The 70,317-nt window shown below is 46.0% G+C and overlaps 4 protein-coding genes across 7 annotated transcripts in view; 2 read left to right on the top strand and 2 right to left on the bottom strand.

Annotated features, from left to right (window-relative positions):
* Positions 1-886: 886 nt before the first annotated feature.
* On the top strand, positions 887-5,018 carry spry2 (sprouty RTK signaling antagonist 2). 2 transcript variants are annotated; one of them, XM_057027797.1, is made up of 2 exons: positions 887-1,292; positions 3,283-5,018. In XM_057027797.1, the coding sequence occupies exon 2, from the start codon at positions 3,331-3,333 to the stop codon at positions 4,279-4,281; it is 951 nt and encodes a 316-aa protein (XP_056883777.1). In that variant the 5' UTR covers positions 887-1,292; positions 3,283-3,330; the 3' UTR covers positions 4,282-5,018. The 2 variants fall into 2 exon arrangements, with proteins under 2 accessions (XP_056883777.1, XP_056883778.1); XM_057027798.1 differs by having other exon boundaries at positions 965-984.
* Positions 5,019-19,369: 14,351 nt separating this feature from the next.
* On the bottom strand, positions 19,370-24,131 carry ndfip2 (Nedd4 family interacting protein 2). Of its 2 annotated transcripts, none has more exons than XM_057027228.1 (8): positions 23,883-24,131; positions 22,093-22,324; positions 21,851-21,981; positions 21,682-21,769; positions 21,488-21,612; positions 21,344-21,410; positions 21,152-21,259; positions 19,370-21,090 (listed from the first exon to the last, which is right to left on the bottom strand). In XM_057027228.1, exons 1-7 carry the CDS (start codon positions 23,907-23,909, stop codon positions 21,156-21,158), a joined length of 774 nt encoding a protein of 257 aa, XP_056883208.1. In that variant the 5' UTR covers positions 23,910-24,131; the 3' UTR covers positions 19,370-21,090; positions 21,152-21,155. The 2 variants fall into 2 exon arrangements, with proteins under 2 accessions (XP_056883208.1, XP_056883209.1); XM_057027229.1 differs by having other exon boundaries at positions 19,370-21,054.
* Positions 24,132-33,705: 9,574 nt separating this feature from the next.
* On the bottom strand, positions 33,706-62,762 carry LOC130522212 (gamma-aminobutyric acid receptor subunit beta-3-like). 2 transcript variants are annotated; one of them, XM_057026304.1, is made up of 10 exons: positions 62,046-62,762; positions 61,892-61,983; positions 61,732-61,799; positions 52,845-53,065; positions 50,973-51,055; positions 49,460-49,597; positions 45,307-45,459; positions 39,064-39,311; positions 38,771-38,839; positions 33,706-37,001 (listed from the first exon to the last, which is right to left on the bottom strand). In XM_057026304.1, the coding sequence occupies exons 1-10, from the start codon at positions 62,123-62,125 to the stop codon at positions 36,630-36,632; spliced, it is 1,524 nt and encodes a 507-aa protein (XP_056882284.1). In that variant the 5' UTR covers positions 62,126-62,762; the 3' UTR covers positions 33,706-36,629. The 2 variants fall into 2 exon arrangements, with proteins under 2 accessions (XP_056882284.1, XP_056882285.1); XM_057026305.1 differs by lacking the exon at positions 38,771-38,839 and having other exon boundaries at positions 62,046-62,760.
* A 2,221-nt stretch (positions 62,763-64,983) lies between these two features.
* LOC130522215 (gamma-aminobutyric acid receptor subunit alpha-5-like) overlaps positions 64,984-70,317 on the top strand; it is a 17,010-nt gene continuing 11,676 nt past the window's right edge. The window contains exons 1-5 of the mRNA XM_057026307.1: positions 64,984-65,294; positions 65,599-65,680; positions 66,348-66,460; positions 67,946-68,013; positions 68,789-69,009. Coding sequence (XP_056882287.1) covers positions 65,631-65,680; positions 66,348-66,460; positions 67,946-68,013; positions 68,789-69,009 — 452 coding nt within the window. The 5' untranslated portion in view covers positions 64,984-65,294; positions 65,599-65,630. The remainder of the gene's footprint in view (positions 65,295-65,598; positions 65,681-66,347; positions 66,461-67,945; positions 68,014-68,788; positions 69,010-70,317) is intronic.

Here is a 70,317-nt window from a genome sequence, read left to right as displayed (position 1 = left end):
AACAAAAACAAAACTGCACAACAATGTTTTTTGGTTGTTTTTTTTCACGAGCTGAAAGACACTAGAGTTTCTTAGCTTGGCACAGCTATTTCATGGCAGGATGGTTCGATTTGATTTAACAGGCTTTCGTGTTGAAGCTGTTGATATCGTTTTAATGCCTAAAGCATTCTGCTTGACGCGAATGATGGGATGTCACAAATTATCCCACAGAATTATCATTTATTAAGTACTTGCTTTCATAAACACTTGATTTAAATGAAATCTGCTTCATGCTCAACTGCAGAGTGTGGTAACATAAATCTAATATTATTTATTTATTTTTAATGTTTGTGGGGGCAATCTACCGCGCTCAGTTGCATTGTCGCCGCTGCGCCACTAAGGGGCGCTGTTTCGTCGTTATCCTCGGTAGTTAAATGGAATCGGTCCCAGCTGACGCAGACTCCAAGTTCCAATCTCTGAAAGTGTTGCGGGATTCCCGGTGTGATTAACTTCCCTGAGAGTCTGAGGCAGCCATGAGCAAGACAGTCGCACCCAATAAGAGCAGCAGTTCGACAAAATCCATTAACAAATCGCACGATTCCAGTTTTGGTGCTAAAATATTGTTTTACAGATCATATGATGGAATGTATAGTTGCGCCTATAATATTGGACCAGGTGGGTGATAATAGTTCCAAATGAGAACAAGTGTGATTTAACGTGCCTCTTGCATTGGGGGGGTGTGTAACAATCCTGCAGAGATGGCGAAGGGCCCCTCGTGCAGCAGCGTCGGGCCCCCGCAGGGTAATTGATCGGGCCGGTGGCTGTGAATGGCTGCTCTCTAACAGCCTATAGCTGTGCACCGGATGCGAGATATCCGCTGCAACAAGCAGCGCTCTGCCCCCCTCCCCTACCCTCCCCAGCCTGACGCCATTTACAGCCCAAATCCCGACCTCCCCTCCGGAAAGAGAGAGAAAAAAAAGACACACTGACAACGAAGGAGAAAAAGTAAAAGCCCTCGCAGCTCCGCCGATAAACCCCAGCGGGTTTGAAAACTATGGCGCTGGAGTTTGTCCCGCTTTTCCCTCCGGTTTGTCGAGAAAAGGGACGTTGACTCCGCGGCTCCGACCCAACTTTCCGCCCGTTTTCGTGCCTCGTGCTCTTGCGCAAAAACACGGGATTTGCGTTCAGGCGTCGCTGCTCGGGCTCGGAAACTTTCCTCTCATGGATTTGGACTGAAGCGACGGGGTTGAGAATCAAACTCTGCCAAACTGGATTTATTCCACCGAGACGGGGACTAAAGTGTTGAGATCACGGTACGTGGAGGCTTTTGTCGCGTTGCGCCGGGGGCAGGTTCTCGGCTGAAATTACGCATTTCTTGGCTGAACTTGCACCGTAAACAAGCTGTTGCCTATTTGCGCAGCGTGTTTTTGGCTTCTTTGTAGCTGTCCAGCTCAGTTTTTGACCCACTGTCCCATCTGGGAGCTCCAATATATTTCCTCTGTTGGTTGTAACTTTTTGCACTTTAAATGTCTGATCGAATGATTAAAGACAAGAAGTTTTCCCACTTGCATCTAATTTGATGCGCATATTCTATATTTAATTAATTTATTTTGACAACCCCCCCAAACCCAATGGGGTTTTCCATGTAACCCACGACCTGGTGTGTGTTCTTCACTTTGTCCAACCTTTTATTTAATGGACTTTTTAATTCCGCTGCAGTGAACTTCCTCCAGTCCCCACAATTCCCCCACCCACTGTGGCCGATATGTCTGAATCAGCCCCCCTCCCCGAGAGAGGCTGGATTTCTTTTTTAGTGTGCCTGCAAGCCCCTCATTAGGGTGCAAAAAAAGAGCTAAATCCAAAAGAAGCCTCAGTGCTTCCCTCTCCCACCCCCTCCGTTGCCCCTGAAAGCATCACTAAAACATCACACGGACCTCTTTCATGGCCGACATAATTAAAAAAAAAAAAAAGTTTAAAAAAAAACCAACAATAAATCAATAAAATCGTGCCACTCGGCGTGTTTTCAAGAGAAAAAATGTGTAAGGAGGGTTGCAACGATTTGTCATGCAACAAACAAAAGCCTTTCCTGTATTGTCAGTGGGGGGTGCAAACTCAACGATGGCATTTGAAAGCTAATTAGCACAAGGAAGGAGAATCAAGGCCGCCACTGTCAGCCCCTTCACTTTGGTGTGACATATTGGGGAAAACAAGGACGTGCTTTTGAATCCGATTAATGCAGAGTGACAGTTGAATGTGCTGATAGTCTCTGCTCCTAATGAACCAGTTTAGATTGCAACTCTCCCGGCACCGGGGGCCCCCACCATCAAAATAAAGTTTAATAACAGTCAGTTGGTTATTGTTCCACTCTGACTGGATCACAAATTTAACATCTTTTTTTTTTAAACCTGCAGGTTTTAAAAGTTTTCATCTCGCCGTGGCCGTTTTAAAGAATCAGAAAATGTCATTTCCAGTAATTAAGTGTGAAATTGAAGATGGGCCACAGTAACCTTCCACTGGGAGGCTTTGAGAGACTTCTTTGGATTATGACATAGGCATATAGCTCATAGAAGGTAATTCTGACCCCACTGGAGTATTTTTGAGTTTCTGGCAGCTTTTAGATGGCCAAAAGTTCTAATTTATTAAAGTGGAAGTCATAAAGTGAATATTTAATCCATGAAATCTGACCATTTTCCACAGCGTCCACAGTCTACGTTATTTTCAGGGTGGATTGAAGCTTATTGAGCTTGTGATCTTAATATTGGCCCGAACAAGCGAGGTTTTGGGCTTTGTTAAAGCTTAAAAGTGGTAACTGACTTCATCTTTCGTTCAGTTATGATCCAGTTGGGCTCCTTTCCAGACTTTCCCTGCTCAGTTTTTAGCAACAGAGCGTCCACCTGTGAACAAATCTCTGTATCGGAGCCTAGATTAGCCGCGATGACTCGAGGCCCGAAGAATCTCGGGACGCTAAATTCAATCTGTTCGTGCGATGCGGCAAACGTAAATAAAATAATGAGCAAAAAAACACATCCTGACGCGCACAACAGACAGACTGTGCTCCAGATATTGTGAGAAGAAATGCGTCAATCCGACTGTGGAACCTGATGAGCGAGTCGCTTCATGTGGACCGCATGAGAACGATAAGAACTTGGCCTGTCTTTTCCAAACAATCCATTCTGTAATAAAACAACCCTCCCCCTTTCTAAATGTGCTGTTTGCTGGTCTTTGTCTCCACAGATATCTGTTATGATTTGCATGGTGTCGTTTGCATGGCTCGTTGTAAAACCGTCTGCCTGTCCTCCCCAGGACTTCAGATGTGTCCCATGCCAGTCAGAGCGGCCCTTCACTCCCAGGATGGATCACAGAAGTCAAAACAGCAGCGACGGGGGAGGAGGGCGCCTCAGCGAAGGGAGACCTCAAGCACAGCCTCTGCAGACACAGGAGCCCCTGTCGGAGCCCGACCTGACGGATGGGCAGCCTCCTCACACTCCAGCCGTGCTGTCCCTCGATCAGATCGAGATAACGGGGAGCAGCAACGAGTACACCGATGGCCCCGTGGCGGCCCGGCGGTCTCCGGCCCCTGAGCATCAGCGACCTCGGAGCAGCCCGGTGACGGTGCCGATTTCAAGGCCCGGCGTGGACCTGGAGACTCCCGGGGAGAAGCCGACCATCCTCCGCAACCTTCCTTCGCCGATGCAGGACGGAAGTAGGAGCTCCTCGACGGGCGGCGTGCCGCGGGTCCGCAGCTTAGAGGACCCGCTCGGCGGCGTCAGGATCAGCGTTGGCGGCAGCGCGTCAGGCCAGAGGCTCCTCGGCGACAACCAGGTCATCAGAACTCAGCCGAAGCGCGCGGAGCTCAGTTCAGAGGAGCTGAAACCCCTGAACAGTCCCTGCGAGCCAGTGACGGCCGTGCCCGGCACCGGGGGCTCTAAGATCCAGGGCGCGCACTCCAAGTGCAAGGACTGCGGCCGGTGCCGCTGCCCGGAGTGCAGCCGACCGCGGACCCTTCCTTCCTGCTGGATGTGCGGCCGCCGGTGCGTGTGCTCGGCGCAGAGCGCCGTGGAGTACATCACCTGCGTCTGCTGCGTCAAGGGGCTGTTCTACCACTGCTCCAGCGACGACGAGGACACGGGCGCCGACAAGCCGTTCTCCTGCAGGCAGTCGCACTGCTGCGTGCGCTGGAGCGCCGTCTCGCTCCTCTCGCTGCTCTTCCCCTGTCTCCTGTGCTACCTCCCAGCGAAAGGCTGCGTTGCCGTGTGTCAGAGCTGCTACGACCGAGTCTCCCGCCCGGGCTGCCGGTGTTGAACCAGAAAGACGTGCTGTCGTAGTCTGAACGTAGAGCTAACGCGTTTCGCCCTCGACGCCTATCAGACCTCAGTAGAACGAAATTTAGCCTCGTCAAAGTTAAGGTAACATAGCGTTGTAGTCGTTTAAAACCAAAATTTCTCCTCAAGGTATGAGAAGTTTCTTCACTCAAGTGCCCAGATGGTTGCTACCAGAGTCCAGACGGGAACTTCCTCAAGCGTCGACACGCCGCCTACGAAGAACGGACTCCTGTTGCTAACTGCATGTAGCGATGGCAAAGAGTGTCTATGTTAGACAAAGAGCCTGACAGATGTTTTATTTTTGTACATATGACGTCAACTGTGAACCGTGTTGTGCCGCACCAGAGGCGCCTTGAGGAATCAGCCGGCTTCATTCACACACGTGTGCATTCACTGGAGGGTATCAGTGTCCCCGACGGAGTCTACAACCTTCCACCTGTAAAGTGTACAGTGACCATTATGATAAGTCTATTTTCCAATTCCAGCATTGCTTAGAGTAAAAGTTAAAATATATATATATATATATATATATATATATATTTATTTTGAAGGTTTTATTATTTTATAATGAAAAAAAATTATATTTATTTTGAGCAAAAAGCATCACCTGGGGGGGCTGTGGAGGTGCAGGAGTGGCAACGCTGGGATGCGTATTCACTTTGAATTAGAAGACAAATATATTAACGTTTGGAATTAAACACTTGAAGTCTGACTAAACGCTTGGCCTGTTTTTCTGCCTGCTTGCGACGCCTGTTTCCCCGGTTTCCACGGATCAGACACAGGAAACGTGGAAAAGTTCACCTGAGGATCCATCTGCAACCATCTGCGCTGCAGAAGAGTCTGCACATCTGTTGGGGTTCTTCAGTCTCCACAGCTTAGCCACGAGCTAAATGGGAACGTGCGCCCAAACTTCACGCATTTTTTTCAAAAAAAATACAGGCTCAGGAATGTCTCCAGCGTCCCTGCAGGCCAAAGAGGAGCCCCTGGCTGTCACATATTGATGCGTTTACGGCGCCGCGTACGTTCAGAGGCGAGATTGACAATGGCGCGGCCCCGACGTGCACTCACTCGTTTGTTATCCGTGCCTTGGCCTTTGACTGACAGCTGTTTGCTTTACCCAATTATCAACTTTCACCCAACATTTCTGTCCAGGAGGCTCTTGGGAAGTGTTGGAAAGGGGGGCCGATTCCCATTAAAGGCAAAAAAAAGATGATAGTGATTTTTCTTTTGTTTCTCCTCCCAAGCCGTTGCTCTCAGTTCATTATCTCAGCTGGGAGTGTGTGTGTGTGTGTGTGTGTGGGGGGGGGGGGGGTTAAAAGGAAGAGGGACAGCAAAGGGTTAAAAGCATCACTTTGAATGACAAAGAGCTAACAGTTTAGCCCTGTATTCAGCCCAGCATGCATTCATCCTGTTTTCAATGGTGGGCAGAGGGGGCGTTTTGGCTCCCCGATGCTCCTCTGCTACCTGAAAGAAAAAAAAAAGTCCTTTCAGTTACAAATGCACCTAAAAATTTGGACTACAGTAGTTCAACTGTGAACTCGGTAAAGGAGACCGAACCTGCATCAAATATGAAGCACGTAGAAATGGGAAAAGGTGAAATGATGTTCATGAAGGAACGCTAACCTAAAATCCCATTTGGTAGACATAAAGTCTGGTTAGGTCACGATCAGGATCTGTTCTCGGATTTTTAAGGGACATTTAGCATCTAGGATCACAAAGATGGAGGCCGGCTGTTTATCCAGCGGGCTGCTCCACTGATCTGGCAGCAGAACTGCAGGAGGGGATGTGGACGAGGGGGATTAAAACGCCCCAGAACGGCTCGCTTTGTTGGTTTTAGCCGCCGCGGCCCCCTCGGCTGGCGGCCGCTGGCGGGCAGAGAGGCCTATTCACCCTGCTCACCAAAGCAGAACACGGCACAGGAAGACCGGAAGGAAGCGGGGCTATTCTCCAGAGGCATTGTCTGTCTGACTGACGGTCGGGCTTAAGTGCTGAAGCGGCGCTGCCGGGCCAGAGGAAGTGCGCCGCCACGATGGAGACGTTTGGCGCGGTGAAAGCCGCCATTGTCTCTGACTGAAGTCCTCAGAAATGTGGAAACCTGCAGGCTCCATCTCACGGGGGTCAGATTCGTTGGAGGTCACGAGCTAACGGTTGCCATGGGAGACGGCTAACGGCGTCAAAGGTGTGAAGTTCGAAATGCAGATGCATTCAACTGAGAGCGGAGAACTGGGAGACCAGTACAACCAGAGCGAACCTTCTACACGCGTAAAAGCTCCAGGACGTAGGCGTCGCAGGAGAGCAGACACAGCACTCCCCTCGTCTCTGCACTTTCTTATTTTCCGATGTGGGCGGTGGCGGCGTGCACGCTCTTCGAGGTCAGAGCTGCGCTTCCCCACCTGGATGTGGTTTTACTTTCCATTCAGTCTGTCCTCCATTCTGTGGCGAGCTGACTCGCAGCCAAGACGGTGCTTTGCTGTCGGCGTGAAGAGGAGCCTCAGGCGTGATGGAGGTCAGCAGATCTTCAAGGCTTCGCCGGTTGTTTACAGTCAGATGAATTACAGGTCACGCCTGCAGCTTAAAATAAGAATCTTCTGCAAACAACTGACTTAAATAAACGTCCTGTTTCATCTCTTGTGTTAAATCCTAAATAAATTGGTCCAAAACTTCTATTTGGACGACATCACCATGACTGTTGGTGACTGAGGTGACAGTAGTCTGTACCACAGTACATTATAACCTCATTATAACCCTTTTAGTTCTCTTCCCCACCATAACCAGTCCATTTATATTCTGTTTTTCACTGTAACCAGACTATTTTTCTCTTTCTTTTCTCTTTCTTTATCCTCTCTGTCCCACCATTTGTTCTTTTGTGCTGTCTTTCCCACTCTAACCAGTATGTTTAATGTCTTTTCCCACTCTAACCAGTCCATACTTGCCCTCTGCCCTCCATCTTGACAACGTCTGCGTTCTATTTTTTCTATTTTGTCTTTTTGTGGTGAAACGTGGTGAAATCGTGTTCTGGCTCAGGAAGGCAAAAAGAGGAGCATGTGTAGGAAATGCTGAGCATGTTTAAAGAGACGAAGGCTGCAGGTGCATGCTGGGTATTTAAAAAACATGAGCTTATTTATACATGTGGACGGTAGCGCACGTGTGTGTGTCAGTGGAATCCAGCCTCTGAGCCCTGATAATGACGCCTGACAGGAGGCCTGAAACTCCCGGCAGCACTTCACTTCAGTACACCACAGGAAGTTGGCTCATCTGCGCGCATGTAAACACACACATACACACACATACACACACTTACACAAACAATCAGGCCTCATCTGACAGCCAGTGGAGATTTATGGGCGACACCGTGGCTGCAAGGCTCTTTGCAGCTTAGCCACCAATTGTTGTTCACCCAGACACACACACACACACACACACCACACACACACACACACACACACACACACACACACACACACACACACAGCCTTAGCTGTTATCCTGAAAGGCAGTCCTGATCCCTCCTCTCCACAGTAGGACAGACACGGAGAAAAGGGGCATTAGTGTGGTCTGACGGCTCACTACAGCGCCTCACCTTTAGCGTGCGTAAATTCAGGCTTTTGAGGGAGGGTGTGTGAGATCGAGTGAAGATTTTGAGAGATGCTGTAAGACAGAGAACTTTAGGTGGCATCTTACCAACCGCAGGTTCACACACTATCCTGTCGACACACTCGTGCAAACACGGAACTCATCTGAATGATGATTTTGATGAACTTCATCTCTTCGAGCTCTTCCTGTCGTTACAGCGACATTTTCTTTTCAGCTTAGCCAGGGAGCTTCAACTTAAAAGGCTACAAATCAGACCAAAAACATTCCAAACAAACAACAAAAAACAATAAATGCAGAACATTTAATGGAATTCAATTAACAATAAGGTAAGGTTTGTCAATATTAACCAGGAAGGTCACAAAACCATCAATAATGTGTGGAAAAATTGATTTATTAGACATCGCATGAAAAAGGCGTAAAGTTGTGGTTTCATACGCCAACACAAAGCAGGCAAATATATTTCCATGTGTGAGTAATCTCTTTTCTTATCTTGGGCACATTTGCAAGCCAACTTCTCATTTTTCAGAGGGGCTTCTCGTGCCGACACCATCCCACAGCCCCCGAGCGCAAGCACGTAGCACTGAAAACCAAATTATTCAAATCCCGACACAAGGAAGGGAATCAGGGGTGTTTGCAAGTCAAATCTGCAGACATAACTGATGTGGTGAGCAAAAAAATCTGACTTTTCCATAAAGAAACTGAACAGAGAAGCCAGAGAAGGTTTCTTTTGTCATCCTAACTTTTAAAACTAGATATTAGATGGTTGGGAGTGAGCTTGTGGGACAAATTGTCCAGATTTCAAGTCATTTAGATGACATTTTTTAATCTAAATGTCAAAAGATCTCAAAAGATACTGGTGAAGATATCTTAATATGGCATATCATATTACTAAATAAATTCATTAGATAAAATTACTTTGTGAGTTTTTCAAAGTTCTTGCTAATTAGCAGGTATTGTTTTCAAAATTTTATCTAGCTATTTAGGAAACAAGTATGCTTTTAATGATGTGAGGATATGCTCAGTTTGACAGAAAATAACAGTGACAATCTTCTACATAATGATGGCGCAGAGTCAAGTGTGAAAGGTAACATAAGAAGGTTAAAAATAATGAAATTTCAAAAACTTTAAAATAAATAAAACACCTATATGTGACGTGTTTTCAGGATTTGCAGCGAAGTGAGACATCTGTCCCGTATACCATCTCTGGGAACCTGTCGGTCAGGTGTGTGTCGTCGTTGTGTTGTTGGATTTTAACGCCGTTTTACTGATGGTATCTAAGCCTCACATTTAACAGCTGTTTATCATCATTTGGTTTGTTGCAGGGCTGTCGTTCTGCAGAATTTTGACGTTTAGCTGTTTGTCCCGAACTGCTGCTGATCAATATTTAAAGTTTTTAAATTTAAAGACGTAGATGAGCCACTGCTGGGGCTGAGCCCGGGGCCTCGGGCCTTTCCCGGGCATTATCAGCTCTGAATACGTCTGAAAGGTCAGAGATTGTTTGGAAAAGGTGTGTGTACATTGGCGGATTGATTCCTGCAACATTCCAGTGCGCTTCTGGTCTGTCGTGTAATTATTTTTAGGAAATAATTGAATCCAATAATTGAATAATTGAACTACTCCTTGTGTGGTTTCCCATCCTCCTCTTTGTTTTTGTTGGACTTACTATCATCTTGTGGTTGATAGTGACAAACATTTGTCTAATTAGACCTGTTTCGTTTATTTATTTTACATTTGTTCCTAAAAATGCCACAAATTGGATCGCCCATTTTCAAGCCGTGTTGCTGTCGTGCACACTGTTGCTTCAGGCTGTTTTTCGTGGCAACAGAGAATGGTTTGGACTGACTTGTGTAAACCGCAGCATGAGTGCGTGTACCTGTCGGAGAGGAAGTGAGCTCTGTTCCAACCCAGAAGAGCTGCGAGTTCCTTTTCTCAGTAATTTCAGTGTTTCGTTTTTGGTTCGCTTATTGGACGTGCTTCCATCGATGTTTCCAAGTGTACAGAAAACCTGTCGGTCGCTAACTTCAGCCGTTAGCAGACGTATTCAGAGCCAGCGTTGTCAGCCTGAACATGTTTGGCCACTGGAGGCCATCCCTGATTTTGTGCGATGGATTTTTTTCGGAGACTTTCTGGTGTGATCATTCCAAAAGTGTGTGCAGGCGACGGAAGCCCAGCTAGTAAACACCACGATACACAGCATATGAAATGAAAACTCAGGAAACACACGCTGGCAGAGAGGCTGTGCTTCTTCCAAAGTTATAGTGTGTTACTGAGTAAAACTTGTTGACCATGTCACCCCCCCTTCCCGCTCCTTCTTAAGGAAATTGATCTCTTGAGTCTGTCAGGTAGCTATGAGAGTACTGCAGGCCACAGGCTCTTGTTACCATTCACAGGTGTGGATCGCTGACAAGCCAACAATAACAGCCGGGCCAATGTGTGTGTGTGTGTGAGTGTGAGTGTGTGTGCTGCGCGCGTATGTGAGTTTTCCCCCGGCCTGAAGACAGAAATTTGTCAATGGTTGCTGAGATTGTCGGCATAACTGGAATTCCTCCAGACTCCAAACAGCCAAGGACAAGACTCTGAGAAAGAGACTTGAGAGGGGTGTGGAGGGCATTCTTCCTGCCAGCGTTATCCACTCTGGAACAGGCACAGGTGCAATATTTCACAAGATAAAGGCCGCTCTGTTTGGAGAAACATGCTGCTTCACAGCCACCGTTTCCAGGGAGCGTTTGAAGGCAGCAGAGGCGAGAGGCTGTGAGGAAGACATGTTGAAGTCGCAACAGCGGTGACAGTTTAGCGAGTTTAGCTTTGTCACCTAAATCGCTGCGCTGGCTAATTGTTCACAGCAGACTGAGACTGTGAAAAGGCTCCCAGGGTTTCTAAATCACTCCTCTCTTCTCAAAAATAGAAGCAAAAACCAGGACTGACTTTTGAAAATGATTCGCATCCCACTCCGTTGGGCTCATTTTCTGCATCATGCCGAAGCTCTACCGAGGTTTCAGACCCGTGTGTGTTTATTGAAGGGAGCCCGCCTCGGCCGACCTCCTCTGATTCTCCGTTGGCCTTTGCAGACAGTGATTGCCTCACTGCAGGGACGCCCAGGTGAGAGAAAACAAGACGCACACTTAACATGTCATTTCCCCGCCAGGCGTCTCAGCGAGCGGGGCCGCGGCTGGCCGAGAGCCAGAGGCAACAGAATTCTTCAGCCTGGAATGTCTGCTCGATTAAAACAGAACACAGACTCTCGCTTGAGCTCATTCGCCGCGCGTTCGTGCTTGTTGGGCTGTGATGGAGGAAAGATCGGTGGACTTAAACCAATCGCAGCAAGAACACCAGCGCAGAAAAACAGGTTTTAGTCCAAAATGCTGCAAATGACCAAGAGGTCCCAGATGATTTGAACACATGGGACTGCTTGTGCGTCAAGAGCTCCTCTTGTGTGTTTGGTTATCATCATGTCGGTCCCGACAGGATTTTCCTGTGGCAAGACAGTCCTGAGCTGAGCACAACTTCCTGTGGTCACCTGTGCTTGATGGTCCCAAAGAAAGAGGCCCTTACAAACCCCAAAAGCCGTCATCTGTCTCTCAATGTGGCCATAACCAGAGGGCGGCGCGGCGAGAGAGAGAAAAAAAAAGGATGAATGGGGCCCTCAGAGATGGGAATAAGCAGGAAGGAACACCGCTAAAAATGACTCAACAGAGTAATCTGAAAGAAAAAAAATCTAAATTTGGGTGAGATGAGGCATGCGACAGTCGGCATTCCAAATAAAATCTGCATCACTCGTAGCGTGTGGATGAGCCAAATGGCGTGAGTTTTGTGGTTTTGGATGAGAAACGCAGTCCATGAGATCATCACGCCGACTTGAGTTTTGCTTATTTGACACAGTCAAAGTGTCAAATTAGGTGTCCACGCTCGCGGGCACGTTCCCCATCTGCATCCTGGGTGATGAGTCCGGTGTTGGTGTGAGGAGCCCTCCGTAGTCGAGGAAGGGGTGGAAAGATTGGTGCTATTTTTGTCGCATGGATGATCTGAAATTAGTTTGATATGATATTCAACTGTGGCATTTTAGCGCGTAGTACAATTAGCACCTCACCGCCAAAAATCATACCAATGCAATTATGAGAAAAAACATCACACCTTATAACGTTTTCTTTGGGAGCAGATCCCCTGTACCACCGTGCCGGGCTAAGCAAGGTCTGTCCTCGTCTCTGCGCGCCTACAGTTAATGAGTCTCAATTTGGAGTCAAGCAACAAGTTAGCTAGCAGCCGCAAAGTAGCATATCTGGCTGGGTGCCTGCAGACTCCAGCTGTTTAACAGCTGTGTTATTCTTTGCATGACATGGATGAAATATTTGAGTCACATGTTTGATCTGGATCTGGATTTGCTGTACAGGTTGTTGCTAAATGCATTGGGAGCCACTAAATCCTCTGATTAGTCCTGATGATCATCTCTGGCTTTGGCTCTCGTGTTCTGGTGGTGGAGGTCTAAAACTCAGAGGGGATATCATCGGAAATCTTATTTTCCTTGGCCTCCTCATAATCCTTCCTTCCGCTACAGAGGAAGTTACTTATCAGGGATCTACTTGACATGAGCTTTCTGTTACCGCCAGCAGAACTCAGCCAGTATTCTTAAAAGAGGCAGAATGCTCCTCCCTGTTGAGACCCCCCCCCCCACACACACACACACACACACACACACACACACACACACACTGCTGCTACTGCTGCTCTTTGAGGCCACAGAGCAGCAAACGATCACCATAAAGTTGCTGTTGCTATCCACAAAGCGGCCTCTGTTCTTAACTTTGTGCTCGCCCCTGCTACCCCCCCTCCTTCTCCACACACATTTCATGCTTCACCCTCCTCTATCCCCCCCCCCCCCACCCCACTAACTGCCCAGTTCCCCCAGCTCTTTTTTCCTCCCCGCGCCAGGTCCAGTTGACCCGATCCTCCTCTCCACATCCTCCTTCCTCCTGTTCCTCTCACCATCACAAGGTGCTGTGGTACGTGCCACGCCTCAAGGCCTGGTGTCTCCTTTAACAATCAGTCCTTTTCACTTAAAAAAAAAAAAAATCCTCAAACTGTCTGTAACTGCACATCTGAAGTGCACGTGAATGCGCAGTCTGACTGATAGTGGGCTCTTTGTGCCTTACGTAGACAGGCAGATATTCAAGACAGCCGATGTTAGCATACGGTGTTGTTGTCGGCCTCCCGAAATCAACACGACCCAGAGGGAAATCGTCCACCTGATCTGCACAATAAGCAACACGTATGTGATGTACCACATGAATAAAGCTGTGCCATTATCCATCTTTTTCTTTGTGTGTTTCTTTGTTCAAAACGCCGAGTCCAGATGTGAGGTAATATATCGAGAGAGATATTAACCTAGCAGAAACATGCGCATCGCCATGGAGTGTTAAATAGGAGGGAGCTTACTGTCAGTGTTCTGATTGAAATGACATTTAACTTGGACAAAGAAGGTGCACCAACAGGACCGCAAACTCTAATTTGGAGCAAAGCTGGTTGAAGCCGTGCTGCAAACGTCCTGAAGGCTAGAGATTGTTAGAGCTAAGCTGTTGTGTGTGCTCGCTCTCAGCCCTATACGTCATTTTAGCAGTGATGACCTGAACTCTTCTTCTCAGGCCTAATACGGTGAATTTTGAGGACCAAAAGCTCTATCCCGGGAAGGCCCGTGGCGTTCGGATACCCTTCTTAAGCGTTTGACGTGAATGTCAAAGGCGACCGGGGATTCGGCTTCGGGAAACACGGGGAGATTGTAGGACAGAACGTAAAGTTGGAATCAATTAGAGCTCATTTCTGGGGAAATGAATGGCTCATTGTTACGACAGACAGACGGGGAACAATCCCAGCTTTGTTCGCCTGTCTGTCCGCACCCGTTGGAGACGTTTCAGCCTGCTATGAAAAGAGAATATTCACAAGCTTAAAACAACTTTTCGACAAATTAAATCACCCACCTAATCAAGGAACGACTTGGTGCCGGTGCCGGATGTATTTGTCAGTATTGGCACAAGTGATCTACAGGTTTTATTTGTCTTGGATTTGGCGTGTGGCAAGTGCGAGCGCTCTGTCTGCACTTGACAGTATTGGCCGGGCAGGTGGCTCTTATCTCTGACAGACCACGCCGCGGAGACACTCGCCACATTGTATTCGCTCCCGAGCGCACACAAGCGCATGCAGAGGCAGGCCGCTGTGGCTGCCTTTCACTCCTCGGCGGTGATGTGTTCTGTCTGGCTGCTGCTGGCCACTTCACCCCCACTGTTGACCCTTCAGGGATGGGTAAGGTTCAGGGTCCGAGCCTTCGGGAAGGGGCCAGACAGGGTCTGGTTGGTTCAAGCACCAGCGCTCGTGCAAAGTTCCCATCGTTGCGTAGAGTCCATGAGCAAGCAAGCAGATCCGCACCGCAGAGGTGAGGTGAAGCTACAGGAACACAGTTTTGGGGGACTTGTTCGGCTCCCAGTTCAAGCTAGTGTCTCATGGATGTTAATGAAACAGAGGGAGGAAGTGGTGAGATACAAATATGTCCACCTGTCTCTCCGTGCAGCTGGAATATCAGCTGTCGGCAACAAGCAACTAGGCGTGCATAGCTGTGGGTGAAGATTAATGCTTCTTGTACACACATCTGTTAGCATCAGCCTGCTATAATTGAGACGCATACCGGCGTCGACCTCCACGAGATGCGACGCCGCTGCCAGAGTGGCTGATGTCACCCAACAGTTGCTGCAACAGGGGAGAGGATCACGTGGAAAGTGACTTTTCCAGGGAGGTGACAATTGCAGATGTTGGAGAAGTGCAGTGGCACCCTGTTTTTGTAGTGTCCATGGGTGACTGAGAGGTTCCCAACATGCTCCAGATGCTGTCAGCGGGAAGAAATACAGGAAGAAAATGACCCTGGATTAACTGGTGGCCAACGGCAGCCTTCACTCTCGTGCCAATGCACTAATTGGAAATGTAGCACTTCTCAAATAAGTACACCACTAGTCCAAACTTAAAGAATTAAATGGCTCAAGTGCCCGTTGTAGACTTAAAACTAATGAAGATGCATCAGCCAGACTGTTAGCTAACCTTTCCTGCCCGGTAACTTCTTGTTAAGTGGAAAATTGGGCCTGGAAATGGGGCTGGAGAACGTTTACAAAGTGCCTCCACCCTGCATAATTGCAGCTCCGTGGCCGGCCGTAATTAATCTTTGAGAAAACTTGTCAAATTATTAATAGGGCCCTTAAGTGATGGCCTTGAAAAGAGGCCACTGTTCAGAGCTCCGGCTTTTATAGCGGCTTGTTTACTGTGAAAATACGAAGAGGTCTCTCTCCAGGAGTTCCGCAACTCCACGTGTCAAAGCTCTCCACACATGAAGGAGTCAAAGGGAGCGCGGGCCTCTCCGGAAACCAGTCATATCATCGGGTATGAAGTGAGCGGCACTGCAGGTTTCAGCGCAGGTTTGTATTTGGAAACCAGTCCATCACCGCGACACGGGCACAGAAACCCGCCTCCTCACGTGTCACATTCCGGTTTTGTGAGCGTCTCCAGGAGAGGAAGTCAATTTCAAGAACATTGAGGCGGCGTTCGTGTTGAGGAATCATGCATGTTGTTGTCAGCTTTCTAGTTGTAACAATGAGGCGAATCTGTTGTCTGAAACAGCAGAGGAACGCTCGGCAGGATTCATCCAGGAATTAATCCATGAATTAATCCATGTTCATCCATGTTTAACAACAGTAGCAGAGTGGAGCTTCCTGTGGAATATGGTTCCATATTACTCTGTTAGCGATAGCAATGGAAGTCATTTCATGCCTGGGCTCAATTCTTCTGTTTTTCATAAAGAAATGGGGCAAAAACGTAACATTCAGAGGGACAAAAGGGGGAAAAAAGAATTCGGATTAGGTGCTGTGTGCCACGTCCCTTACTGGCAGCTGGCGGAGGTTAAGATTCATAAGGTTCATCTCAAAACTGTGCATCTAACGCCAGAATCGTGCTGATTTTGTTGCCAAATGGGAGGACGCCACGCCAGATGCCACAAAGTAACGCCGTGTCAACCTTTGAACATTAGTTTAGTGTCTGTAGGTGCTTTTTATAGACTCTAAGAAGTAACAGAAGCAAGAAATACTCCATTTTAAAAGGAAGAAACCTTGCATGGGGGGCCCTGCCATCAGTGGCCGGCTGGGTAAAGGATGAGAAGGGGTGCTGGGACCTGCTGAAGGACGGAAGAGGAGAGCAATAGAGTTTGGTTGAAGAAACGTCCCTGTTTTTAAAATGAGGTTGGACCTGGTGCTCCAGCTTTCACATTTGTGGGGAAATGCTTGGAAAACTCAACTGCGAATATGTTCATTTTTGGGGAGCTAAAGTGGGTCGTGTGTGAAGTGTAACAGTAAATGGAAGCTACTCTGTTCCTGGTCACTTTCTCCTTTCAGGTTCTTCCATCGGGTGTGTTTTGGAGAAACAATTCCACCGTAATTATAAATATTCAAAGCAGAACGAGCGGCTTGGATTAAGCTCTGTGCTGGGTCTAGTTGTGGAGGTGTTTACCGTATGGCGAGCAGAACCTCAGATGGTCGGACGCGTCCGGCAGTCACCAGGCAGCCGGGGCGCTCAGATATGCTGTCGACAGAGATTATCAGCACATTACTGTGGCGGCCTTTCTCTCTCCACATGTGACAGAGTTTACTTTAGCCTCAGACGAGGCCCCGGCGGGGCTCCACCTGGTCCCAGCGAGGAGGCGCGGGGACTTTTGGAGAGAGCTGCTGGAGAGCGAAAAACAACAGAAGAGGGCCTCATAAAGGGAAACGTTTGCAAACCGGAAGGGAGTTATGTAAATGGGTCAGTCATTAAGGCCTTATAAAGAGAGGAGGCCGGATTGGGGCCGCCGGCAGGCGAGTCGGGAACATAAACCCATGATGTGAATAGGCTCCTCTGTTCAGCGTGAGCTCCTCTTTCTCTTCTGCTCTTTTTAAAGGCTCAGATTTGGTTTCACGATACGAGAAGACTAATATCAGCAATGGGTGAACAATTCCGGGGTGATCTTCAAGCGGCCGTTCCAGTAGTCACTGCACAAATAACGGTGGACTCTTGTAATATTATTTAAGCTAGCAACAATGTTAAAAAAGGTTTCAGCAGCCTCTGGGACATGTATCAAAGGAGATGTCAGAGAAGTGTCACTTTAGACCCATGAAGAGATGATACAATTATCTACAATTGATATGCAGAAGCAAAGACGGGCGAACACTTGTAGCATCAGAATTTCAGCTAAGGTTAGCATGACCAGGTTAAGACATACCAGCATTCTTCTTGCTGGTATGAATTAAAAAGTGATCCTGCAGGAAGATCGTACTTAGTTAGAAGGTGCTTAGTTCCTCTCAGACATGGAAGTTTCCTCTCTTGTGGTAGGGCAGAGTATATATGAGGTTCTTTCTGACTTTTCATTGGAGCTTCTGTGTTCAAGGCCGTGAAAAGCCTGTGAGCACAAAGGTAGAACGAAGAGCCGACCGCATTCACCACTGATGCCCTTCACAGGTTCCTCATTCGCGAGGCAGGAGTGCAACGAGATGTGACTGCAGAACACTGATCTAAGAAGGTGACAAGTGTTCAGTCACGGTAGGGCGGATTCTGCCACAGGAAGCGGGGTGGGGCGGAGGCGTGAACATCCTGCACCGAAGGTGACACAGAGAGAGCCGATATATCTGCCGTGAAACGGCTTTAATGGAATATGTCTGGAGGTGACTTTCAGGTGCAGAACTCACTGAGGTGGACTGGATCTGGATCAAGGTGTGTAGTGGAGCATGAAAGCTTCGATTTCACAGGTTCCCTTGAGGTGGGAATGTGAGAAACTAGTGCCTCCTTGAGGTAGCTTCTGGTATGACAGGCAGGATCTTGTGGATGCGCTATGTAGTATTTATGATTGTAAGTGAAATGAATGGCTATTTTTGATATTTATAACCAATAATAGAGTTAATGTTGGCTATGAAAATACACACTAGCATGGATTTTATCTGAGATGATTGTGGTAGAGGTGATGTAACCTGAGAAATTCCCTTGAAATGACAGATATCTGGTATTTCAGATTAAAACTAAAATTAAACAGTTCTTAGTTATTTCAGCTGGAATTAGCATGCTAACTTAGTGCCTGAGGCCTGACTGGCATTACATTCAATCTTCCGAGTCTGAAGAGGCGGGTTTTGAAGGCAAGGTTGGCACTTTTTCCGTCAGACATTGATTAGAAACCAACGCAAACATCTTTTATGATGCAAAGTGTTTGTAAGGAGCGAAGGTAATTACCGCAATTATCGTAATAGGTTATGCTAATGGCCTGTGCGGACGCAAACATGCACACATTTACACAAAGGCGTCTTGTAGTTGTCAGCCGTGCTTGATTATGTTCCCTGCAACGCCTTTATGTTAATGGCAGGAAACTGAAATGACAAACACAGAACTAGGTGAAGGATATTTGATGAAATACGCCCTAAGGAACCAGGCTCATTAGAGGAGTTTTGGTTTACCTGACAATGGCCTCGACTACATTTTTCGTAGCTTCATCAGACATTTCAGTTTGGGTTTGTTAGAAACTCTGGCCGATCCCTCCATCCTTCTTTTTCTTTATTATCTGACAACAGTCGCAGATTTCCTTCTCCTTGGGACACTTCCTCCATCTCTTTGGGGAGAATCCCAAAGTGTTCTCAGTCCAGCTCATTTTGAGATGCTTAATGTTCCCTAAATCTTAATAATCTGATGGCAGATGTAGTAGCCTGAGGAGGGGACAGACACCGACGTACAGTAGCAGAGAACAGAGACTCCTCGGGACGTTTCGGTCCAGGTCACGTGACTGTTGGGCTTTAACCAAAGCAGCCCGAGTGGAACTGGTCACAGGTGTGTCCTGCAGCACAGGTGAGCCATTAAATCAAACATTAGCGCAGTGAAACGGCAGCAGTTTCACCAAACGGGTCACATATTTCGCCAAGTGGCGCCACCTTGTGGCTGTGATGCAAAACGCAGGACTGGAGGTTGAGTTGGAACATTTCAGCCTGTTTTCAAATACTCAATAGGAAAATCCCACAAAAATGTGGATCATATTCTATTTATAATGCTCATAAATGGGGGAAAGGAAAATACCAGGTTAGACCTGTTTAGTAATTTGATTGGACATCTTTTTAAAATATTTGGATTATTACTGCTTCATTGTGCTGCATGTTGTGTGTCGACTCAGCATTTGTTGAGCAGCTGGTTCTAGTCCTGATTTGACTCTTCTGTAATGAATTCACGCCGCTCCATTTGTTCCGTCTGTCAGACGAGGACACCTATCGTGATCTTGACGCGTCTTCACTCCCGTCCAGCGTCCTTGAATCCCCACATCCCAAACCACAAGAGTGAACCGTTCAGACGTTTTCAGAGATAGATGCCACGTCCTTGCGACCAAACCGCCCAAACAAGACAGATGAGGGACAAACTCCGTCAAAAAAGACAGCAGGAATCCAAACTGACAGGCTTTTAACTTTATTGGCAATCTTTTCTCTTTTTTTTTTGCAAGACCTCGTCGATCATCTTAATTCCAGTTACAATAGATGCATAACAACTGTTCCAGAAGATGTTACAAGAATGATCCTGCACAAAAAGGAAGAAAAACAACTATGGCTGCATTCTTTCATTATTTACAAACATGTTCATTTTATTCAACCATGACTCCCGTCCCGTCCCGTCCCCCCTCCCTGTGTTCAGGCCATGAATCATGCGGCAGATCTGTACTTTAAGACTTTGACGTAGCTTTGAGGCTTCGATGGGAAGCGGGGGGAAAAAAAAGAGAAAACAGCAGCAAAGAGAAGATTAAAAAATCAAGGCTGGGGATATCTGAGCCGTCGGCTCGGCTGGGTGCCAACATCACACACGATACCCAAATCAGTTCTGAAAAATAAAAAGTGCAAAAGGCAAACGATCGCTTTGGGACGATTAAGAATTCCAGTTAGAAACTCGGGATGGCTAACTTTGCCCCCCCTCTTCTCTCAACCCACCACAAATTTGCAAATCATACTGTACAGAAGTTCAAAGTGCAAACATTAGGAATTGGAATAAGCTGGTATATACATTTCATTTCCAGAGAAATCGTTGGTTTTTGGCCAGTCGGGCTGCGTTTCCATGGTCCAGACCTCGGGCTTGTCCTCCGTCCACGCAGGACAGCCCCCATGACTGAAGACATCTGCTGATGTTGTCCGCAGCCCCAGAATCAGGATTTAAAAGGCAGTAGGAACTAAAAAGCTGAGCTACTCTACGTCAGGAAATCCAGAGCTCCGTGTGCCGGCCGGCCCTGAACGTGCACCTCTGAACCGCTCGCATCTCAGATGGTTTTTATTGCATTCTCCTCAGACTGACGCTCAACAACCTGCACTCTGTCCGTGCACGCTCCCTGTTGTTCGTCTACGTTCTAAACTCACCAACATCTATCCCCAAAAAGACTCGAGCTATTTGACAAGATGGAGAATTTCACAGCACCAAAGCAGGAGGCCACGCCGACCTCCCGCTCAGCCCTCGCTTTGGGACACTTCTCACATGGCTTAAAAAAAAAAGAGACTTTGTCCGGCTAGCCTTTGCTAATTACTTGCATCGTTAGCTTACAATGTCATACGCAAGAAATATTTGGCAATTTATGTGCTGTGGAATCTCATTTTTCTTTGATTCAAACAGAAAATGTCAGTGAAACAAACATGCTGTTGGAAAACATCCCAAAATCAGAACGGATCCTCTTGTTGAATGCAAACTGCACTCCTGAATCGTGTAGTCCAGCGAGGAGAGAGCAACAATAAAGGTTTGGTTTAGAAACACAGGTCAGGTTATGACACGTAGACGTGAGGAGCTCATTTCATGTTGGAGGAGTAAAAACCGAACCGAGAAGTTAAAATAACTTCATGTTAAATTCAGAAGATTTCATTGTGCTTTAATGTTTTTTTTTGGGGGGGGGGGGGCAAAGCTGGTGAAGCAGGAAAGAGCGTTGAATCAAAGTAAAATGAAAACCAAAAAGAGCCATTTCATCATCAAAGGCTTGTTTGGGGCTCAGAAGTAGAGGCGCCTTATAAGACTGGTACCACGTTCTGTCCACTTCTTTCCATCATTTCCTCCCCCCTCCCAGCCTCTCTTCACTGGTCGGGTCATTTGAGTGGGGGAGGGAAGGAACCTGGAGCAGGAAAGGAATGGAGACAGTGTGGGGGACCTGGGGGGGGGGGTCAGATGGTCAGGTCGCTGTTGGCGCTGGTGATGTTTCAGCGTTTTACCTCTTCAGTAGAGGAAGAAGAGGCGCGTCCGATGAGAGGTGGCCATGTTCTCCGACATGTTGCGGACTTTCAGGTAGTTGACGAAACCCCTGAAAAAGAGCAGGAGACCTGCGGGGGGGGGGGGGGGGGGGACACAGCCTGTTCAGCGCTGGAGGAGTGACGCTAATGCAACGCTCATGGTGCAACACTCACCGAGCAACAGGAAGATCCACCAGAGCCAGTACTGCCCGTTAAAGTAGCCGGTGAAGTAATCGGAAAACTGGTTGAAGAGGGGAGAAAGGCTCAGTTAGATTTCAACCTAAAAGCTTCCAAAATGTCTCCCCACATCAGACGTACCCTGACGATAAGGATCCATTTGATGAGGGAAAGGCCGAAGCCGCAGATGGCGCCGTAGCGTCCCGCGATGGTGTTGGTCAGACAGAAGGACAGGCAGAAGCCGATCCAGTTGAACAGGAAGGCCACTGGAGGAATAAACGCTCCGTTAATGCAACAGCGGCGGAATTCCTTCCACGCCGGTGGGGAACACTTACTGAAGAAGGCCAGCATGAAGATTCCGTCGTTGCCGACTCGAAGCTGGTCGGCGTCGCTGAAGTCGTCTCTGGGGGGGAACTCGTCATCCTGGCGGCGAGACGGGGAGCGAATATGCGTCAGTTCCCGCCGTGACATTCACCGGGCGGGAAACGAGGCCGCGGTTCTTACCTGTGGCGTCACCTCCACAGAGGAGACGGCCAAGGTGGCGGCTTTGGCCTTCTCCGCCTCGTCATACGTGGGCAGCGAGGTGGCGACGCTGTAGGGTGGAGGCACTGGGAAGTCCCCTTGGAAACTACTCTCTGGCAACGGGAGAACAGTACAGTTTGAATGGAAAGGAAAAAGTTTCCAGCCCCGCGGTGACGTGGGTGGACAAGAATGAGGGCCCCCACAAGGAAAAGTGCTCCACGCACCGGGGGCTGCAGCCGCCGCTCCCAGGGCGATGGACGCATAAGGAGGCGGAGGCACCTCTCCCTCTCCCTGACTCCACGACCCCGACGGCCCCTCCGCCGCCGCGGCGACGCTGGTGGACGGAGCCGGGCCGGGCTGGGCCTGGCCGTGGTCCTGGTTGGACGTGGCCGCCTGGGACGAAGTGCAGGGCTGCTCGCTGGACGAAGCCTCCGAGGAGTCGTCCTCGTTGTGCAACTGGGTGGGGGGGGGGGGGGGGGAGGAACGGGTCAGCTGAGAGCACAGGCAAAAGCGCACGTCTGCTCGCCGTTTACCTCAAGGCCGAGAGGAGTAATACAGCGGTAAAGAGCTGCTGTGCGTGAATGCTGGCTCACGTGTCACTTCCTGAACACCTGCGTCGAGCTTCCAGGACTCCAGAATGATTACAAGGTCATTTAGGAAAAGGTCAGCGTCATTCATTTATCGCGTCTCGCAAAATGGATCGCTGCGATTGCACAGAAAATGCACCGACATTTCTTTTTTAATGTGTTGCCGTGTTTAGGGTGCATGTTGCCACGGAGACGACTGTCGTCGCACCATAAAGTGCTGTCCTGGGCCTGTGCAGTCAGGAGCGTGTGGATTCTGCTGGGCTGTGTCTGAGCTCCACTGTTTGCCCTCAGCAGAATATTTTGACACTGTAAGCAAAGAGAGCGAGCGAGCGTGTGTGTGTGAGTGTGTGTGTGTCAACACAGGAGGCTCTGTAAAAAAGCGATCCGAGCGTCCGCTTCAGCAACAGCTGAGGCGCTCGTGTCTGGCATCTCATCCGGGATTATTTATTAAACCAAATGCCGACGTGACGCCTGATGCCAGTCACATGTCAGGAATGACAGGCGAGCAGGGCTCACTCCTTCAAGACGACCCGTTTGTGCACGAGTGGCTGAATGAGTCGAGGCCGGGTCAGAACCGCTCACGGGCTGTTACGCAAGATGTTAACACAGCCACCAGGAAGGGGTTGTTTTCAGTAGATTGGCCAAAATGTGCCAAGAGATCAGCAGAAGGGTCGACCTCTCGCCACCCAGACCCAGTCTTACTTCGCATGGAACAAAAAAGTCGATTCTTCTCGAGGCCCGCGCTTTGAAAAACTGGAAGCACAGCAGCTCCGATTAGCTTGGGCTCACATTGGATCCTGTGGGATTATCAGTCGCACAGACCCAAAACCGCAGGAACCCAAAGCACAAAGGGGACTTTATCTCAGCTGGGCCGGACCGCTCTCAAACACGCCATTGTTCCCTTATAAATCAAGCAGAACAACAGCAGCCTTCAGATGTAATATTCACCAGACTGTAAGGCTGAAAAGACGAACTCAGCAAACTGTGAAACACATGAACGATTGAAATGGGACTCAAATAAACAGGTTATTGGGTCTGACCAGATCCACATGATTGCCCAATGGATATTTGGTCGGTTTCCCGTGTCAGCTTGGATGTGGCTTATCGTACTCAAAGAGGAGCAAATAAAAAAGAAAGTAAATATCAGGAACTGTTTGTTTGGACTTTGCCTGAAAACCGGGCCTACGAAATGACATCTGGACAGGAAAGCTAACGTTAGCCTCCGAGATGCGGAAGTGCGTAACAATTCCGAGAAAAAACAACCCGAAATAGCCATAAATTTTTAAGAGACGTCTTGAGCAGAGACGTCTCGTGTATGTATGTGAAACACTCCATTCAAGTTAAATGAATCATGATTAAACGAATGTGTCTTTGGGCTAGGCCTCAGTCAGCCCAAGCTCACATACGGTGTTTTGATCGACACTCACCACTTGGTATCGGCTAGATGGGTCCATCCCGACGATGTTCAGCCGGCAGGCAACGCCAGCCGAGAATTTAAAAAAAACAAAAAACTTGCTCGTTGCGGCTCCAACGATCCTGATCAATTTCTTTTTCAATACCGGCGAATGTGAGAAGAGAGAGCGAAAGAAATGGCTGCAATAACGTAAGAGTCTGCTTCGGAAAACACCGTTGTTGTCAACCACAGTATGAAGTTGGTGTGCAGATTGAGAGTATTTCCGGTCGAGTGTTTCACAATAAAGGTCATATTTTAAATTCACGGGTGAAATCGACGTTTTGAGATTCGCTTAGCAATTTCATTGTACGTCAAAAAGTACTCGAATAATTAATTTCGAATAAATGTAACAAACATCGAATTTCATTGCAACAGATTTTGCATCCAGTGAACAGGTAATGTGAAAAATCTATAGATATAGATTATAGTTTTGACGGTTATAGTCGTCCAAGTGATTTTTAAACAAAACTGCATTTTTCGAATTTAGATAAATTAGAAGAATTACCGAAGCCTCAAAAAGAATATACTGGCGAAGTGAAAGTCCTTACTGTATTCACACAAACCTACTCTAATCTAATGTCAGTGGGTTGTTACCTTTTTCAAAAAGGGCTTTGATTGATTTTGAAAGGTATTACAAAGTTTCCGGTTTGAGTCTGATTGACTCAACTTGACAGTTGAGTGTCGCGATCGCGTCTTTCCACAGATTGAGGAAACGCAATGACGTCAATGCTGACAGTTAAACACCATGATTATGAGTCTCTAGCTGGAGCCAAGGGCAGCTGCGCACCCAGATATTAATATTATCTACTGATATCAAATGTATTGTCTTTAGCAATTATTGACATCGTTGCTTCAAAAGTCGATGGTTCCTTGCTTGCTGCTGTTGTCCAAGTTGTGCTGCAGCTCAAGAGGTGCATTTCTTGTTTTTTTTCCCCCCACGCAAGTCTGCAGAATAATATGATGAACCCCCTGTGGAAATCATTCAGGCCTGATTTGATAAACTGCATGCATCCAATTTTCATGCTGGCGTCTCAGCCTGCAGCAAACGCGCATAAACCCAGTGTGTGTGTGTGTGTGTGTGTGGTGTGTGTGTGTGTGTGTGTGTGTGTGTGTGTGTGTGTGTGTGTGTGTGTGTCAGGGAGAGGAACGCAGGTTGGCATCTTTTCTCCTCATTGAGGCGTTTATTCTGTCATGTGCCTCTGAGATAATCCTGGATCAACGCTCTGTAAGAGGCTCCTGCAAGTTTTAAGGGGAAACGCGGGGGTTCACAAAGACACAAACTATATTGAAAGAAACACAGCAACTGTTTAAAATCATCTTTTTATCTTTTTGCAAGACGAACGTGGTATTTTAGCTGAGGGTATAAATTTGTCGGTACAGCATTCACTTGAATTTTTGCATATATATTGTGCGTAAAAACACATCTAGTAACACTTGCTGTAGCTTTTCGTCCATTTTTCATGATCTAAATTGGGTTAAATAAGTGCGGGGGGTCTTCGAGGGCAGCACTAATCTTCCAGGGTCGGCCTCATGCATTCAACCATTGGCTCCAAGCCGGCCTGAAACAGCGCGAACGTGCGGCGAGGTATCGATAAGAGGCTCTTCTTCAATGAAATATTAATCCCATTCACTAAGAAGGGGATTAGTGGAGTACGTGGATCAGTTAAGCACCACAGGGTGAGAGAGGGGAGTGAGTGACGAAGGGAACCGTCGGCTCTCCAACGTTGAGGGAAAGGGGGAGGGGCTTAAGGCTCGGGATCCAGTTATAGCGTCTAGGCTTTGGCCACTAGATGGCGCCAGTCAATAAAATCCATCTGCTGCTGGTTGAGTCACACAAGACGAGACTTCATCCTCTGAAGAATATTAAGAGAATTATTTTTCATTTATTAATCAGTTAAATATATAACTGTCATCTCTGGGCTTGTGTAGCCGTCTTTGTGATATAAGCTATGTTAAAGCTGCAAGAGAGTCATATTTGAACTTGATGTTCTCAGAGAGCACGCGCGCGCGCGCGCGCGCGCGTATACACGCTCACTGTCAGATAGTCAGGCTATTGTTACTTGGCAACATCATTTCAAGGAGATGAGCTGATTCTGTGAAAGCTTTCCTGTCAGACTGCTGCCGAGTGTTTTGTCGGACGCCGATGGAATTGTGTATTACAGCTCCGTCAGGACGTCCGTGGCAATTAAATGGCCAAGCTGCTGTGAGCTGTGGAGTGAATTCACCCTTAGTGTGTGTGTGTGTGTGTGTGTGTGTGTGTGTGTGTGTTGTGTGTGTGTGTGTGTGTGTGTGTGTGTGATGGGGAGTGATTTAGGATTAATGTTGGACAAACACAGATGATCAGAAGTCAGGTTTCAAATCAAAATTAACTTCATCCTATGAAATGTGTTTTTTCAGGGAAGTATTTCAACAAAAAAATGGGATTTGTCGGTGTTAGTCATCATGTTATCCAAGACACTGCTTCCAACACAACAGTGAACAATTAGCAGGTTGAAACAGGCGACCTGCTGCTCCAACAATGGCTCCACGGCAGAAAAGAGTCAGACTAAACACTGAAAACAAGAACATCCTCCCTCCACCAAATTGGCCTCTTTTCTGAACCGAACCATAGAAGTCAGAATGAATAAATGTGTATAATTATGGCTGTTGTGGTTCTGTTGAGACCGGCTGGGCCCATTCTTTTAAATACATGTCAGAATGAGCAACGAGCAGCTGTTAATTAGCAAGAAATGTGAAAATGGAGGGCATTAATCACCCGTCCACGCCTCTCCCTGTCTGCAGACGAGTGTGTGGGCGTCTGAGTACAATAAGAGCTGGTGGTACACACGCATGCATGGCGCATCCATGCAGTCTTCTGTGCATATGCGGGAATTGTCCAGCAGGGGGCAGAAACATACAGTTACGCTGTCACACTGCCGTAATTCTTTATGTGTCATTGAAATGTTATTTAAACGTTATTTACACTGAGCAAAAGAGCATAAATAAGATGAGAGGTTGTCCATCCTGTTGACTGTAGGACAAACGGAATGTCTGGCACTGACCCGAGAGCAGGAGGCTCAGGTCAAGATAAATTTAGTATCAGAGAAGAAGTGTGAGAGTTGCATATTTAGAAGAACTACAGCTGCCCCTAGAGATCAGGTATTTGAACTACGGAGAGCTACTGCAGATATCCCACAACATCTACTCGACCAAAAGTTCAGCCCGCGTTCAGTGTTTTTATTGAACAGATTTGGCATTTGCTAACGACGACACCATCTGTTCTGACAACTGCTGAATTATGGAGCCGACATAAAAGAAGGCCATGAAAGATTTATCACAATTATGGTTTTATTTTATTTTATTTCTTTCAAAACTGATTCGAGGGTTTTACACACATGCTGCCGATGTGATTTAAAGTGTTAGCAACGACGGCTGGTACCTCTGGTCAGGAATGAGGCATCTGTTTGAGCTGGTGCTTCAAAAGTTCTCTTTTCTAATCAGGCATTTCTCCATCCCAGTTTCTGATTGGTGTGGAGAGAATCAATAATCTGTGCAGCAGTAACAAGCTAATGCCCACTAGCAAGATGCTAGCATCACAAGGGACCTATTCAGTCCCCGTCACCATAATTCAAGGATTGTGTTTTCTGTTTTATCTGAAATGATTTGTGTAATTGAGATGAATGAGCTGGTCCTGCTCCATGTGTGCCAGAATGTTGCTCCACCATGTTCCTACAGAAGCTCACAAAGGACACAAATAAAAGCAGATGGTTGTAAAATACTTCTGAGTGTGTCTACAGGAAAATTCCCATTTTTTTCAGTGATTCACAGATTCCCAACTGAGAACTGCGATTTGCACTTTCACCACTAGATGGCACTAGTTTGTTCACACCTGAGTTAGTAGCTGGAAATATGGCAGGAAACACCTGCTTTATCTTATGAGATTTGGGTCTCAGTTTGCTTTTGTAGGTTTTGGCCTCTATTCTCATTCACAAGTTTGGCTAGTTGTAGAGGTTTTTAGGATGACTGTGACGACGGAAAACTCCGGAAAGGTTACTGTGAGGGACGCTTTTAAACAGTTGATCCGTTAAATTAGAAACAGTAACTAATCAGAGTGAAATCAAGCGAGTTTGTGGTACCAAGTCATTCCACCACGCTGGTCATTTCACTCTTTATCCAATGAGCCCCTTTATTAACAGCTCAAGTTAGCAGATGCAATGAAAGACATGTGTCATACATGATAGGAGTTTATGACACTGCAGGACAAGGGAATCTCCATAAATATTTCTGTTTCCAGGATGTCCTCTCCTTCCTGCATGTGTCTTCCAAAGAGCAGGTTATAATGAGGATAACTGGGGGGGTCACCATAGGTGCTGTTGTATCGCTGCCTGGCTTCAACAATAAACACACATGGAAGAGTGATTGTATTCCCCCCGGTCTCCCAAGACGGACTTTTGATGCCGAGACGCAGTCTCCTTCTCTCTGCATCCTTGCCGTTCTCCCTCTGACCGTCTCCCACGCTCCCCGCATTGCTCGCCATGCGACTGATGAATTAAAAGTGTGTCAGTTGGCAGCCTGGGAGGGGAGAAGAGAAAGACATCAGAAAGAATTCATTCAGTGAGTTTTTCTTACAAGAAACACAGATCTTGACGCTCTCATGGGTGTGAGACGGCCTATTTAGGTCAAGCTTGAGATTCTCACCTTCATATTTACCCTGAAAGATAATCACCTTCATGAGCTTGTTAACCTGGACTCTATCTCCAGTCATTCTAAAATGATGACCTGAGTGTGGAAGGCCCGTTGTTGCTAAGAGACTGTTTCAAGTCCCTCACAGCAGTGCTTTTTAGACACCTGAGAGTGTGTTTTCAAACCAGTCTTCGTTAACAAAACCACAGACAGTCAGTCTTTCTGGCTTTTGCAGTCAAAACTGCTGCAAAAGTGCTTCATAGCATCTATGAAATGTGGACTTGATCGGAGTTTTAAGGTTTTCCGACATCCAGATTGTCCACGAGGTGGCCTTTTTTTCTTTGTCTCATAACTCAGATGGTCACCTGGTAGATATTGTAAATCTGAAACTAGGTGGAGCTCCAACCTGTGATCACCTGTGTTTTTCTTGGAGCGTGTGAGGCACCAGCGGACATTAAGCAGAGTTTTGAAACGTCTCCATGCTGGTTGAAGCCGAACTCAGCAGAGATATGAAGGCAAATATCTTTTGCTTTTTTCTTTATTTATGAAGCAGAAAGTCATATATTCGGTTTACACCCATTTTATTGTTTTGTAAAGAAAAGGCAAAATTTTAAATCTTTTTATTTCATCTTCTTGTCCACTTCATCCCTTCCGGGGTGCACATATGGGTGAAGGCAGCGACCACCCCTGGGTGAGCCCCCAGTTCATCACAGGGCCCTAGAGGAGCATTTGTGGGTTTGGTACCTTGCTCAACGGTACCTCGGCAGTGCTCTGAAGGTGTCCTGGCACCTTCCCCTAGAAGCAGAACATCTTGCATGTTTTGTCTGCACTTGGGATGGAACCAAGAACCCTCTGCTTCTCAGCTCAAAAATCCTTGACAGATCAAAAAGCTTGAGTTGTCCTGTCACTACATGATGGACAACAACGTTTTTTGACACTTGAATCATTCGCTAGCAACATCGTCACGAGCAAACAAACATTCAGGCGGAGTGAGACGTCTTCGGTGTAAATGAGACAGATAAAAAACAAGCTGAGCGACGAGAGCGTCTGTAAAAAGTTTCAAAACAACAATGGCGTCGCTGATCGGATTAAGGGACCGAGGGACTGGGGCCAATCACAGCACGCTGCGCTTGTCTGGACAGGATGTGAGGCGTCAATTTGCCGCGGTGAGTGGCCGTGACGTGGCACCGGCACCACCATCTTCTTGTGCAGAGTCCTACTCAACACAAGGTTTGGTGTATTGCCTTGAGTACTGGTGGCTACCTGCCCATCCCTATTCAGAACAATTCCTCGTGAAGCTCATTTCCTGTAAATCAGAGCTATAATTTATTTTGCTTCTCCAATATTAATCCCTTCAATATCTGAACTTTGTCACAGGTGTTTTAAACATTCATTCAGCTCCCAGTTCCCCCCAGGAATCCTCCAGGCTGCTGCCCTTATCCTCCCAGTGAGCACTCGCCTCAGCATCACAATCCAGGGCGGCTTTAATCAAAGGGAACGGCAGCTCGTCCGGGCGGGCGACGGCTGCTGCTGCCGCTCGTAAAATAAGAAGCCGTGTTTTGTTTCGCTCCAATAACCTCGGGATGACTTTTGGTTTCCAGCCATCTTGAGTGTTTTTTATTAGCACCTCTGTATCTTGTTTGTTTGTCAGCCTCTTGGCAGTGACGGGATTTGACCGCGGGCGGCGTCAAGAACAAAAATAACACTTTTAGAACGTGGTTAAAAAAAAGAAAAAGATGAGGGGACATCTGTTTGTAGTGTGGCAATGAAAAGTGGAAGGAATGAGTTGGAGTCATATTTCGTTTTTCTCCCCCACTGAGCTGAGTTCTGAGCTGCTCCTGGGACCTGGGGTGCTGGAAAACCCTTTCAGGGAATCTACAAATCTCCATTTGGGTTGGTCAATCGATGCAAAGGCTGCTCGTACCTCGAACAGGAAGTCATGCAGGTGCCTGGATAAACAAACATATCCACCGTGCTGTATTCATCCTCCAGCAGAGTTGCTAACAGTAGTTACACTTACAGAATATTCCCTATGAGCCACCAGGACTGAAGGTGTTGGGTCGATTCGGGCTCCAGGCGTTCGATGCGGAGTCTGCATGTGTTCAATGTGCCCGTGTGGGTTTTCCACACTGTCCTTCAACCATTAAAAACATGAACTTCAGGTTGATCGGAGGCTCTAAATGCCTGTGTGTGTGTGTGTGTGTGTGTGTGTGTGTGTGTGTGTGTGTGTGTGTGTGTGGTGTGTGTGTGTGTGTGCTGCGAAGGACAGGGTATATTCCCGTCTCTCGCTCGCTGCCTGCTGGGATGGACTCCAGCAGAACAGGAATGTTGGACCAAACCCTGCGTCTGTTCTGCCTTAATCAGCTGTATCTGCCTCCCTCAAACTGCTGAACAATGATCTTTGTTAATAATTAATCTAATGAAATACCGGGAAACATACCTTGGGGTTAGAACTTAAATTCACATTAACGAAAAGACTGAAAACCCACCACGCGTGCCCCGAGGGACTCATATACCGCAAAGAGGCACAAGGGAAACGGAAGCAAGGTCAGCAGTTTCTGAAATTATTCCCCATAAATAGTCTGTTATTTTCTCTGCCTGAGAGGATATGAGGGTTAACTGTGGACCTAGGGGGATTTGAACCGAGCATTTGATGCTCAAAGGGCTTTATTTTCCACCTGTTACCAAGGCTAGTGAATGGCAGCACAGAGGGTGCAACAAAACTGTAACTTTTGTTCCTGTTCATGTTTGGCATAACATGCTAAACAATAATGTGGTGACAACATGACTGGATTGATTCAGGACTTGCAATCAGCGTAGGTATCTCTAATCTAACATTGTAGAATTCCACGTGCAGGCCTCAGTTTCCCTCTGTGCATTAGCGTGCTTGGCTATGTTTAGCTACTTTTATGTTATTTACTGCCCTCACTGCTGCGTACAGCCACGGGGGTGGTATTGATTTACTGACTCAAATATGTCTGACTGCTACAATATATTCAAAGACCTTCTGCTATAAAATGTGTTTTCATTTTGTGAAAATGGTGGGTGCTGGAGTTTAAGCATTTATTCTGCCAAACAGGAAACACTTTTCTCATAGGTGATTCCAAAAATTGAGGTTTGGACTCAAAGCTGAAGTTCCTTAAAGTTACAATACTGGAATAAATGTTTCAATATGTCACACTCCATATGGAATTCTGAGTCTTGGTTCTGTTGTATGTCTTTCTACATTTTCTGTAGGTTTAAGGACACTGACCAATATCCTCTCCTCTCCTCTCCTCTCCTCTCCTCTCCTCTCCTCTCCTCTCCTCTCCTCTCCTCTCCTCTCCTCTCCTCTCCTCTACCCACCCCCCCATCAGCAGGAGGGTCCCCCTACATGAGCCTGGTCCTGCTCAAGGTTTCTTCCTGTTAAAGGGGAGTTTTTCCTTGCCACTGTTGCTTGTCTGGGGTCAGGCCCTGGGATTCTGGAAAGTGCCTTGAAACAATTTTGATTGTATAAGACGCTATATAAATAAAGATTGATTTGATTTGATTGATTCTTTCATTAGTGGAAACTATAACAAGTGAAATGTAAGTGCTCTAGAATAGAGCCCTGGGACACACCTGGAGTGGCAGGGACATACTGAACCTCAGTGTTTCTGTGCAAGCAAAGGTTACCAGAATAATATTTCCTGCTTTAAACCTGAACTGTTAGAGCTTTTTGGTGGTCCAGGTTAACCATTTGCCCAGTGTTTGCTAGCTTCTCCTTTGTTTTTATATAAGCCACTCTATCAGTTACTGTAGTTCAGCCTTCTTTATTTACTTTTCCTATAGTGAATAATTTTAAATAATAATAATTAGCTTTCATGTAAACAGAAGATGCGATGCCACAAATTACATCCACGTCTCTGTTGTTTTCTGCTCTTTCTTGTTGGCAAAATGCAAAATAGTCCTGTGAGTCTCTTTGGTCTCGCTGACCTCATTCTAATGACCTAATTAGAATCTTTTAAAACAAGAAACTGTACACAATCTGCACTATTATGATGGAATTTTATTGCGTGGAAGAGATGCCGCGAACAAGTTTGCAAAGGGATTAGCAAGGCAAAGTTACTTGTTCATTTACAGTAATGCTGATACACATTACAGCACATTCACATTAACAGTGAGTCAGTGTGTGTGTGTGTGTGTGTGTGTGTGTGTGTGTGTGGAGAAATGAGGCATTTAAAATGTAATTGACACTTCTATAAAAACAATAATTAAAAAAATATCACATCGTTTAAAACCTCAGTAATGTTGCATCTCCGACCGTTGCGTAAACGTACACACGGCAGATTTCCGGACTTGATTGCACAGTACATGATTCTGTAAATCAGCTGTAAGCTAATGTTGTGATCACTGCGCCACAATGGGCGTAACAGCTTTAACACACCTCTAAATGTGCTCTATGAGATCTGTAGTTGAGATTTATAGGAACCAGCTGCAAGAAGTACTCATGTGAGGACTGCTTTCCCTTTGTGGATGTATTTTTAGTTCATTTGCAATGTAAATATTGCTGTATTTACAGTGGATGATTACAATCTTTAAATACACAGGCTGCATCTTTCCTTGTCCGGAGCTACTATTGTTGGCAACGTATAGCTTCTCACACTAGCAGAACATCTCAGAAAGTCATGGAGGCGACCCTGGAGGGTCCTGAGGAGTGCTCTCCTTACATCAGCATCAGTTTTGGTACCTTTGTTGCTTTTACGAGCAACAGGCGCTGGTGTAATGTGGCTACTATCAGATCTACATTGAGCTCAATGGTATTTCCTTCTGGAGCTATTTGCGCATCGTAGCTGGTATGATTGTGATGTTTGAAATATATTTTCCCGTAAATAGATCCAAGACTTGCTTACTGAGATCCAGATTTTGTTCACCATTGTGCTGTTGTTGGTTAGTTCCAAATCCAAAAACCTGTGTGAAAAGAGGCGATCGAACCCTCTCCAGATGATGAAAGTGTCCACTGAATAAGTACAAAATGAGAAATAATACTCTTAAAACGGTGTGAATTCACATTTCCTTACTATATATGGCCAAATCTATTCTACCACTGGGAGAAACATGAATATTGTTTTGATGCACAAGCTGCATGTTCAATAAAAACATCCACCTCCAGGGTCTTCTTTTCACTTTTTATTTATCCAGGGACTTAAATGTACTGTTATTTTTCAACATTCTGGCACATATTCATGAAATTCACTTCATACAGATGGGAGTTGCTGAGTAGCTGCAGGCAGGGAATCTGTGCCCTGCTCAAGGGCACCTGCATGGATGTAAAGAACAGTCCCGAGTTTTTATTACATTGTCCTTTTATGATTGATGGGATGTTCAAAACGCTGGTGCTTTTTAAAGTCCAGTGTCATGCATGCTTGCAATACCACATACACAGGTACAAGGTATATCATTTATTTGATGGTTTTACATGATAATCTATTGAAAAAGGAAGAGAAACATACAGATATACAGTATAAATCTAAGCCTAAATACATTTTGTGGCAGCACAGAACATTTCACATTCCATTATGGGACAAAGGCCATACAACACCTGAAGTCTTTGACTTTTTTTTTTAAATACTCTTTTTTTAATGTCTGCTCTCATAATGTCATCATCAGCATAATGTCAAAATGAGCAAGTGGCAGTTCTCATAAGTGAGTTTGTAAAATATCTCATAAACAATCTTCCCAAGTTACAAATTGTAGTTGCATGCAAGATAAAGTTTCTGCTTTTAACAGCTAAAGTCTTGTTGACGATTCAACTGCATGAATGAGCTTCATAGTAAATATACTCATACAATGACGGACTGCAGAACATGGTTTTTGATAGCGGGATCGGTAAACTGAACAAGTAGGCCTGAAAGAACAACACAAAGCAGCCTGGAACGTCTTTGGACAAACTGGTTCCATGACTTTCCGGGATGAGATAGTGACATGGAATATTGTGGCAAGTCCGAGTCAGATTAACTCTTTTTTTTTTTTGTCTGACGAACAAATCGTTGACGTGTCTATTTCAATTGCATTTGCATCAAAAAATGGAAGAAATTCTGGTCCCACTTTTGAAAAATCAGCTGTTACTATCACCGGTATATTTGGTCCGTTTGTGTTTAATCTGCCTCGTTTCTTCCTATACCTCGACCTTGAGCGAATAGTTTGATTTATTAGCATGGTTATCATTAGCAAACCTGCACTTTGCTCCATCTACACAGTAGAAAATAAAAGAAAATCAGTCAAAGTACAAATTGTTCTGAGTTGAGATCGATCCTGTTCCAATAAATAAAATTGCATTTGTGTAGCAACAATCCAAGTACAATACATTCAGATGTTGGTCATAGCAGTCTGCCTACATGTCACTTTACACTTGATTCTGACTGGCGTACAGACTGAGCTTCTTAACCACGATACAACTGTGTGTCATCAAGTTTTCTACATGTATTCCCATACATGAAAATGGCATTTGGAGTATAAAGTATATGTTTGAAATGTACATTATCGTCTGTGAGTGGTGATTGGCCGATCGCTCTGTGACCTTCGGCGTCATGGCAACAGTTACCCAAGAGTTGGGAGAGGCAGAAGAGCTACATACCATTCTCTTCCTCATTGTCATTTTATCACTTATTCACATGCACACGCTCTTAAAATCGCCTTCCCTTAGTCAGTGTAAAAATGGGCATTACATTCTGATGGAGAAACGATGACCATGGCTCATAATCCTCTCCCTGAACAATGGATCCGATACATTCAGCGCTAGTATGTGCTTATAATTCAAGACACGGGATGTCAGTGGTGCTTCTATCAACTGAAATCCATTTGCATCACTTTCTTCTGTATGATGGCGCATACAGGAGCTCTAACATGGAGGGTGAATATACAGACGGCGTCTACATCTTCAATATGGCGGAATATCTGACGGAACATAACCAGTGTTCTCCACGGGACTGGACTAAAGCCCAATGTTTGTTTGTTGAATCTTTTGTTCTAGTCTGACAGCTAACTGCCAGTGGGACAATCACAAAATGCTCAATATTAGCTCATTTTCATCTTGGGTTGCACACACAGTATATTTATATATATATACAGTTTTATGTATATACACACCTATGTACATGAAGATTGGTCTCATCCCTTCACTCTCTCTCCATAACTGATTTAGTGTGGAACAAATGACAAGAATCAACAAGGGGAAATTAAAGGAACACCTGGAAATGATCCAGATATTCCGGGGCTGTGTGTGGGCTGACTACAAGGCTCTTGGCGGGTTGGGGAGTCAGTGTTTTTGGTGAAACGTGGATCAGCCGGAGTGCAAATCTACTTGTGCGAGCGATGGAAGATAGAAGCGAAAGAGGGGAAAACGGCAGTTTTGCTCACATTTGTGCTTATGTGTCCCATCTAAATGATCCGGCGCTTTTCTCGGGCATGAAAAGGTGCCGCGTCGCCAGACAAAAATTTGGAACCTGAGTCACAATCGCCGGGAATGCAGAGTCTTTCCTCTTGTGCATTTGTGACAGGAGCAAAGGCAAAAACAGTTGGTTTCCTACTTTTTGGTGGATCATTAAATGCAGTCGTAGTGCATAGGGTACCAGTGAAACACACATTTGTTTGCTTATTGGAGTTTTCAGGAATCGCTTGCATTTGTATCTGACCACCTGTGCAATATAAAGTGTCCACTTTGCGTTTGTACTTAGAAAAATTGGTTGTTTTTTTGCAAACATTGTATTACTTAATTGCTGGCTTTGTATCGTCTCTATTTACACACAAAGGGGAATTATTGGGAAATGACTGTCACATGTCCCAATTACAGTACATATTTAGAAAATAAAAAGACCATACTAAGGATACAAAGACTGCAAATATAAAAACATTCCTGACAAGTGCTTGGTCCAAAACAGTCATTTCTTCTGTCAGCTCTTTTTTTTCTCCTTGTGACGTGACAGTCTTCAACACGGCAGGTTCAATTATGTATAAAAGCAACAGAAAACGGGACCAAAATGGAACAAAAATGGAAAACATATAGTCAAACAACAGGAAACGGGTCACCGTAATGGTTCCATCAGACGTAGTAGAGCCAGTAGATGAGGTTGAAGAGGGAGAAAACAGAAGGGAAGATGATTCGTGACCAGCGGTCGATGGCGTTCACATCCGTCAGATCGGGGATTTTGATTTTGAGCTGTGAGGATCGCCTCCGCAGGCGACTCCGTTTCATCTGGGCGGAGCGATCCAGGGAGTGGCGGCTGGCCGAGCGCGGCCCGATGCCGCCGCTTTGCTTGCGGTACTGGATGTGCGCCGAGGCCGTGCTGTCCAACTGCACCATGGACTGAGAGTTTCTAATGTCTGCCACGCTGGTGGTGATCTCACCTCCCGCCACTTCGTTATGGATCTCCAGAGTGGTCAGTAGGATGTTCCCGTGGCCGTGCGGCTCTGCCTGAATAAATAGAGGAATGAGAGAAGAAAATTAGAAACAGTCAGTCTTGGTAAACGGAGGAGAGGGTGAGATGACTGGACGTTCTGAGGCGCGCTCTTCCAGAAATTCTACAGACTTGTCCAGACATGACAAAAGGCTGAAGTCTCGCTCCCGTGTCTATATATACGCCTGCCAATGCCGTGTCACGTTTTTGCCATGGCAACAAGTCAGAGCATCCAGAAACTGCCACTTCTTGAGGGCTGATGAATAGAACTGGTAGTTACACACAAAAAAAGAGAGCAAATGGTTTTTAAAATGACCTTTCTGCATTTATCAGTCTGTACATCACAGAAGTTGCTAATACACACGTATGCAGTTTACCCAGCGGCGACTGTAATGTACAGTATATATATACGGTTACCTAATAACACACATGATCAGAAGCAAAATCTCAGACTGCCTCGGTACATTTACAGATGCCCCTGTGTGAATACCATTCCAAACCCCAAATATTCATCATCATTGACACACATGCCCGGTGCAAAACAAGTCAACAAAACAACAATGATGATTGTTCATGCAAATGTTGTGGCAGTCTTTTTCACATTTGGAAGTTCTGCTTACTTTAGATTTACTTTGGCTTTTCATGAAGCTACTTGTGACGGCCAAATCGGTGGCTATTTTACTGACTGTTTGTCTTTGATTTTGAAAGCAAATGACTGTATTTAAAAAAACAAAACAAAACAGAATAATGTATGTATAAAAATGTAGATATTTTTCAGTGTAATCACTCAAATCCCAAGATCATTGACATCATCACTCATCAGCGAATAGGCCTGCCTTATTATTCACATGAGGGAACATCATCACACGCTTCCAGTGCATGAACTACATTGTTTTGAACCTGCATCAGATGCCTCTACCTATTCCAAAGACAAGACATGCTAAAAGATATTTTGGGGAAACAACACCAACTAAGATTAAGTTGGCACAAAACCACTGAGGTGGACAAATCCGCCCCCTCAGGTAGCGTTGTAGAGTCTCCGCTTCAGGCAGCATTTCAAACAGTTTGACTTAAAAGAGAAAATCCAGATATGATGCAATCATGTCTGTGAGATGATTCACTAATATATATATTTCGAATATATTATTAAGTATATTTATAAAATTTAATGTTCTTCAAGAAACTAACAGATTCGTAACGGAAGGCACAGAAATGGTACAGAAAGGGTGTTTGAAATTGTATTGCATTAGAATATTCCTTGCATGATAAACAGGGTTTGAGAAATACTATATAAATAAATATTTCTAATTTTTGTCATATATCCAAGTATATAGTTTATATATCCAAATCCCCCCTTCCCCCGCACAACGTAAAGAACTACAGCTGTGTGAAAATTAAACCTTGATACATGTTAAGTGGTCATTTTCCTGAATGATTTTAGATTTTTAAAGATTGCATTGAACGTGCAAGAAACGTGGTTTACATGATGACTTGGATGGGATATTCACACAGATAGCATGCATTTGTCCACGTCCATGTTCAATACATCAGCTTTCATTGAGCATGAGCGTCATTTCAATGTCTCAGATGAAAGATTCAAAATGGAGACTCCGGAGAATGTGGCAGCCATTATGAAGGTGTCTGCTGCTTGATTCATTCCATGGATGGGGAAATAGTTTTTGAATTGAGGCAAAATGAAGAGGAAAAATGAAATAAAAGTCCATGTCAGCTGATGGCAATGGCGGCTCGGAGATGTTGAAGGGTCTCAGTTGACAGAACAACTCACCGAGCGTGAGTGGCGAAGACCTCTAACCTGATTGGACCGTTTTAGGGACGCGGTCCTACTACCTGCCTCCTGAGGAAATGAGAATATTCAGCCATATGTGGGGAACAGATGGTGAAGTAGTTTAACCAACATTGAAGTTGCCACGAGAGATCTCCGGTGAACATTTACTTTTCGCTAGTCAAGGCCGTTCGCGTTCACGTTGGAGGGAGAAAAATGAAACATTTATACAAGCGTTACATTTGATTCAACAGCCGCGAGCCTTCATCCGAGCCAGTCGATACATCCCAACTCACCCTTGCCGCATCATATTTGGCCGCCCTCTCGTTGTTGGCCTTCTCCGCCTTCTCCGCCAGCTTTTTCTGCATCTGAGGGCCCCTCCCGAAAAAGATGTAGTTGACGAAGGCGTATTCCAGCAGGGCGAGGAAGACCATGACGAAGCAGCCCATCAGGTACATGTCGATGGCCTTGACGTAGGGGATCTTGGGCAGGGTCTCCCTCAGGTGGGTGTTGATGGTTGTCATTGTCAGCACCGTGGTGATGCCTTCAGGAAAGAACCGGAAAACGTTAGTCGGAGAACAGAAAGTGTCCAACGGTAAAATTAGCTGTGGCTAAAAACTTTTTCAGTTATAGCTCCTCCTGGATCCATGGACAATGTTCAGGACAAATGCACCGACTGAAGGACAAACTGGGCTGAATAGACAGTACGGCAGGAAGAAAATGAAGATTGGGAAGCGCCACGTTCATCTGCAAGTTTACTTTATTTGTCATATGCATTAAAGTATAAAAGGTTTATAAATGTAAGTACAAAGTACAGCTAATGCATTGAAATGCATTCTGGCTTTCCTGTAGCGATTAAAAACATAAATAGTGCAAATAAAAAAACAACACTAACCATCTGATAAAAACAAAGGTAAATAAATATACAATTAAAACCCCACATATATAAATAACTAAAGAAGTAAATCAATAAGTCAATAGTCCACATCCTCCACAATCATTCAGAAACTACTGTTCAGTAGTCTGATGTGTTCAGTACTCTTGTGCCTGGAGGCAGAAACTGTCCCTCAGACGCAGGTCCGAGCTCTGTGGACGCTCCCTGAGGGGAGAGGGAAAACAGCCATGTGCTAAGTGACCGGTGTCCTCCCTCTAGCAGCTGAGGCCACTGCTCCGAGACTGCATGGAGCCTCTGTTCGCTATCAGCTACTTATCACAAGCCACCTGCCTCCATTCATTTCGTGGCCTTCTCACCCATCCCCACGGAAGCCGAGTGTCTACTCACTTCAACGAAATCCACGGAACATTTCTGCAACTGCAAGCCATTTTTTTAGTCTTGGCAATATCGCTTGATTATTTCCTGTTATCCTTTTTACAGTAGAACATCATTTCAACAAGTTTATTATCATTTCATTAGTTCGTTCAATCATTCATACTGCTGGCTAGGACTCCCTCCTTGTCCTAGTTTAAATGTCCTGTAGATGTCCTGTGGTAGTGGTGATCCGATAATTTCCGATGCTGTTTTTACTGTTCTACTCAGGCGTGGATAGTCCTGTGCTGTTCTATTCCCAAACCATGCCAGGATGCATCCAGTGAAGAGATCAAGATCTATTCTATGTTATCCAGACCGGTAGAAACTGGTCAGCACTTTTGTGGCTGTGCCATATTTCTACAGACAGAAAAAAGGCTGATCTTTTGCACTTTTAGCAACACAACTGGAGTTCAGCGACGAGGAGATTGAGTCCAAAATCTGGATGTGTAGGAACTTGTAGCTATTAAAAATTTCAATAAGCTCTGGTGTTTTATTATTGTTGAGGCAGCGAACGTTCTTATGAGACCATATAGGCAGGTCCTACACCTCATTCCAATATGAGCCCTCGTTGTTGTTTGTAGAGGTCCCAATTTTGTTATGTTATGTCAGCTGTGAATTTTACAATCCTGTATAATGTTTGGCCATGCAGTTATGTGCAGAGATTTATTTGCGGGAACAGACATTCCAGTACTTGAATACATAACCTTGCATTCATTAAAATTCAAAGGTCTGCCATAAAACCCTCCGAGTGCTCTGTGGTCATCAAGCAGAAATAACTCATTAGAATTGTGCTGCCTGCGTATACCCACCAGCCGCTTGTAACCTTAACAAAAGTTACACCGTGGCGTGGTTATTTGTTATAACCCAGTAAATTCACCTTGGCACCTTGTGTAATTCAGCGTGACGGTAACTACATGTGGCGTGTAGTTTGACCTCAGCGAGCTTTTGCAAATGAAAAGAAAAGACCTCGCAAACAATGCAAATGCAGAGCCAAATATGGCATTATGCTAATAACCAGATACAGGAAAGGCAGAGACCCTCCCACCACGCACACACACACACACACACACACACACACACACAATAAATTAGAGGGAATATGATGTAAAACCAGGAAATCTTTACTACCAGAAAATGTTCGATACAGAAAATGGCTAAATAGAAGAACAGTTCCATATACACTATAAACATACACAGAAAACAAGTAGCCGCGTAGCTTAATTAGCACAACTGCAAACATGAATGCAACACTCACTCATATTCATAAAACCGCTCTAATACTGTATCTTAGTTCATTACTGATGTATGTCTCCACTACTTCAGCTAATGTTCCTGGAAATAATTGAAGCCCATTTGTCGTCAGGTGGAGCGCAGACACACACACACACACACACACACACAACACACATATATGAAGGATTTCCGAGCATGTGCATTTGCGTGTTTATGTGCCATAGTACAGTGAAGAGATGAAGGAGGGGAGGGTGGTGGATAGCTAAGGTCAATGTAGCCCTTAGTGTGATTTATTGACACATTACACGGTTAACACAACTCGCTCATACATGCTGTGCATGTAGTCGGGGGCCACACTAGAAGCCAATGTGCAGATGTTAGCATGCATGTGCACGTCCTATGTGTCCCTGTCCCTATTTGATGGTTCAGGTGCTCTTTTCCTCCCTCGAGTCGACAGCCTTGTTTCTAATAGGTGTACTCTCAGCTGCACCATTACTCTCCGTCTTCACTCCCTCACTCCTATTTCGCTCCTTCTCTCTCCCCGATCACCCCCCCCCCCCCCCTATTCGGACGATTTAATCATGGGACCTTACGCCCTAGGCTCCCCTCCTATTTCATCAGGCTGTTATACTCAGGGGAGAAATACAGTTTTATAAGGTTTCTGTCTGTCTCTTTTACTCTTCTCCTATGTCTGCCTCCCCTAGTTCTCTGCCTGCTTCTCTCTCTCTCTCTGGTTAAACCAAAACCCACATGGCAAATCACATCACTCTTTCACGGTGTTTCTCCCCCCACATCTCTGGTTATATGTCGCAGAATCTCTCTTCCACCTCAGCAGCTGGAACAAAGCAGTACGACAATCAAACGTCCTCCAATGATAAGCCAATAGGCTATTAACGATGTAGCTTGACATTATGAAGGGAACGAGGTTTCATGTGTGCTGCAATAAAACACACTCAAATGGTGACGGATGCTAAAGTGAAGCAGTGCCCATTGAGTGTCTCCATTTATTCCTTGCAGACAGTCGAATTTCACATCCAGTTAGTATGCAAAGTGTTTCAGATTTGTCACTTTCATGGGCCCGTGGTTACGAGTAAAACGGTTTCCAAAGGATGGAAGAAATTAAACTCTGCCATTGCACTAAAAGTGCTCCACCACCTATTACGGCTAATGCTCACACCTATACCTCTCATACAATCTGATTATGGGTAGAGGGTCCAACAGCGGGGAAAAGGGCTGCAAGCCGGCAGGCAGGCAGGCCGCAAGCAGGTCATTTGTAGCTCTGCAAACCTTGAAAATCGCTCAGGAAAATGAGTTTCTCCTTCAAACAATTCAATTGTTTGCCCGCCTGCCTCCTTGAATTGATTTTACCCCCTGATCATTACACTGCTCTTACCGGCAGGTTTGCAAACACACAAAAGAGATGCGTGCACGCATGCCTGCACACACACTCTCCGACCATCGAGACTACGCTTCTGTAAGCTTGTAACGATCCATCAGGAGAAGTAAACGGACCTCCGGTTTGCCTCTCAGCTGTGGAGGGGCACACCGGATATTGCAGCTAGCTGGACTTACATCACCTGCTTCACAAACTCACATAAATGCAAGTAAACACTCTGAGGCCCACATCAGTTACCATAGTCTATGTGTGCAAAAGAAAGTGTTCAAATTGTTAAAAAAAGTGCATGTAAAATAAACCAGGGTGTGTGTTTTTGTAATACCCAACCTAAAACCTCATTAACCGTAGCCTATCTGTATTTGAGTACCAAGTAACCTGTTGTGTCACTTCCTGTTTTCTTTGTCAGTTGAAACTGTTGGTTCACTGTGTGTTGGAGGCACTTCATTGACCCTTCAATGGCATTGCTACTTTGTGAACCACCCAGAGAAATACAACACAAATTTGATGTAAACATGCTTGAGGCTCGAGTACAGTGAATTCCTGGACAATTTTGCAAATACTACTGGACACATTTTAGGTATCATAAAGAGGAATTCCAGTCACTGACATATCACATTACTCAAATACGCTATTCGCACCATTTGCTCAGCATTTCCCCAAGCATTAGCATTAGCATTAGCATGGCCTCACCATCTGTTTCACCCGGTGTTTCACCTTGCGTCTGCTCAGTGGGTGAAATATTTAGTTATTCTTTGGCCTTCTTTAGTGATAGTAATAGGTGTAGAAAGTGTAGCTTATTTATGGCTCTGGAGGCGAGGCTTAGTGAGCTTGAGGCGCAATTCTGCAGTTTGGGGTTGTCTAAAGTTCTATCAGGTAGCCAGGCCAAGGTAGTGACTGCGGAGCGGCCCAACGTAGCTACAGCTAACTCTCCCCCGGCAACAACAAAGGTCCACGCTGTAGCACCAACTGTTCCCCCCCTCTGTGACACACCCACTGGGAGAGAAGCCTACTCTGCTAATTGTAGACTGTTTTGTGCTCCAACACCAGCGACCATACAACAGCCTTACGTTAACAAATGTCTCTGAGATATAACTGTAGCCAAGTGTAATGATCCATGGGTTAATTCTGGGACCATCATGTAACTTTACAGAGAGGAGTCGTGATAATTTTAGTCCTGCTGAAGTTTATTCTATTGTTGAAGGTGCAACAGCCTCACTGCGAATCACACTTGATAATGTTGCCCCTCTGAAAAAGAAGAGAGTGAATTAGTGGAGGTGTGCCCCTTGGTATAATCTGCAGATTAGGACCTGGTAGCTTTGAAAAAAGCCCCCATGAAGCTGAAACTGCCTATTATTCTTGAAGTGATGAAAACTCACAATAACCCCAGGTTACTTTTCAGCACTGCAGCCAAATTAACTGAGTCTCAGTAAAGACTTCATGAACTTTGTCACAAATAAAATGAGAACTATTACACAAGAAGTTAATCAGGCCATGCCAACAGCTGTTAGACCATTATCAGTTACAGTAGGTTGTCTGCAGAATCAGATGGAGCCTCCAATGAGCCCTTACCTTTCTTTGATGCAATAAACTTTTCTGTAACGTTATTTCAAAGGTCCAAGTCCACCACATGTCTTTGTGATCCCATCCCAGCACAATTAATGAATCATACAGTATTTTATCACTGACTGGCAGTTCTGTTCTGGGCCAGACCAAATATTATTTTGCAACAGATTATGTAAAAACCTAAAAAAAACTAGAAAATTCTCAAAGCAAATGATCTAACCTGCCTATTATATCTCCAGTTGTTGAGAAGGTTGTGGTGACTCAGTTAGTGGACCACCTGCAGAGAACCAGTCTGTTTCAGATGTTTCAGTCAGGTTTCAGAGCTCATCACTGCACAGAAACAACACTTGCTAAAGTTGCTAATGGTCTTCAGATCATGGACTGGTCTCTATACTGGTTCTGCTGGACCTTGGTGCTGCTTTTGATATCGTTGATTATAACATCCTTATAGACAGGAGAAAAAGGCCAGACAAGACTGGTCTAGATCCTGTTTATCAGATAGATGCCAGTTTACTCATGTTTCCTCTTCATATAGTTGGGTTTGTCATGGAGTTCCACAAGGTTCTGTACTTGGACCAATCCTTTTCATTTTATACATGCCCCCCTTAGAAAACATTACTCAGCAGCAACTTGTATTGCCATGGTGATAACACTCGGCTATATTTACTCAGGAAACAAGAGGAGACAGAGCAGTCATTGAATCTTCAGGATTATTTTATATCCGTTCCAGGCTTTTTGTGACCACGGCAACCACAGGAAGTGCTTTGTAGTGGGTTGAAGATGTGTATTTATGCTTTTGGCTCTTGGTGACATAAATAGTGCAGGTGATGATGGATCTACTTCCCCTTTTTCCTCTTTGGAACATGCACAGGCGTGCTTATATCCATTTGTGCCAAGCCCCGCCCCTTTTCTCCCCCTAATATCGCCACAGTATTACCAGCTCAACTTCCAAATGAGCACACAGACAGGGCTCGCAGTCCAAAGGGGACACTTGGACGCACCGCGGTCCCTGAACTCATCTCACTACCTGCTTCTTACCGAGTGCCACTCTGGCTGCTGAGGCATCATAGTTGATCCAGAAGGAGACCCAGGAGAGGATGGTAATCAGGATCGATGGCATGTATGTCTGCAGGATGAAGTAGCCGATGTTTCTCTTCAGTTTGAAGCTGAGGGACAGTCGAGGATAGGCACCTGAAGACGAGACGGGGGCACGGTTTCAAGGCGGTGTTTAAAAATCACACAAAACACATCTCGCTTTGCAGGTTTAAAAGCAGAAAATACGGCAGGAGAAGGCAGGGACACCTTCTGTTTTTGTTTCAGTTTCCATGGCAACCCCGACAGCATGGGATAGATTTATTGCCATGGTAACAAGCATCCCTATTGCTGAGGCACACCGACACTCTGTCGCACACACACAAAACTGCAACCCTATTTTTGTCAAGCTGTGACACAATATTCAGGACGGCGATAAAAGTTTCCGTTTTGATTCATCCAATTCTCTCATGTCATCTTTACGTAAATCACACGAGAGGGCTGAGGGATTCAGCATCGCTACAGAAGAGCTTCAGACGCACTGAGAAATTCATAAGTCAGGGAGTGGAGGCAGGAGTTGGCATTTCTGCCCTAACTTGTGATCAGCAGAGTGATGCAGCACGACTCACGCTGGGTTTGTGATCGATCTCTGAGCTGGTGACCGTGTGATCGTGTTGCTACGTAGTCTTACGGCGGTCATTAGGGTGTCAATTTATTTGTATTTGTAAATACCAGGCGCTAATTTTAACATGATCTAAACATGTTATACGTGTCCTTTTTACAACTAAAATATTAGCTGGCGTGTTAGAGTTCTGCATTTATTCTATTTGGAGAATTAATCCTAAATCTGTAAGTTTCTCAAATTTTTTTTTTTTTTGGACTTCATGGTTTTTAAATGATGTCATTTATATTCCGACTACTGAGAAATCATACTGTTGTTCTGGACTGCTTGTCCTCCACAAGGATATTGGACATTATTATTGCTAATTAATGCTAGACTTTGTATTGGGGCTGTTGACCAGTCTGTGCTACTATAGAATCATTTTGGCAGTCATTGAGGGAAAATGTAGAAGTAATAACATACTGTATGATCATATTAATATAGAAGATTGTTCACCCATCTTTTGTCAGACTGAATTTTTTACCATTAGTGAGTCCACTGAATCTGGACATAAATTCTGTATTAAAGGGTTTGTTTTAATCATACAGAAATAAGATTCAGCTTAAATTCACAGTATGCATAGCTTAATAAAACGTATTTATTGATCCCTGCAGTGCGAATTGTTTCTGTAAGTTATATTTATGCTCTTGCAGAAATTTGTCACATAAAAGCTTGTTGATGTCAGGCTTGTGCATCACACCAGGTCTATATTTGGCTCGTTCTGTCTGGCAGCCGGGAGCAAGGTCCAAGCATTCTAAACCTGATTCTGAGTGTGTAAATGAGAAAAGACCGATGCCGGTCTTAAAATACCCAGCTTCATTCTTTTAATGCCTCCATAGCCGTTCCTAAATCAAGTAGCAGTGTGTGTTTGCAGCAGCCTCCTGCGAAAAAAAAGAAAGAGGAGGCCGAGGTTCAGGCGTGTGTGGGTGTAGAACAGTACCGGCTGTAACTGCTACACCAAACAACATGCGCGAGTGGGAGGAACAGCATGTGCGGAGCCGACGAGGAGGCAGGAAGCACTGACAAGTATTAAAGTTGAGTGGAGGATGACGGACTGACGGCAGACACGGGGAAGATGACGAGTGGGGGGTCTGCTGTCGGTCCTTTGAGAGGGCCACAAGAGTTGAGGGGTAACCACGAGGGATTTTTACACGTTTCCCAAAAAAAAACAACCTGTGATGCAGAGTCTGGCTTTTCGTTCCTGTTCAGTAAAAGAGTGTTAGCACATCCGACTAACTTTATTTATACTCGCGGCTAAAGCTTCACTGAAGACTGAAGCAGTTTAAGAAAAAGAAATTTGTTCCTTTTGTCCAAAATAATACAGGGATTTATTCAGAAGGTCATTTGTGTGAGAAGTGGGAGCAGCAGAAACAAATCAGACCTTCGAAACTTCCCTGTCTGCCTTCATGTTTTCTGTAATCCACCAAATTAGATGACCGCTCAAGGCCTTTGCTGTCGGAACACGGCAAAAGAAACATGAAATATAGATGCTGTCGAATATTTAAGGCATCGTGATAAATCTCCTGAGTGTGGCAGTGACAAACGATGATCAATATAAATATGCTAACAACTAGCTTCAATGCGCTGCAGCGTAAATGCTGCCTGGTCAGGCCGTATTTGCATACGAACATCTATATTGCAATAAAGAGCCGGTGTTTGTGTTTGTACATAGAGAAGAATAATTAATGTTGTGGGCCTCACTTCACATTAATATATGATGCTCTGAGCGCTCCGCTCCCCCCTGTTTTACAGCAGGATAATTGGAATTCTATCACAGCCTAGAGAGGAGAATATATAATGGTGGGAAAGGAGAAACAGCCAGGAACAGACAAATGGAGAGAAAATTCAAGGCTGGATGGTGGCAAATCTGTTCATTAGTTCAATGCAGGGATCGTTCCACGTGCTTCACGCACGGCATCGGACCGCTGAGCGCTGAACTTTACCTGTCCGTCGCCCATGAGGGACACTTCTCACCAACGAATGCGCTAAAGCATGAGCTTTCTGCCTCGTACGGCTAACTGGTGTTGCTGTTGGATGCGATACCATTCTGAGTTAAAGACACACCAAAGAGAAAATAAAGGGAGCAGCCTTCGAAGGGATGCGCACCAAAGAGCCAAAACCATAAACAAAGGGACGATTTGCATCCTTTTCAGACTGGGATCGTGTCTGTTCCTCGTGAGGGGGACTTCAGTGAGAGACGATTCCATTACCAAATGTCACAGAGCTTTTATTTTCCCTGCTACAGCGGCAGACGGGCAGACGTGCACGCGCCTCCACTGGCCAGATGACATGCTGCTTAGGTTAGGGAGCAGCAGTAAAAGATCTGCATCCGTGACTAAATGACTACATTAAGAAAAACAGATTTAATGTGGGAACTTGTGCACGATATAGAAAGCTCAGGGTTCAAGGCATCGCTAACCCCCAGGGGAGCAGTGAGGCTGGCTGCAGCGCCCCTCCCACAAATTAATTACAACATGATCTGAGACACTGTCACTGGATTTCATCTGGAGCAACTTGAGAGATCTTAACACGTCATCCTCTCTTAATTAATTGCCCCCAAAGCTGAAAAGGGCGACGTTGCAAATCTCCACAGCGCTCGATCGGTGTGTGTTTGTGATGCGTGTAATATCGGTAACTGCTCTGCTGGGGTTTGATCTTCAGGATAAAACCCGTTGCAATGATGTCTGCACCGACATTTAAAACCTGGCCCGAAGCATTTAGGCGGGTTTATTTGCAGCCAATATGTGTTTTCCTGTTTCTCCCGCTTCTGTTAGGATGGCGATCTTATTACATTCAATTTCCTGACAGGTGTCTTCTCTTCTTTACTGCCCTTCTGTCCCTGTGCTGCTGAACGTAATCCACATCTTTTCAATATTTAAGTGGAGCTCTGGCAGCATCAAGGAAGAAAGATCAACAAAGGTCCTGGAGGAGATCTCTGCCTGGACCTCGTTACAACAGCAATAATCTCTTGCACGCTTTCTTTCCTCGACTGAAGGTTCACCACCATTTTCCGTGGGGTTTTCAGATGAATGTCCCCCCCGTCACACGGACTCGTGCATCGACCAGTTGAATTGATTGGGTTCTCCAGCGCCACTTTGTTAATGTCAGCGTGATGACCAAACCATTAACTCAGACGTCACCCGTCAGGGTCAAGGACCATCTGGCGCTGCGGCTGATCTGCTCTGTAAATTAGTGTTTACGGCGTCTTTTCGGGCTCATTTCCACTCCGGCATCCTTAATTCCACCTCTGTGACTTGAGGGATGCTTCAAAGGCTGCACATCTTCTCACTTCAATCCAATTAGACGGCCTGACTAACTGAACTCAGGCTCGGAGGGCTTGAGAGCAACAGACCACGCTCCGGCACCATCTAGTAGCCATCCGCTGATCAAACAATCAGACTCAAAATCGGCCAAAAGCTCGTCTTGATAATGAAACAATTCTTTAAATGCACCTTCGGCTCCATCTCTTATGGAAAGGCAGCAGAGCGCCGCGTTTACCTGTGGAGAAGACGACGTTCCTGGACACCAGCTTGTAATCGACTATGGAGAACTGAGGCAGCTCGATCCGTGTCACTCCTGTCACGGCCGACTCGCCTCCTCTCCAGTAGAACTCGATGTCATCTGTGGTGTAGCCATCTGCACAGGGAAAAAAAGAGAAGCACACACACATGCAGATATCCACCAAGGTGTAACCATCTGTCTAACCCACACTGGAGACTGAGATATTTAGTGTTGCTCATCATCCAACTGGGCTGTCATTTGGGATGGAATTAAAAAAAAAACATGTTTGAAGTTGCTTCCAACAACTAGACGTTGCTTTGAAAAGCGAGTTGGCTGATGGGTTCACTCGAGTTCAGAAACTGTCAAAAGACTTTGAGAAAAAGCTCTCGTGATCTCCACCTCTGGAAGCTCCTTTATTCCGACACCACTATACAAATGATGCGCCCCTAAACGCATCTGTCCGATCACCCCAAGAACCCTCCCGTAATGACGCTGTTTAGGGCAGTGTGTGTGTGTGTGTGTGTGTGTGTGTGTGTGTGTTGGGCTGCCCAAAACTGCAGGAACTGCTGGGAAAACTTGACTTCAAGTGTCAGAAAAATTCCAATCTGTAGGTGCCTCATGGGGGGTTCCACGTAATTGCCTTCTCCCATCAAGACGTAGAGCCTCCAGGGGAGAGTCTAATGGTGGTTCCCATGGGTTGGGGGAGGAGACCTTCAGGGAGGTGTCCTGAGGATTGGGATCTGGACAATTTGGAGGACCGTCCATCACTTTTCTATCTTTAGGAGGTTTTTGTAGTACCACATGACTGTTTACCAGAAGTTGCCCTTTCTCGGTGTGTTTGCTCCCCAGTGGAGCGGACAGAATACGGCCGCTGTTGGTGGACCTAATTATTTCTCACTTCAGACTCGAGTATGAATTGGTAAAACATTAAGATGATGGGATGCTTACATAACAGTTTATTCTGGTGATGAAAAGGGAAAGACAAATAGAAAAACGAGCAAAATATTGAGGGTGAGGTTGATGAGAAAGTTGCCTGCAGCAGGGAGAACTCTGGTGTGTCACCTGTAGCCTTGGATAAAGTCGTATTTTTGATACCTGGTGACGGTGTGATGCAACCAGGTGCATTTAAGAGAGCTCCCCTGGTGGTCACTTCCTATAACCGCAGCCCTATAACTGCTCCAAAATTGTTTTTCCTCCACAAACACACATTTCAAGTGTTTCATGTGTCAACAAAAGGTGTATCGGTGCTCCACGGGTAGCAGTGCCATTAGGGGCAGCCACAGGATCTAGTGCAGCTCCGAGTTAAAAACTTCAGTGGACTTTATGGACTTACTTGATAAACCACCTTCTTTCTGTATTTGACAATTATATCAACACGGAACGCTACGGACAGTAGAATAAACAGGTTGCACGGCAGCAATTTCCCTTTTCCTGTGCTAATTTACTCTTCTGTTCAGCTAGCGCCGTGCGCTGACAGCCGGTCCTCCAGTCATTAGAACCTTCTACTCACAGCTCTCAATCTCCAGCGTGCAGTTCTGTTCATCCAGGGGATATCTCCTGAGATCCATCATGCATGCCGCAGTTGTAGTTATCCTGGAAAAGAGGGTAAAAAAAGGATATTTTCAATCCTCGGCGTGGTCCGTGCAGACGGGATGCTGTGTTGGATCGCAGTAATGAAGCTAGCGCAGATTCTTGCAGGTTTTTACATCCTGTGGTTGCGGTTTAGAAGTGGGCTACAAGGAGGTATCCCTTTGTTTATCAAATGTATGAACTTCACCATCTGATAAGCAGACAATTCAGATAAACAGCCAAGGAAATGTAGATTGAGTCTGTGCTGGTAGAAGCCTGCTGCTTGGCAGTTAGCCACTGCTATCTCCATTCAGCTAAGACTCAGCTGAGGCTGTGGAAACGCGCTAAGTGTTATTATTATACAGCTAATTTTACATCAACGCAGGCGTTTTATAGTCCTGAACCTGCGATGTCCTTTTATGAAAGCCTGCTCCTTCAGCATTCTGGGAAATATCCAAACATTCACAAAGCTGAGAGTTTGTAGCAGCAGCATTAAGCTGGTCAATTTATTGATCCAATGACTGAAAGAAAATGAGTTAATATCGATGGATCCTCTGCAACGACAGCAAAATGAATCACCTCCAGGCATGATGGAGTTAAGATGTCACAACACAACAGATAAATACATTTTGTCCAGGTTTATTAACTACCCCAATGAGGAGGAAGTGGCTCCACAGTGGAGATTATTCTTTTATTTCAAAAAGTTTAATAACATGACATCAAATAGGGCGAGATGACATAAAAACGCTACCAGAGGTGATTTAAACTCATAAATCTGATGTCAAATATTGACAAAAACTGGCAACTCCTGTAAAAACATTTGTGTATTCGACGCTCAATGGCCCCCTTTTTAGCGCAAAACTTAGACAATAAGGCAATAAGTTAATTCCTCAAACCTGCAAGCAGAGCTGCTCTGCGTCCTGATCAGAATCATGCTCCGCGTGCTCCCTGGCTTCACCTGGCATACATTTATGGAAGCGCTCATTTCCCAAACAGCACGTCACATGGCTGACTCGCACTTTGATCCTTTGAAAGCACTAAAAGTAGCCCGCGAGGCTAAGTGCTGTGAACCCCACTTGCATTACCAAGCATAGCAGTATGATTAAGAGGTATCAACACTGATGGATACAATTACACACACAGGCGCACACACGTGCACGCAGACACGCACCTCTTTATTTTAACCTGTAATAATTCAAAGCCTGCATCCATATTCATAGGTCATGCTAACTCTTCTGAACCTGCCTGTCTGAAAGATCAATGGGAAGATGAAAACAAGGGCTTTCTGAAGCAAATATCAAGCAGCAGCTGCGAGCTCTTCATCACCCTTGTGCACAATTGCAGCTAATACCTGCACCCTGCCTCCTCCAACGCTCCACTCCAGCTTTGGCCGCGTTAGAAATCAGCTCAATATCGGGAACACGTGAGAACATTTTGACCCCGAGATTTTTCGCTGTTGCCGCCTGTGGAAACTGTGACTCATTTGCATGCCCCAGAACGAGCTGCTGCAGTGTGCAACATAAAGAAACTATTATTAGAATTGTTATGAAGTTGCAGTTTGCGGGCGTATGTTCGCTCAGTGCAACCACTCGATGCGACTGTACCCTCGTTCCTTTCGCAACTGACGACTTTAGCCTGATTTTACACGTGGAATTGCTAGGAAGAAACGTAAAGATGGAGCTGGGGTGGCATTGCCCACATGCTAGGCTCAGAAACGTAGAAAAAAAATGGGTTGAGCTGTCAGGAAGGCGCACCACTCAACACTGAGTGGGTAAACAATAGACGCACGCTGGCGGTGTGAATCAGAGCCCACCTGAGGCCGTAGAGAACAGTCCCATCTGGATGCAGGCGGATCATGCGGTTCTTCACAGTGACGCCGTGAACAAAAGACTTCTTGTCATTGAGGAAGTAGGTGTCGGGGACCCACAGCTGGTCGGCGACCCTGTTGTCCAGGGTCAGGTTGAGAGGGATCCCGAGGTAGGCTAGACGCTTGTCCCGCCAGTATTGTTGGAAGTACATGGTCAACGTGTAGTCCTGGGAGACACAGGGGAGAAACACAGGTCAGAACTTTGGTTGCAGATGCCGCCACAAAAAGACGACGTCTCCCCCCCCATGAAATGACACAACGTCGGAGCTGGGAGGGAGAGTGGGCCAACTGGTTCACAGCCACATTCTCTAAAGTCGAGCTACGTTGTACAACAAGCGTGTGGGCGGTTTGACTCACGTAGCTGCAGCTCGAGAGAAGCTCCTGAAAGATGACGGCTATGATCAACAGTAGTGTCTCGCAAAGTGCGATGCATCGATTCATAAAGCCGTCTCGAGCCGCGTGAAGCATCTCCTGCCTTTCCCTTCTCCAGGTTGCCTCTCAAGAGTTAGACCTTTTGATTTTTCCCCATTCAAGCATGTTTTCAATGCTACAGCTAGTGTTCTCTCTCCATAGGGGACTCAAACAGAAATGCACGTTAGCGGTAGCGCTTGATTACTACCCTCTGGGGTCGTACGTAATTTGTGAATTGACATTCCTGTATTAGCCAAATGCAATCAGAATCAAAAAGGAAGGAATCACAGTGGCGCATTTAGAGTTTAAGCTTGATGAGTAAAACCCTTCTTGGGTCGTATTAGCTGGTAATGCTAATACAACATAAACAGTCATTATGAACAGGGATACATTTAAACACAAGCTTCCTCTTAGGGGTGTGCCCCATTCACTAGCTTAAAGTGTTCATTTTAGCTGCTGTTGCAATCTTCAACTGTCGCTGCAACGTTTTCTTTCTCTTTTTTAAATTTAATGTGATTTATTTGAAAGTGTTTCAATCTTGAGCTTGCCTCCCGATGAATGTCTGGAATGACTGATCTGTGAGTGAGTGATTTCTGAGGCATGAATTTAGCGCTGTCACTTAGCTTCTCGCATAACACTATTGACGTCCGATCAGGCTCGGCTGCACTAAATGAACTATAGCTATAAAACATTAATATCATCATACGGATGATTTTTAAGAAAACAATCTAAACACAAGATGCCACACAAATTGGGTTTCTTTGAATGAATTTAAACAAGTAGCAGTGAAACACTGTCCACATGGACAAGACATAAAATGCTTTGTCCACATTAAAAGAACAATAAAAACTATTTCTTAATAGAGACAATAAGAATAACAATTATTTTAATTGTGCCTGTAATTTGCAGGGTCAGATATACGCAGTACGTTACATAACGCTACGGTAATAGTGATGTAAAAGGAAGTGTTAAGGTTGAGTGACAGATGGAAACATGTCAAACAGGAACTCATTGACGTCTTGTCTGTAATAAGTAGGTGCATCAAACTCAACATCTCCACATATCTGCAGGTTCTGAGGACCGTTGCACAATTTGGAAAGAACTAAAGACACAAAGAATTTGTTTGAGCAGTTTTTGACCAGAGCGGCAGAGGAGATGGAGGACGGAGCTCCTCCCTCCTTCTTTCTACATAATCCACTTACCAAAGCTAACAGTCTATTTCAGTTTTTATTGCAGTTTGTCTGCACCCCTCGCTCGCTCGCTCGCTCGCTCTCTTTCTCTCCTCGGGGTGATGCCGTGATCTCCCCTCTGCCCCTCTGTGGGGTTGCAGTGCTAGCAGCCTGCACCGAGCTGGCTTTGGCACCGTGCTTTTTATAGGTTCTAGCCAAACGCAAAAGTGAACATTACGACTGCAGTCGGCATGTTGCATCCACGTCTTATTGTTACCAACACATTCTTTTTTATTTGCCTCTCAAGCCACGAATACTCTCATGAATACTTCAGAGGTTTTGCATTTTTACAAGCATGGAACCGAATGCTAATTCATCCCCTTGCTCCTGTTAATACGACACATGTAGCGATTTCCAGGTTTGGCTAACATGCAGAGATGTGAAACGGGAAGATCTTAGTCAGCACAGGATCCAGATTGGTCACACAGCGTGAGGAGGAAAACAAAATGGCGCGAGGCCAAATGTGCCATAAGTGTGCTGTGTGTTGGTGGAACCGTGGTGCGTTTGGTGTCCGCAACCCCCAAAAGGCCAAAGCCAATCTGGCATGTCCTGCTAGCTCTCTGCGGTAGTTTTTTTTTTTTCACCTGAAAGGGTTTGTGGGTGACATTGACATTGAGCAGAGCGGCAGAACAGTGATGGCAGTTCTGAAAATGAAATGATTAATCAGAGAAAATGACCTCTAATTGCCACTTGGGCCTCATTTGTGGAGACCGCAGTAGCAGGTGGCCACACTCTTTCATCACGATACATGAAAAATGGCGCGAGCCCTGTTGAAGTATTATTCAATACTTTAAAAAACGATCATTGGTTTGTGAGGCAATCATTCATCATGCTAACATTCTGCTTGGAAGCTAGCGTGTTGCTTATGTTATGCCGGGAAGTGCATGGATGTAAACGACGTGACTGATTTGATTTGTTGATATCTATTTTATATGTGGTTGCAGTTGGGATATTGAGGGCGACCTCGTTTCTCTGGTTTCATCGCGTTTACGTCTCGGGTGGACGAGCGGGCATGTTGCCGCGGAGCATCGTGATTGATTCGAGGAAGCGCGCGTCTCGGGGATGCAAACACCTCCTCTCCCACATAGGTTAATCTCCCTCCTTTGAATAACTCTCACCCCTTCTGGGAATGTGGGGTTAACCGCTGGCGCGTCGCTTGAATAGATCAGAGAATAAATCACCCTCATTTTCAAGGATGCGGTGACATGAAGGGCAATAAACGTCATCAGTCATCGTTCAATTACAGCGGTTAGCATGGATTGATCACAGCGCACGGCGAAAATTAAATTTGCTGCGAGAACGAGAACTGCAGACTTGGACGTCCCCGTCTCCTCCATGGCTGCACCTCAACCTCCATCAATCCGCGCCTCCAATGACTAATAAATTTGACGTTGCCTCCCACCTCGCCCCTTCATTCAGGGTGGGCTTCCATCTCCCGCCAGAGTATCAGTAGCACGCGAGTCCAGCGAGCAGCTCCCGCTCCTGGCGAGGCATAAATGATTGAAATGAAGCATGTAGCCTGGACAAACACACAGCAGCTGAGAGATTCTCATCAATCTTTCATGGAGACAATCAAATAGAATTCCAGATGAGGATGAGTTCGGCTTCACCTGCCGCGGAACTTTATTTTTCTCTTTTTTAAGGGACTCCTCTGTGAACCGGGCCCGTGGATTTATGAATTATTGACCATCACACACATGGACTCCCGCCGCTGTTTGCTCATTAGCATATGTTTTGGGGGGAGATAATGACAGTGACCACTGGAAAAGACTTGCGAAGCCTCAATTATTCAATTAACTGGACTGGATAATTACATTAATTCAGGGTGTGTGAGAATTCAGATAAGCACTTTTGGCTGCAAATTGATCCATAGTCAATTTAATCTTGCTCTCTCTCTCTCTCTCTCTCTCTCTCTCTCTCTCTGCAGTGTTAGCACGACTGCTATGTCAAGATAGCGGCTGTATCTAAGAACTGTACCGCTCGCGCTGTGTCACCATGGCGCCCAATCCTCGGTACAATGGGGCCAAAGAGAGAAAAGAGAGCATGTGTCATCTCTCAGGACCGTCTTCGCATTCCAGAAAAAATGGAAAAATAAAAGACTGTCCCGCTTAAACAAGACAAAAACGTTGATGCATATCGACGCTCCCTACTCCCGGCGAACCCCCGCCAGTAAAGTCGAGCTGTTTGACTCATTCTGAGTAATTCTGTCGCCCTCCCTCAGGACGGCCCTGCGGCGGTATCTCACAGCAGTGTGGGGATATCCCTCTGCTGGTTCCTGCCCCCCCACCCCCCTTCTGTGGTAAAAATAGCGCTGTCCCTTCCTGAGAGCAATTATGGGGAGGTGACTGAATTGGCCTTTTTTCCCTCTCACTGATGGTGTCGGTCTCCAATATATGGGATAATGTCCTCACTGTCTCCTCTTTTAAGATGTATCGCCTCATAACAACAGGGTGAGGGGTGGAAATAAACAGCTGTAATTGTATAAATTCAACATTTTTCTCCGCCGCTGCAGCGACAGAGTCTGAACTAACTAGATTAATGGGATTTAAAAAAACAGATGCATTGTCAGATTCTTTGTTTATGCAGTAATCTGGCAAATAAATGTACATTTCTCAAAATGGATCAGCGAGAAACAAAGAAGGCTAAAAGTAAGAAGTAAATGATTTTGAAATGGAGTTTAAAAATAACTAATTTGTCATGGTGAGAATTCTGGATTAATGTCCTGGTTATGAACGTCAGCGGCTACTCGTCCTGCTCGTTTCTGCCCCCCCTTCCCCCAACGTTCCATCAGTCAGAAACCAATTTTGGCTTCTTTTCTCCTGATCTTTGAAGAATTAACCATTTAACAAAGTGCTGCCCCCTGGTTTCTAGAGCTGCGGCCTGGTACCTTGACAGTGGATTAAGTGTCACACAGGAAATGAGGTGTGAGGAAAGGTTCATCCCATCCTCGCTCTGGCTCCCTGGGGGGCCATTTTTCATCCCTATTATGGTTTTATTATTGTTGTCTGGCCAACATTTAGCATTAAACGTGTTATTTTATGTCTTCTGTTCATCATCTGTTGCCTGCAATGCAAAAACATGATCACAGACACCCGATGAAGCTCGAAAATATCATCCTGATGTCATTCTCTGGCCACGAGCTGCTAGCAGTCACCGTTGAGTGGTGGCCTTTCCAATAACCCCCATTATCAACGTAGCTCATGCTTTAACCCCTTTTTTATTGGCTGGGATGTTCGCCTGACACCCAAGGAAACAAGGCGTCTGCTGTCTGGTTTACATTCCTCGGAAGAGCGGGTGTCTACCCCTCGTCTGCACTCGCGCCTGAGACCATTAGCGTGATCGTAGAGCTAAAGCCGACAGAAGGGGGCCGTCCGGCGCGCCCATCGTACCAGCAGGTCGGTTCCGCAGAACCAGGAAGTGCCTGCTCTGCTTATTCTAACTCTCACTGATCATCACTTCATCCTACATCGCTCCCTCTCCCGAGGCCAATTACATTCCATCAGGCAGGAAGCCGGATGCGGGATAAAAGACATGGGGGTATATTAAGCCACACTCAGTGCACAGAGAAAAGAAAGATCTGCTCTTTTTCGCATAGCTGGAGGACCTATGTGAGATAATTAGGGTGACATAGATTGCGTACTAGCAACATCTGAGTCCGAGGTTTATTTAACGTAGAAAGCAACGCCATGTGGTTGCCTAGGTGATTGCAGCACACCTGGGTCAGAGCACGCTGTGTAGCTGGAACTTAATTAACCTTAATGCTTAACTAAGACACCTGAAGCTGCAATGGGCATTTAAAACCAAAGAAAGTGCGATTTCACAGGCGCCAGAACTCCACATAAAGCAGCAGCAACATCGAGAGAGAGCGAGATCTTTTCACCTTTTCATAATGACAGATTTCTTTTTTTTTTGGGTTGTTTTTCTCTCCGACACCCACACGCAGCCGTGGGTGTGCAGATGACTGGCTCAGTCAAACTGGAACTACAGCACACTCACGGCACAAAGTCTGACCCGTTCCAATGCGCGAAAAGACCGATTTTCTCTGGACAAACATTGAATTCCTCAATTAAGGTGATGAACCTGGAGGGCGCCGACCACACGGACCTGTTGTTCCCATTTCACAAACCTCTCAAACGTTTAGAAGAATCCTAACATTGCATTCAGATGAGCCCCCCTTTGAGCCCCCCTCAGCTCTCACGGAGGACTGCAGCTACATTTGTTGCAGAGATCCGTTCCTAGATGTCCAAGTCGCTTCCAGGCGCACCAGTCAGGCGCCTCTAATCTGTTTTGCTCTGATCTCGTCCCAGTATGCGTTCCTCATCAGCAAACGCCCCTGGCTTTCCACAAACAAACCTCAGAGGTCATTAGTGCATCTTTCTCAGACACTTTGGCATCTGGCGGAGCAGGAGTCGGCGCCGGGCACCTCGGTCCGTGGGCCTGCCCCGCCAGGTGGATGCCAGACCGGGACAGCTGCTGCTGCTCACCAGCTTTTAAACTTTTGAATATTCAGACCTCGTCTGTGCCTACAAATCTTCTTTGTAGTTCTGGGTTTCGATCGATGGCTCCTGAAGCGTTCGTTTTTATCGATCTCCTCTCACCTTCTCGTCTGAGATTTCCTCTGGAAGATTCCACAACTAAAGACCAGCAGACTCTTGAAGATATAGTTTCAAAAATGTAAATTAAATGATGTCAATTAGAGAGGCTGTTGGTTTAGAATGGGGGGGTGGGGGGTGGGATCCCTACCACTGGGCTGAGGGTGAAGCCTTGGAAATGAGCTGTAGAGCAGTTCGGCCATTTTTGTTGAGACTTAATAAAGATTTCGACTCCCATAATGAGAAAAGATTGCTAGTATCGCAGCACTTTCTAATGCCTTCATTGTTGAAATGATCTCTTTTACGTGGGCACTGAGGCTTCACGACACAGTTGTCTGTAGGTGTCATCCAAACTCGTCTGGGCACGTATTCCCTGGGAAGCAGAACACCAACCTGCTTCGGGACAGACCCGACACCTTCCTCGCCGCTGGGAGGGGACGCGCAGGCTTTTGGTAGCTTGCCCACAGATCACCTCCAGCTACACCCCTGTTTTAGAACTCTGAAGCTCTTTTCAGGCACCACAGCTTTGCACTCACAGCAGCCTGATGAGATCAAGGGATGCATGTGAGAAATGGGTTCTTCAGTAATGAGGTTTCATGTCCTACAACTGTTGAATCTGCTTGTGGGCTGTCCCTTAGTTTGACAATTTCATATATTTCTAAATCAGAATTGTCACATGCAGGTGTAATGTGCACACCTTTCCTTTCTTCACCCCTGACATTTTGTTTCATATTTTACATCTTGGATGGTTTAATTACCAATTTTGAGGGAGTCCCATTTGGCAGAATTGCTTCAGAAGATCTGCTCTCATTAAGCAGAACTCGGGTTCCAGAAAAGCCCTTGACCGAAAAAAAAAGAAACTCTCCTCTCAGTTCTCTGCAGCTGAAGTGGATTTTGGAGTTCATTTGAGTTCAAACGCAGTCTTGTTATTCTATAAAAAGGGGCATTATTGGGGTTGTGCTGTGGAGCGTAACTTGGTGGATACGCCACGCGGCTGCCGCTGTTAGAACAAAAGCACTCATTATCCATTTCCTGCTGGATAAATCCCCATGTGCCCCACGCTCAGACGGGCCTGGCGTCGGATGAAAAACACCCACCAAATGTCACACGCTGATGGGAAAACAAATGGTTGGTCCAGTTTTGGCTCCTGCAGTCGATTACAGACAGAGATGGTCGCAGACATGTCCAGCCGAGACGCGTGCCGTCCCTCTGTGCTCTGGTGACAATGAGGAACGGATCTCATTATCAGTTTAAGTGGGAATGCTGCTGTCTGATTCTCTGGTGAATCACAGAGCCCATGATGATTAACCTGGAGCCTTTTAAACTTCCATTCTTTTTGTCATTTGTTCAAATAATGCTAACCAAACAAGGTGCTTATTAAAGGCTCATTGTGACTTCTGATGGTGCAAACTGGAAGAGCCTTTCTGGTGAATGAGGTGTTGTCGACCCGCCTGTTTTAGCACAGTTCTGATGTTTGCTTGGACAGGTTAGAATGCTGGGGAAGATAAAGGCAGTGACTTGTTAAACTTGGGGAAAATCGGTTGAAAAGTTGCACAGCGTGATGCGTTTGAGGAACGGTCCAACAAAATAAGCAGTTGCTTGTTGAACTCCAACCTTCGCCACTCAATAATAAATCAGTCTGTCCTCCATGGTGGTCGGGGTACGAAGAACTTCCTCAGCTACTGAAAATCTGCCTTTGACTAGAATGAGGGCAGCAACTTTTTTTACAGTCAAAAAAAAAGGAACAGAAGCAGTTGCTTTGATGTTTGAGTCGCTTGAACGCAATCAGTCAGAATTGTGAAAACGCAATCATTAATAATGATCAACCCACAGACACAAATGCCTTCCTTCTGATAAATAATGATCATCTGATGATACGGCGCAGTGGCGAACAAGCCCGATACCTTGCCAGCGAATCCGGTCGACAAGAAAAAGCATTAGGTGTGAAATGAATCTGTGTAATCTCTGATGACATTTGAGTGTTTCAGATGCACTCTAATGCACCCTGAACTGATCTCAGCATGACTCCAGCTGCATCCTCTCGCTCTATAAAAACACCGGCATCACCTGCACTGAAACGTCCCGATCCAAGCCCTGAGAACGCCGCAACACCCGACCCCCGTTGTCTAAGTTTTAAAGGTCACCATAGCCTGAGGTCAACAAGTTGAGCAGGCATTCAGCAACGGCAAATTCAATCAAAGCTCCCTCCACTCAGAGGGACCCTGCAGGAGGAGGAAGCACCCGAAAGTTGACTGCTGTGTAAGAGGTTAACGAGCAGTGCAGGGAGAGAGCTGGGCTAGAAACGCCAATGCTTTCCCCTCCTTATTGTACAGCCACTGGGTCTAATATTGACTTCAAATGCAGCTGCAGCCCTTCTCATGAGTTCTGCAGGATCAGGAAATATATCTTTATTTTCTCACACCTGACATGCTGCAACACTGCCAGCATAGCCTATGAGGTGTGTTTTATTGCTTCCAGGAAACCCAGTCCACCAACCTCTGCATCCCATAATGCACAGATGGGGTGGGAAATTAAAAATAAAAATAAAAATAAAGGCAGTGTTGCAGGCAGGATGACAGTAAACATGTTTAATTCACTCACCATGTTGACTTCTGACACCATGTCAATGCTGGCCACGTCTATGCTCATCCCGACTGCAACAGGGGGACCTGGGAGGGGGTAAAGCAGCAGATTATGAACACGGAGGCTGGCGCCAAAAATAAAGGAGGAGAAACAGATAAACAAACAGCCGCGCTTGTACCTCCAAAGTCCGGCCTCAGTCGGATGTCGTACCCCTTCAGTAGTTTATCCACCGTCTCTTTCACGAAAGACATGTTGCCCGGTTCATTGACGCTGCGAATAGACATCAGTCAGACAGGGGGGGATAACCTTGACTAAATGACAAAAGCACTCACCTTTTCGCGCAACACACAATCGACCCGACAACCAACGCGGAAAAGACGCGGAACTGCCGAACCCCGTGCAGAGCGACCATCACCCCCCCGATTTCTCCCGTTATCTTAGCGTCTAATCAAAGCAGAGAGCCCCTCTGAAATCAACAGTGGAGACGGCACCAGACACCGATCACAGAAAATCCATTGATGGCCAAAAACGGAGAAAGTCGGCGTGTGCGTGCGCGCGTGCGTGCGTGTGCGAGCGAGCGAGAAAGGAGGGTAAGAAGTCAGCAGCTTGCAGTGTTCGGAGTCAGATATGAATTATGAGTTGACATCGTCCTCTGCGTGGATACTGGCCCCGCTTGTCTTTGCGCGTCTCCGACGGTGCGCGAACGAACGGCTCCTCCATTCAGGCGCTGAAGCGCATATTGATGAGGAGAGTCTTCAGGGATGCTGCTGCTGCTGCTGCTGCTGTTGGTGGTGGTGGTGGTGGTGTGGTGGTGGTGGTGGTAAAGGCACTCGGCTCGTTCAAATGATAGGCGAAACCTCAAACACTGTAAAAAAAAATCCCCACCAACAGCTGCAGAGGGTTTTATTAAGATATTCTAAATCCAAATCTCAACCTGATTAGGTTGCATGGACTCAGTAAAGTGTTTATAGTCTATTCTACTATTTAACTTCCCCCCGTCCGTCTGGAAATGCCGCAAATTTGTCACCAGGATCATCCTAGTAAGCGCTCACAAGGGAAATCACACGCTATCCTCCAAATACTGAAGCCTACAAGTCCCATGATGCAATTCTTCCCATCAAACCCAATATCTCGGACCATGACTATCTCCAATTTCCTGTGAAGTTAAGGCAAACCGTACTCATACATCTAAAAGTTCATCACCAAACTAAACTTTCAAAGTCAATTATGGTCACAGGTCATCTTTGAGACTATAAAATGTATTTGTTTATTTACTATAATACCAGCGTACAATGCATTATATCGAAAAAAATGAATAAATAACTATGTTTCACATAATTTCCAGCAAATATCACACGGTAGCATTGGATGTATGTTTGCCGTTCGCCACGTCATAGACGCCAAACTGTATTATTAAGGCCATTTTTTACAGTGTTCCTCACTCCTCACACCATCTGCGCCAATCCCCTCCTCGCCAATTTTCTGTAGAAATGGCGGGACTTGAACATGATCGTGGGGAGGCGGGCTGTGATCGATGCTGCTGATTGACGCGTCTGTTCATCACGCAAGATGCTCGGTTTTCCTTGCGTTCACGGGAGCGCGGGGCCCCTGAAATCAATCATTTACGCTGATACATGGCGAGGATAATTAAGTCGACGTGCGTGCGTGCGTGCGTGAGCGAGCGCACGCGCGTCACCGCCAACGTCACTCGTGTTGGCGTTGTTGATGCGGCGGCATTTCCTTTACCTCGTGTCGTAGATGGCGATCAACTTCTTGTTTCCGTCAACAGCGTTCCTGAAAGACAAGAGCGCCGATGACGTCATTAATGAGAGAAGACATTTCAGCCAATCAGAGCGCAGGACCCAGAGAGCTCCACAAGCCTAATTAGCGCGGCTGCGTTTATCGCATGGGCGTCTTCAAACATCCCTTTAAGATGTCAGCCCGACCCCCCCTGTCATGGATTTGCGTGGTGTTGATTCAGCAAACGTGTCTCATTAATTGTTTTCCTTACTCTTCCTAAAATTGTGCGGCTGAGGTGATCTCTGCGTGGTCCCTCCGCAGCCAGCACGCAGGCGCAGTTACCCGCAGGGCAAATATTGAGAGGCAGTCAGTTTCCTATATGACAGCCCTCACCTTCTCCTACACACACACACACACAACACACACACACACACACACACACACACACACACACACACGTTCAGCCGAGCGCCACACAGGAGCTGTCTAAACCGGGGGTGGTGGTGCTGAAAGCAGCCACCTGAGGGGGGAACAGCCGGCGTGTTTCATCCACATTTGCGGTCTGCAGCTCCGGTCTGGACCCCGGAGCTCCTCGCGGATTACAGAAAACGCAGAGGGTAAAATCAGGCACCAATTACCGCCGATGAATCATGGATCTCGGCTACCCTCTTACGGCTACCGACAGGATGTTATCACCCCTGTTTCGACATAGAATTGCGGTGACCGGAAGTGTTTTTTGCACAAACTTGCTTTACATCTGCCCTTTTGAATAAATTATTTCCCCACTCACACTTTTTAATACAGTAGATGTGGTACATTGAGGGGGATGCGAGGCCCGCAAGTCCAAAGACACGGTCTTAGAATAACAGCTCGCCGAATTGGAACTGTCGTATACTGTTGTCATATTGGCCAGCATTTTATTGTCTTTAGTTTGACTGTGGAAATTAGACTGAAAGGAAAACTTTTAACAAATTCCGTGGTCGAACTAAATCCGTTCCATTTAGTGAATGAACGCCTTCTGGTTTATTGGAGCTAAATGGAACGCGATAGCGTCCACAAAACGAGCCTCCTAAAACTGGTTTTAAAAAATATATTACAAGTGATGAATGAGGATTAATGGTGTTCAAATATAGATTAATGTGCCTTTAAGATAACAAATACTGGAAATCGAAACATGAAAGGGAACTATGTATTTTATTATGGCGAGAAGGTAATTGGGTGAAGGTGAAGCTGTTGTAACGAGCGCTTGGAGAAAGTTCTGACAAGAGCTCAGAGAAGATCTGGAAAGGTGGCCTCCACAAACACGGATGGCGTCCTTAGCCGGTGCTGAATCCAGCGAGGAACGATTGGAATACCGGCACCGTGGCCCGCCACCCCCCTCCACCCGCCGGTGTCAGTGCGCCTCCTTCTCCCGGAGCCCCACCAATGGGAAGCACCTATTATACAATTACACGCCTCGGTTGCAGCATTCCAGCAGCTCGCAACGGCGGTAGGCGGCGTAGGGTGGGGGGGTGGGGGGGGGAGAAGAAGGAGAAGGGGTTTGGAAAGAGGAATGCCAAGTGACGCCAGTGTCCTCGTGGTGGACAGGAGCGAGGAAGTGAAGCCCATGTGATGGTGCTGCCGCTGGGTGCAACACCTCTGGAGGCAATGCGGGAGACGCGGTGCGGCAGGCAGTAAAGAGGACGCATCTGCAGCCTATAGGAGAAGACCAGACCGACCGAGGGATGGGGAACCGCTGACAGGGAGCAGAAACGGCTCCTGCTAGAGAAGAAGAGAAGGATCGTCCGGATCCAAACAGTTCCCGATCCCCGGGAGACGAGCTTTTGGCGATCTGTATTCAGGTGCGATCAGCATTTGGGCTAGCTCATCTGAAAACGTAGTGAATGGGACGCAGTTACATATTATTCTTTTTCTCTTTTTTTGAGTGCGAGATGGCGGTGTTGGGGAGGTGTGAGAAGGGGTGGGGTGGGGTAGGGTGGGGGGTACCAATCGTAAAAGGCGACAGTGATTCCTGCTCCTCAATGTGTAGTATCAGGGCTTTCTTTGTCTATATAATGCCATGTCATAATTGCAGGCTTTATATTGTGTGTGTGTGTGTGTGTGTGTGTGTGTGTGTGTGTGTGTGTGTGTCTGTGTGTCTTGCAGCTTGGAATAACAAAGTGAGTCGACTCTCAGTCATGGCCAGGCTTGTCCTTTCCCTTTTGCTTCTGTGCGGATGCCAGAATAGGTAGGCTAACAGCTAAACATCTGGGACACAGCTGCTGAACTCATCATGAACAGGCATACCAAAACATCTGCATGATTTCACGCAGGGTCTCTGCATTTCAAAGTTCATCACCGTTTTCCCCTGTCACGATCGTCCCGCCTGCTTTTGTCGCCGGTAGCGCGCATCTTTATATTATATTATATTATTTTGCCTGCCATCGATCTTCCTCTTGCTGATTGGTGATATTTATGAGCCGTGCTGATCTCCAGCCTGGCTTAAGTAGATCTCCAGCACTTAAGAGAAGCAAAGGCAGATCAGTGGCATCACTGTCGGTAAACCAGTGGACTCGTGCACGCCGATCTGTGTTGATCAATGGCTTTTAAACCTCGGGTTTAAACTGTAGCCTCCTCTCCCTCTCTTTCAGTGTTCCTTTTTAAAAAGGACAGTTTCTCCAGAGGAGCAGTGGTGGTCAACTCATTTATTTATGTTTAGATCATGTGGCAGGACCTTAATTATCTCTCCTGGTAGATGTAACTTGTCCTTACATTTTAATTATTAATGGGAACAAGCCTACCTTTTGTGCGGCGGGCTCATTAATCACAAAGACCACGTCATGTTTGACGTCTTGTGGTTTTAAGAAGCGCAAGCCTTGTTCTTTTCACTCTCCCCTTCCTCTCGTCTCTTCCAGGCTCTGCTTGTCCCAGTCTGAAGCGCCTACCAACGACAACAGCACAGTTTTCACCAGGATCCTGGATGGGCTCCTTGACGGTTACGACAACAGGCTGCGACCTGGGCTTGGGGGTATGGCTGGGGGCTCCTTTTTGTCTTCATTTATCTGTCACCGCCATGGCATTCAGAGGGTCACTCTGTATAATGAAGACAGACTGCCACAGGTCTCTAAGACGGCACATTTGAGCCGTCCCAAAATGATAATCTGCTCATTTAGACTCCACTGTCTGAGGCCCTCCTCCTTTCTGTGCTCGCTGCACTGATACCAGGAGATGAGGGTTTCAGCAGGTTGTCAGTTGAGACGAAGCCGCGCACGTGCTGTCAGATTCTCTTTGGCTCGGGTCACAAATGCACGTGATGATGATAAAGGAAAAAAAAATCAATCAAGCCAGGCTGAATTCAGTGTACTGAAGCGTTTTATTCCCACTCTTCATCCTAGCAACACGAAATAACCTTGAGCTGGCTAATTGCCATTCAGAGGTGGATTCATTTTTTTCTTTCTAAAATGGTAGTTACACAGAAGCTTTTATTCCCGCCACCTCCCTTCGTTTTTGTAACAGCTCTACGCTTGTACCACGGAATCCACATTTCCCACCAGCTCCTCGCATCAGAGTCCGTTTTTGCTTTGTTTCACACATGCATGCAGCATTTGTCCCCTTCTAAGAGGAAGAAGGGTTTTTTTATATATCAAGTGGCTGATGTGTCATGGCAAAAGCATGCTCTGGCTTCTTGGTAACGGTTGCTACCCTTGACAAGAGGCCCTATAAATACATGCCAGAAAAACAAGGGGGCCTGCATCCAGCATCGAACCAGCCACTCTCCGCAGAACAACCTGTATTTGCTCCCAGGGAGCAAATTCAAACTCTGCGTGCAGGTTTTGTGGGCTGCTACGGGTCTGAATGGCCGATTTCGAATGCAAAGATTCCGTCCGGAGCCGCGGGTCAACTGGCGTGGAATATCCGATGCTTGTATTGATTGATTTTTTTAAATTTGCTCACGAATGGCAGCCAGCCTTCTGCGTGCCTGGGAAGTAATCAATTCTTGAAGGTGCACTATGCGATCTTGCGTGGTTTAGACACAATTTCATTTTTGTCTCCGCGCTGGCGTCTACCTTTGAGCTTCCTGCCCCCTGAATTCACTGTGAAAAAGCCCACTTTCTGGAGGCTCTTTGGTGAGGGGGGGGTCAGTGCACGTCAAGATAAATATACTCGTCAAACAATTGGAGTTAGTTTACCCATCTTGACGACATTAGCATAGCACAGATCCAATTTTGGCTTTCATGAGTTTCATAATCGCCGGGGGAAGGGCATCGTTGTTTTGTATTTACTTTGAACGTCAATGGAAGCGACGCCGGTCAAGATCACATTGTGCCCCTTTAATCTAGGAACCAGCTGCTCACCTGTCGGCAGAAAGATTTCTAAGCAAAAGACGAACATGATCTCGGTTTTCTGCTTTGTTCCTTGTTCGATGATGCCAACGTCTGCAGATTCAAGCAGTTTCAACATTTCCCCCTCTTTGGGGCCTTTCCTGCATTCCTCATCTCTTCTCTCCCAACAGAGAACGTGACGGAGATCAAGACAAATATATTTGTTACCAGCTTTGGTCCGGTGTCTGACACGGAGATGGTGAGTTGAGCCGCGGCGGACGGTATCGACGCATCTCTGAAGTCCTTCCAGACAGCTGTTGGGTATTTTTAGATGGGCGCGATTATATTTACATTTCATGAGCTGGGCATCGACGGCGCTCCTGCTGTCTCCTGTGAAGTCCTGCCCCAGTTCCGTCTCTGAAGATTGGCTCCTTCTCAGTTGAGAATGAGACAAAACGAACGCGAGAGGCGCCGTTCTTGTAAAAGTTTTAATGCATCACGACTGGCCCGCTCCAACTCCTTAACAAATGACTCATCACTTTACTAATCCATTCTCTTATGACACGCATGGTTCCACCTGGATGGCCAAATGCATTAAATCTCCTCCTTCATTAAAGTTTCTATTACACCCTGATGCATCTGTGGTGCACTTTGGCACGGCAGCGATCAAACTATGGCAAGAGACTCAAATGGATCTACAGTCCATGAAAGCTCATTATTCTGGGGGGGAAGGAGTATTTGTTTCCAAGTAATTAATGATGAATGGCTGCACTATTTGATCATATATATGCGTGAAAGGAGAGACGTTGTGAAGCGTCTCAGGAATTTGATGAGATAAAAACATTTGAAGGCACAATCTTAGTCTGAGTCTTAACAATTAAATGGATAAATTTCTTGCTGTCTCAGCGGGAATGCATCACGTGACTGATGTCTTTGTTTCTGGTGCTCACAGATGCTTACTGGACCTTCTGAGGAGGAACTGTGGCATCGAGCGTTATTTTGAGTCACTCATGACCTTTTTCTGTCTGTTTTAGGAATACACCATTGACGTGTTCTTCCGTCAAAGCTGGAAGGACGAGCGTCTGTGCTTCAAAGGCCCGATGGAGATGTTGCCTTTGAACAACCTGCTGGCCAGCAATATCTGGACTCCCGATACCTTCTTCCTTAATGGCAAGAAGTCGATCGCTCACAACATGACCACGCCCAACAAGCTGCTGAGGCTGAAGGATGATGGCACTTTGCTTTACACCATGAGGTATATGCGAATTCTCAAGGGTGCTGTCATCATGTACAACTTAAAGACGCATGAATCTGTTACACACTTTGCAGTTGTGAACTTGTTTTGATGCCTTTACTGTGTCTCAAACAACTAACACATGTTCAGAGCACAGCCTTGAGTGCAGACTAGTGTTTATTGTGTCATATCAACTGGGACGAACACTGATAGAAGCTTCAGCCTGACTCTGGTGGAGAACAGTGACGCCTAGTGGCCAATATTGCGAATTAAATCAAAGCAAAGCAATGGATCATGTTTCAATTATCCCTTTAAATGTCTTTTTCCTTTCCTAAAATTACCTTGATTATCCCTGATATTGATAAGTTATGGAAAACCTCCATCACAGAAACACAGATAGTGTTTAGAGGGATCTCCATCTATGATAGAATGCAACCTGACATGAGCTACATTCTGGCAATAATGCAGCAGCCAGGTAAAATAAAACAAGCCAAGCAGATGGTAAACAAAAAAGCCCTGGTACAATCTAGCTTGACCACGAGGACTCACTGAGACCTTTTGAGCAGAGAATTACAATAAGGCTTTGCTTATCCTTAGGACTAACTGTAGCCGCAGGACTTAAATCTGACTGTATCACAGACGAAAGCACTTTATCTGATACCAGTGCTACCCACAGGGCCGGTAACACTGGATGGAGGACAGATTATCCATATGTTACCAGCCTGACACACATACACACCCGTAGATGGCCATACTTATCCCTGTCACACGTACACAGTCAAACACTATGCTGGCTCTTGTCAGTTGCAGCAACATTCAAGTTTGTGTGTGCTCAACTCTGTGTGTGTTCATGTGTGTGTACGCACATGCGTACATTTCCATAACTCTATAATTATATGGAAGTGTATTTCTAACTGGATAGGTAACATGGGAGAGCTGGTGTGACTCCCCACGCCTCAGCTGAAATGAGGTATCAGGAGGTCATTTCTGATCATCTGGTCGTCACAGAGTCGAATATCTAAGCCACAGGAGTTCATGCACTGTTGTTGTATTCTCTGCAAAAACACACAGAACATGCGCATCAGCAAGATATCTGAGCGGTTTTGTTCCACAAGCTTCGCTTTAAAGCGAGCTAAAAAAGTGTCTAACCACAAAGGCAGACAGAATCCTTGATTGTTCTTTCCGGATATGTTTAATCTCAAGCAGGGCATCATAAATGTCATTATTCTCCATTATAACTTGTTTTTTGGGATTGACCCGTCTCTGCGTCTCTCACAGGAAGAGTCTCTGCAGCTAACAGGAGCGCGCACACACATCTAAAACTGCTTT

The sequence above is a fragment of the Takifugu flavidus genome, chromosome 3 (genome assembly GCF_003711565.1).
Source record: "Takifugu flavidus isolate HTHZ2018 chromosome 3, ASM371156v2, whole genome shotgun sequence".
Lineage (NCBI taxonomy): Eukaryota > Metazoa > Chordata > Actinopteri > Tetraodontiformes > Tetraodontidae > Takifugu > Takifugu flavidus.
Note: the sequence above shows the minus strand (reverse complement) of the source record. Positions and strands in the feature narration are given on the sequence as shown.

What these genes read in the sequence shown, in the direction of transcription:
- spry2 (XM_057027797.1), top strand. Translation starts at nt 3,331, where the DNA reads ATGGATCACAGAAGTCAAAACAGCAGCGACGGGGGAGGAGGGCGCCTC.
- ndfip2 (XM_057027228.1), bottom strand. Translation starts at nt 23,909, where the DNA reads ATGGACCCATCTAGCCGATACCAAGTG. An exon ending in AGCGGCGGCTGCAGCCCCCG is followed by an intron (nt 21,982 to 22,092) that starts GTGCGTGGAGCA and finishes TCCCGTTGCCAG; the next exon opens with AGAGTAGTTTCCAAGGGGAC. An exon ending in CTTCATGCTGGCCTTCTTCA is followed by an intron (nt 21,613 to 21,681) that starts GTAAGTGTTCCC and finishes TTATTCCTCCAG; the next exon opens with TGGCCTTCCTGTTCAACTGG.
- LOC130522212 (XM_057026304.1), bottom strand. Translation starts at nt 62,125, where the DNA reads ATGGTCGCTCTGCACGGGGTTCGGCAGTTCCGCGTCTTTTCCGCGTTG. An exon ending in TGGTGTCAGAAGTCAACATG is followed by an intron (nt 53,066 to 61,731) that starts GTGAGTGAATTA and finishes TGTGTCTCCCAG; the next exon opens with GACTACACGTTGACCATGTA. An exon ending in ACTGTTCTCTACGGCCTCAG is followed by an intron (nt 51,056 to 52,844) that starts GTGGGCTCTGAT and finishes CCTCTTTTCCAG; the next exon opens with GATAACTACAACTGCGGCAT.